Below are 72,089 nucleotides of genomic sequence, written 5' to 3'. Positions count from 1 at the left end.
TATTGAGTTTGTACGCCCTGATTGGCTAGGGCTTCCATGACTGCTTCCGTCTCAACAGAATCAAAGGCCTTCTTTAAATCAATGAACGTTAGACAGAGCGGCATCTTGAACTCCCGAGATACCTCAATGAGCTTAGTAATCGTGTGGATATGGTCGATGGTACTGAATCCTTTTCGGAATCCAGCTTGTTCACATGGTTGTCCTTCATCTAGTGTTCTGCTAATCCTATTCAGGATGACTTGAGTGAATAGTTTGTAGATGACAGACAATAGGCAGATTGGGCAATAGTTGCCATTGTCGTGGATGTCTCCTTTCTTGTATAGTAGTACAGTCCTGCTGGTTTTCCATTGGGATGGAACCTTGCATTCAGACAGGTAGTGTGTGAAGAGCCGAGCCAATGTATTGATGAGTACTGATGGTAAGTTCTTCAGGTGTTCGGGTCTGATCTTGTCTGGGCCAGGTGCTCTTTGTTTCTTTACCGACGAGATGGCATGTTCGATTTCGGAAGGGAGAACATTGGGAATGACATATCCATCATAGTGGTATGTGGTATGTGGGCAAGTGGACGTGGCTATTAAAGAGATCTGAGTAGAAGTCATGAATAATCTTCTCCATTGCCCTTCTGGAAGATGTGATAGATCCATCATGATGTCGGAGGGCAGTCATCTTGGTTTTGTAGTTGGTGAAGGACAGGCGGATGTTATGAATGCTTTTCCCAGCTTCTGCCGCATCTACCAGTACTGCTGCTCTCCTGTTTTTGAGGTCATCCTTGATGGCTTCTCTGCACTGTTTTGCCAATTCGGATGTTCGCTTGTGGTTGCCTGAGGCATGTGCCAAGCCACGTTGGCGAGTAAGTTCAAGAGTTTTCAAAGAAAGGCGGTTTTTCGTGGTTATCTCTCTCTTGGCATTCCTTGCACAATCATGGAGGTGCTGAATCATTCGATCATATTCCTCATCAATGTTGTCAATGATGGCATCTTCCCATGTTGCCGCAACAGAGCCAAAGAGCTCCCAGTTGGTGGTTGTTCTGGAGTCCTCTTCTTAAACCTTGCATTCTTTTCTCCTCGTTCTGTGAGGTAGAATTTTGCACGAAGAAGACGGTGGTCTGATCCCGTTTGGAATTTTGGACAACAGCAACATCGGTTAGGCAAAACCGCCGATTAAATATGATGTGGTCTATTTCATTGTGGAACCGTCCATAGGGAGACGCCTATGTCCAACGTTTAGATTCAGCCTTTTGGAACTGTGATTTACCATGGAAGGTTTTGGTTGACATGATGAACTCAGACAGTCTGTCACCCTGTTCGTTCCATTCCAGGCCATGGGTCCCGATGTGGAGTTCATCGACTGATCTTCTTGGTCCTATCTTGACACTAAAATCAACGACAATGATCTTGTAGAAGGTGTGATCTTCTTTATAGAACTTCTCCAGGTCCATGTAGAATTTCACAGTTTCTCTTTCACCATAACTGGATGTTGGTGCATAGACAACAAAGATAGAAACAGCCCGGTAGTGAGCCACATTTATTCAAGTGTAATCGTCCGATTCGGGTTGTTAGGCATTCAAATGAATCAGTGCTCGTGACTAAGTTTGTGTTGACAAGGATACCGACACCACCGACGCCTCTTTTATCGCATGTTCCAAGGAACAGTTCTTCTCCAGTGTCGAAAACGGCATGATGGGATTGATGTCTTCTCGTTTCGGTCAGACCAATGATGTCGTACTTGATCTTTTGTGCTTGTGCCATAAGGTCTTCAATGGATGCAGCAGATGCCAGCGTACGAGCATTAAAAGTACAGACAATCATTTTTGTTTTTCTGCGTTTTGGCAGCCTATTTCTGCCTTGGTATTTTATCACAACAAGCTCCCAGGAGAGCACAAGGCAGAGTCTCCTACCCTGTGCCTGACTATCCTTGCCAGGGCCCAACAGCTGAAGACCTCGAGGCCCCAGCCAAGGCCTTACTGGGGCCATTCTCCACACACTTGGATAAGCCTCAGGCATAACAGAACTGGCAGAGGAACCCAGGTGTGTGGGACCCGGGGCTGAGATCTCCAAGCCTGCACGGTTTGGAACTGGACCTGTCAGTAGCTAGACAGTTACACCCTCCAACTGCCGTGTAACCCCAGCAACGGCCAGGATCCAGAGATTATCACAACAAGCTCCCGGGCGAGCACGGCCGCATTTATTTACTTTTCTCTAAGTTTTCGGGGTACCTTAAATATCCAACCAGCACGGCAGAGCCTGGCAAGCTATCCGTGGTCTATGCCAAATAGACCAAATTGATATGCCAAATCCAGTAATAAATGGATCTCAGTTCCCTAACCCTGAATATGCAGAGTCGAGAAGGATATGGAAGGAGAGGCTGAAATTTTCATACTGGAGACAAACCTTATGTTTGTAAAGACTTTGGCAAACCCTTCACTTCCTCCTAACTCCTTATTAAACATAGGAAAATTCATACTCGAAGAAAACATATGTAGTGGTGTGGGAAGATTTTTACTCAATCCTCAAGTTTTGCTGTGTGAGAGAAATTTATCCTGGATTGAGGCCTTATATATGAAAGGACTGCAGGAAAATTTTGATGCAATTGGCATAGCTTTCTGAACAGGAAAATTCACAGTAGAGAGAAACCTCATAAGTTTCAGGAATGTAGAAAGGTCTTCAGTTTGTCTTCAGCCCTTACTGGGCATGTGAAAAGTTATTTTGCAGTGAAACCTTATATCTGTCAGGAGTGTGGGAAGGAATTTCCTGGATCCTCGGGCCTTATGCATAGGAGAATTCACACTGGAGAGAAGCTATATATAAATATACATATTTATATATATGTAAGAATACATATATATACATATATATATATTTATGTAAGAACGTGGAAAGCGCATTATTCACACCTGCGACTTTAAAGAGAATCCTGAAGAAAATCCTGTAGGTAAGGAATATGAAGGCCTTCATGTTCCCAAAAGCTTTAGTAAATATAAAAGTTGTGCTGGATCAATTACTTCCATAATAACAATGGCCGGCGTCAGAACAGGGCCCTTAGGTAAAACAATTTTAGTTTCAACAAGTGGGTGGGGGATTGATAAAAAAGGACAGTAAGGAAGGAAATAATCCTGTTACGTGTGAAAGCTTCCTGTGATACTAGTACCACAACTGAAAGGTACTTGCTGATTATCACCTGCTCCATGGTTATGACAATGTCCTGGCATGTGGACTTCCCAGTATGTTAACTGGTAAATAATGGTTCATAGTGATAAAGCAAGGTGGAAGGAATTAAATAAGAAGTAAATAGGTACAAACATTGCATTTTGCTGGGTATTGTCAAGACTCACCATGGTTTCATTCTTTGCTGTGACTCTGACTTGGCTCAGAGGCCCTGGTTTGCAGAGGATCATGGCAGAGATCAACCAGGTTGCTGTGGTGAGCCTTTTTGACATTGTATAGACAGCCAAACCTCCATTCTTCAGGCCCTTCTGTGTTATGTTCTGGGCGTCACATCCCGCTGTGCTGCCCATAATTTGTGTCCAGGTCAGCCACATGCAAGGAAGCACTTCACTCCCTGTAGCGTATCTGCACTCATTGTATTCAGCTTTCCATTGGATTTACACAAACATTGAGGGTAAATGTTTTGAGACTCATACTTTGGAAGCAGTAAAATCCTAACAATCTATTATACACCAAATTGGGACCCTATAGAATCCAGATGATTGAACCTTCATCAGCTGCGTACAAGGCAAACACCCTATCCACTGTGCTTTCGCTCCAGCCAACCAGCCTTACACATTTACCAACATTTTCCTAGTTGTTCTCTGCGCAGCTGGTGTCTGGCCCTTTAAGGCTGCTTGCAGAAGCGGAAGTGAGTCACAGCAGGGCATTTACCTGTTTGCCTGCAAGACACTGGATCAGGAGTCCATTTGTTATGCAGGTGAAGGGAGAAGAGGTTGTCCCATGTGGAAGGGATCTGTGAAGGCTGGTTTCATGGCAGGAAAATAGCGGCCTCCTGTGAGCGCCCGCACCTCCCGGTCTTTGCATTGAGGTTCAGGGCCAAGCCAGCTCTAAGGACACTTTTAAGCTTCTTTTTCAACCAATATCCCGGTGGTTCCTGAGCCTGCCAGGGTTTGGTGGTAGTCGCGGAGCTTTGGTGAGTGCAGTGGGAGTTGTACCGGGGCTCAAGGTTCGCAGGTGTGAGTGCCTGGTTCTGGGGATCCCCTGCAGCTCAGTCGTGGGGTGGTGGCAGGTGGCCGGGGCCGAGCGCGGGGGCTGCAGGACGTCGGGGCTGGGCTGTCCTGACCCTCCCAGCACAGGACTGCGCTGGGCCCTGTCCTGGACGCTTTGGCCCAGACCTCCCTGTTGTAGAACCTGCAGATTCTCTTAGAGGACCGGAGAGATAGCACAGCGGTTAGGGCGTTTACTTTGCATCTGGCCCACCAAAGATCGACCTCCAAGCCCGACCAGGACGGGTGCCTCAGCGCAGAGTCAAGTTCCTCGTCCATATCGCCGGTGGTGCCTCCAAAACTATAAAACGACTGTTCATTTCTGAGGGGCAGGGGGGCAGCTCCTTAATGGCAAATGACACTGTAGCCCTCCATCACTATTCATTAGTAGCCTTGATTTCCAGACCGATCCTTGGGTGTGGTTCTAGGGGTGGTTGTGGTTTGCAAATGAAAATTTACTTTGGGGCTATTTTTTGTTGTATGTTGGGCACATATGTGGAATTACTTTGGGAGCAGCACACTGGAATTCTTCTTTTCTTTTTTAAGTTCTTTCTGGGTCATGTGAGATGCCGAATATCGATCGGGGTCAGCATGGGAAGCGCCCCTCCCAGCTTACTATCTCTGACTCCATATTGTTGTTTTTTGTAACGCAGAATTTCTGTATCCTAAAATCAACTTGAAAATTGCACCCCGACTCTTCATCTCTCCCTGATCAGGCAAAACTCGGCTATTACAATGATTACTGAGAGTTGTGTTCAAATAATGTGTGGACATGTGCTACGTGCCTTTGGTGGCTATAATTGGTCTCCCCACCCTGGCCGGTGAAGGTGACAGAGGATCGAAGAAGGAAACAGGGTCCAGGCTGTTGGTGATCTGCTGGATATTATCCCAAAGTGCTTTAGGCTTCATCTATGAATTGCCCCTCTTTCTCCTCCCAGAGAAGCTTATCATGTCCTTGCTAACATCCCTAGTTTAAAGTTTATCTTTAACCTTTCCTTTATGTTTTACCTCGCGTTGTCTCAGTTCCCCAGGTCAGTCTTAATTACTTATAAAGCATGACTTTCTGGTAATTCTCAACTTTGTATTTGTACTGGTTTGCAGTTGAAGGGCTATGTATTTGTACCTGCTTTTCTATTTCCCCTATATATTATTTATATTTTTACTATACAGAATGTTTTTTGGTTAAACAGAGTAAGACCATCAATGCTATGCTCCTAATATTTGGGAGTTGATTGAATCTGAAGTCATCTAATCCAGGGCATAATTGCTTGGTGATCATTACTTGACTTGGGCTTCAGTTGCTGTAGTTCCTAACACCCCAACAGGGAGGTTCTGCCGTGGGACTTGGATGGACCTGGGGCAAGTGGCAAAACTACCCCAGCTTCGAAATGGAACATTCTAGAAAGCACGTGTGTATGGTCTTGATGCAAACTGTTACAACGTTAGAGACAGGATCCCCATGGGGAAGGACAAGGTGAACTGGCCTGAAGACTTAGTTTGGGATTTACAGTAAAAGCCTTTCTTGGTCTCAGAGCCCAGAGAAGTAAGTGTTAAAAGCTTTATTTGCTCTGGGTGCTGGAGAGATAGCACAGCGGGTTGGGTGTTTGCCTTGCACGCGGCCGACCTGGGTTTGATTCCCAGCATCCCATATGGTCCCCTGAGCAACACCAGGAGTAACTCCTGAGTACAGAGCCAGGAGTAACCCCTTGAATCACTGGGTGTGACCCAAAAAAGCAAAAAAAAAAATCCTTATTTGCTGTCAAAGCCCAGAGAACTAAGTGTTGGAATCTTTGTCTCTTACTGTGTTTATCCAAACTACAAGTGTTGATAACTTATACAACTAGAGGAAAAGATAAAACTAACGTAGATGTCCCTGGGAGACAGAGTGTCTCCTTGGGTGAATGACAATTTTCTCTGCCAAATATCTGCGTAAATGATCAGTCACTCCTATGTTATGGTGCTTCCCTGTCCTTTTTCAATGCCAGGGTAGCTCACAGCTCTCCTGGGTCCATCCAGTCTCTTGCCTTTGGGGTGCTAAGAACAAAGGGCAGCTGAGGCTTAAGTTTCATAAACATGACTATGCCCAAGAGTATATACTATCTGCAGTCAATTAACTCTGAAGTTACAAAAGCCTAGTATTGCCTTATTTTGTCTATACAAAGCTGAGGGCTGGGGGCATGGCCATCCCAATCCTCCCAGCACAATCTTCCCAACTGGTACTGCACTGGTCTTTGTCCAGGAGCAAAAAGGATATTTGTCTAAAGTAAACTGCAGAGGATATAAAGGAAAGAGAAAGTCAAAATTTGACTTACATATACAAAATCCAGAGATCTCTGAAAAATCTGACTTTACAATTCACAGTTTCTGGTTAGGGGAAGTGGGTGATTAAGACATAGGAGAAGCAGAGCACCTGGAAGTTAAAGATGAATACTAAGGAAATTGGAGTGATTCAGGAGCATTGTGATGGGTGTTATTCAGTAAGCCTAAGCTCCTTGTAGCAGAGGAGAAATGATGGAACAATGTTAAACCTAAATTTTTAGAACTCTAATCCAACAAGGGTGAAGGGTTGTGTTTTTTTAAGCATCTTGCTATCTTAGATTTGGTTTTTCACGAATAAGGACATTTGCTCAGGGATCACCATGGGTGTGTTAGAGCACATTTACTTAGGGCCAGAGACATTGTACAGTGAGTAAGGACTTAACCATCCAAGCAATCGACCCAGGTTCCATCCCCTACATCCATATTTTCCGTACCAGCGTGATTCCTGAGTGTAATGCTAAGGGTAAGCCCGGAATCTGCCGTTTGTGGCCCCCAAACAAAAATCACACAAACGCACACTTGTATATACACATATATGCACATACAATTAAAAAGATACAAAATGGGGAAAGAACAATAGGAATTGAGGAGAAACTGTGAGTTTCTGTAGCAGGGAAAGATCACGAATAGGGAAGTTTTAAGGACCAGAAATTTGACTCTTTAAATGTTTCACTCTAGAATTTCTCTTTGCACATCATTTTCCCTGCCTTCGGTAGAATTTGCCTTTTTCGTTCTTATATTGTTCGCCATAGCATGCAGTACTCAGTGTTTACCCTTGTCTCTGAGCTCAGGGATCATTTGGCAAGATCAGGGTAACATTGTGTGTCTAGATATCTTTGGTTCAATGTTTGGTGACAACTGTAGAATCGGAATACTTCTCCTTACCCCCAGGCCCCTTAGTGTGTGACCGACCACTCTAGCATTTGCCTCTCCACTCCTTTATTCAGGTCCACGCCCCTTGCACACAGATTCACCTGGGTGGCAGAAAAAGGTTCTCAGTGCTTAGACTCTGGCTCTTTAAGGCACCTTATGGAAAAGGAAGTGATGTCATAAGCGATGTCATAAATGTCATGGTTCATTTTCCATTCCTGACACAGACACTGTGGCTGTTGCTCACTTGGTAAAGGACAAGTAAATTTGCGCCTCATCCTGGAAGGGCGAATCTGAACAAGGATTTAGTTTCAGGACTCGAGCAACCTCCTGTGAGCACCCCGTGCCTTCCCATTTCCACACTCTGAGCCGAGGGGCCGAGACAGCTTGGGGAGCACTTTTGTGCTGGTTTTTCACTTGTTAGCCATCATCCATGTGGATCCTGAGGTGTGGTAGAGGTTTTAGGGGACGCAGAGCTTAGGGGGTACAGTGGAGGCTGTCTCAGGGTTCAGGGGTGATAGTTTTGAGTGCGTGATTCTGGGGTGCCTCTTTGGCCACGATCGTCTCCAGCTCCAGAATGGGGCAGTAGTGGGTGAATGCGGGAATCAGCCAGGAGCTTGGCAGTCCCAACCCTCCCAACAGTCCCATGTTTGAACCATCGTCCCTAATCTCGCTTCTGTAGAATCTCCAGATTTGAGGGGCAGAGGTTCAGCCCCTCCACCTAATGGCAGGAGACCTGTTGCTGGTCATATTCATTGTCTGCCGTGAGAGCTGGGATCATGCGGGATATCTGGGTGTGGGGGGGAATAGGGCCTCCAGGTGGCTGAGGTTTTCCAATGAAAATGTATTTGGGGGGCTATTTTTGATTTTTTTGGATTTTTGGGGGGAGACGGTGCCATGCCTGGAGATGTTCATGACTTACTCTAGCCTCTAAGCTTGGGAATTAACCCTGGCGCTGCTGGGGGCCATATGGGATGCAGAGGATTGATGGGTTCATCTAGTCCAACGCTCAACTCACATTACTGCCTGTCCAACTACAATAATGGTGTATCTTTTTTCTGGATCAAGAATTTCACCTCCCTCACATCAACTTCTAAAGCAGCCCTGACCCTTCATCTGTCCCTGAGCAGAAAACCACTGGAATTGATGTAAATACTGAGGGAAAAGGGGGATTTTAATGTTTATTTTTTGAAAGAAGATTTTTGTGTGTGCGGGGAGGGGGAAGAGCTGTGTTCATGACTCAATCCTGGTATTTTTGGAAGAATTTACATAGGAAGGGGCGGAGCAAAAGTACAGCAAGTAGGGTGATTGCCTTGTACACAGCCTACCCAAGTTCTGTGTCTTGAATCTGACTGGTCCCCACACCTGCTGGGAGTGAAACCTGAGTGCAGAGCTAGGAATACTCCCTGAGCAATGCTGGTTCTGACTCAAAGACGAAAAACACGCACCCCCCCCCCACACACACACATGTACACAGCAAACTTATGATCACAGAAAAAGAATAATAAGAATTCATGGAAAATCATTCAGAAAAACAAAGTTCTAAGGACCTGATATTTGACTATTTAAATGTTCTTCCCTCTTATTTTGCACATGAATTCTGTTTGTTACTTGTGTGTCGAATTTGTCCTTTTTTGCAGTGTGTTGTCATAATCTACAGTGCTCAGGTCTTAACTCCTGACAGTTCATATTATGGTCCTTAGTAAATGCCCTGGTGATTTGAATTATTTTTCTATACAACCAAGTGTTTGTGCGGTTTTCTAATATATTCTTGTACGGCAGGAGCAAGTGTTGGATGAGGCTCACGCAGATGTGCCATTTCAGGGTTAGAGTAAAGCAGGACCCATAAGGGTTCAGGTCCAGTGCGAGAGAGCAGGGCTGTGCCTCTGACCCAACTGTACCCACAAGTGATCTCGGACCCCGGGACAGAGTGCCCAGGCGCATGTACTTGTCCCGCCTGCAAGAGAGTGGCTGAAGCTTTGTCCACTCTAAGTCCCTGTGACTTTCCCCATGGCAGAGCCTCATCCAGGCTTTAGTTCCCAGGGGGCAGCACTGCTGCCAGCTGCAGGGGCGCTAGTACTTGGGACCATCAGGACTCAGAGTCAGCCCCTGACTGGGCCTGTAGGGATTTTCCTGTGCAATCCAGGGAGGAATCCGAGGATCAGAGAAGGCTGTTGTTTCCTCCCCTATAGCCTGGGCCTGAGCTCCTATCCTGAAGTGCAGAAATGATGCCAACAAAATTTGCATCCCCAGCAGAGACAGGAGCTTCTGCCATTGTCTCCCTGAGGTGGGATTGTGAGTGTGTGTCTGGTCTGAGCTCAGGGGTGGGAGGAGGTTCTGCTGTCTAGTGCTCACTGTTCTGACTTCTCCAGGTCTTTGCACGGAGCCTCCTGCTGATCCTCAGAACAGCAGTGGTGGGAGAAGATGGTGACGCGGCATCTGATAAACCGTCCAAAGGTAGGAGTAGAGGGACAGAATGGCATGAGGTAGTGCAGGAGAGCCCGGGCTTCCTTGGCGATCTGTTTTGAGTTTCTTTTGGACGGATTCCAAGAAGAGACTTCCGACCGGACTGCCCCATATTTGGCTTTGGGACTGAACCAGCGGTGTGAGGAGTACTCAAAGCTCAGTGCTCAATGATTATTCCTGAGAGGTCTAGGCGACCAATGGGATGCTGGAGGTCCAAAGATCTTGTCTTGGGTTTTCTGTTTTATTTGGGGTGGCAGAGTAAAGGATTCTCGCAATCATCCTTGTGCTCCACTCTGGCATTGGCCCTGGCAGTGATTGTTGGATCATATGGGTTGGCGGGGATCACCAGTCCTAGACGCTGTCCCCGAACAGCTGTCCTGTTACGCCAAATTGCTGCTTCATTTTCTTTTGCATTGTTTTTGTACTCAGCCATCCTCTTGACTCTGTGCTCTGGATTCACAACTGATGGGCATCAGAACACCCTAGGGTGTCTGGCCCCGTTTGCACACTGGCAACTACAGTGATTTGGGCCCCAGGACTTGCTTTTCCCCTGTTTTGTCCTTCCTGCTCTGGAGAGCCTCTTCTTCTCAGTGATACAGTCTTACGTTCACATAATCTTACGTGTGGATTTCTGGGCATGCACCGATCCCAAGGAGAAAGAGCCAAAGATCTCTGAGACCAGTAGAGATGTTGGGGTCAAGAAACTTCTACCTTCTTTGAGAGGGATTTGGGGCAGTCCTGAGCAGTGAGTTCCTACAGGCACACATGCCAAGCACCGCTCTGAGTAGTTGTCTATATGGACTGTCGAGTTCTCAGTCTTAGTGGTCATGAGCTGTGGGGTGCAGCAGTGAGCGTGCAGTGGTTTTTGCTGCACCCAGTGATGGTCTTATGGATCGTACAAGTCTGCGTTCAGGTGATCCTCTCTACAGTGCTCACTGGACCAGTGGTGCTCTAATTGGACCTGGGGTTACCAGGAAAGGCAGATACATCAAAGAATCTTCTGTATAACACCCTCCCACTTTAGCAGATCCAGCTGCCTTATGTGATTTCTGGGGCCCGTCAGCCATGCGTTTGCATGGAGGCTGGTTCATTCGAAGGGCAGAGGCCTAGCGACATTATAAGACCCTGGATCCTGGCCTCACAGCAGTCGGAATGAGACTAAGATAGACTCTAACTGCCACCGTCCCTGTGTGCCGACTCAGGATGCAGTGACCTTCCATGACGTGGCTGTGAACTTCACCCCGGAGGAATGGTCATGCCTGGCGGCCTCTCAGAAGAAGCTCTACAGGGACGTGATGCTGCAGACGTACCAGCATCTGCAGGCTGTCGGTGAGAGCAGTGTGGTGCCAACCGTTTCTGGGCAGACCCGCTTGGGCTCCCTGGGATTAGGCCGCAGCTGTGTGTCCAACAGTAGCTGTGACTGTGACGGGCTGGGATGTTGGAAAGCCATGAGGTAATTGTTCCCTCCCAGGTTTTTTTATAGGGTTGACCTGTGGATACTCAGGGCTTACTCTCAGCTATCTCCTTAGGAATCACTCGTGTGGAGTAGCAGGACCCTGTGGGGTGATTCAGATCAACCCGTTTTGACTGTGTCCATGGGAAGATCGCTATCTGCCCAGTTATCGCTCAGCTCCCTTTAAATAGTTCCATCCATTGGTGAATTAATTTACTTTCTCTACTACACGAACTTCTTTTTTTATTTTTAAATTTATTTATTTATTGAATTGCTGTGGGAAAAGTCACAAAGCTTTCAGGTTTAGGTCTCGGTCATGCAAATATCAATCACATTTCCCTTTACCAATACTTATTTTTCACCACGAAGAACCCCAATAAACCCTCACCCACCCAATGCCTGTGAGACAGATGAATTCTACTTAACACTCTATCTACTTTGACTAGCTTCATTGTTTCAATAAATGTTGCACCATTATTATTTAGAGTTTACCCCCACCCCCAAATGAGCCAGCTGATAAAGCATTGTGAAAAGATTTGCTTTCTACAGCTGGGTTCAAGAGTTAAATGATGTTTTGGATTTCTGCTATTTTACTTATTAACTCTGAAAGTAATTCTACTGAGAGTCAGATAATTAAGAGATTGGTTTCTGTGCTCTGGAGTCATTGCCGTGCCGGAAAGCCACTCGTGGGGGGCAACTGGTGACCTCGGTAGGGCGTGAAGGATGGGCCGGAATGCCCCCCTTCCCATGAGGTTTTACTTGCTCCCTCACCCTTGGCTCATACCTGCTGTCCACAAGGCTCCTATGCGGCCGCAATCTTTCTTTCCAGAGAGGAGAGGGCGGACGGGAGCAACACCCTTTCTCCTCCGGGCAGACATGGATTAACGCATAGTCTGTTTACTTTTCTGCTCCAAGCTGCTGGTTTCTGCATTAAGTCCTTGTGCTTCTGGGGCCGTTGGCCGTGCCAGAGAGCCACTCGTGCGGGGCAACTGGTGACCTCGGTACGGTGTGAAGGACGGGCCGGAACACCCCAAGTCCCATGAGGTTTCAGTCGCGCCCCCACCTCCCGCTGATACCTGCTCTCCACAAGGCTCCCATCTACACGAACTTCTGTGTGTTTTATTGGCTTTGCTGTTGCCTTTGTTTAGGGAGCACAGTCCACAGTTCTCCTGGCTTTGTCCTAAACAATGACTCCTAAGAGTGCTCAGAAACCGGATACCATGTACTGAAACGTCTTGGCAATTTAAAATGTTGGTGCCTGAACCCCAGTACTTTTGCACCAGGCACTCAAATCATATGGTTTCTGCTTTTTCTTTTTTCCTTAGGCATTAGGGATTAGGGATTATTCCTTCCTGTGTATTCAGGATCCACACCTGGCCTTGCTCCAAGACCATATAGGCTGCCTGGGGTCAAACCGATATGTGTGTGCAGCGCTTCTGTCCTATGTGCTGTACTATCTCTCTCCCACCACAGCGGATTTGATATCTCGTCTCTCAACTCATTAGACGCTGCCGTATTTCAGTGCTTGGATTTACTTCTAATGATTCTTGTGAGACTTCAGGAGGACTTAAGGTTTGCTCCTGGTCTCTGCACTCAGGGATCACCGCTGGCTTGAGCACCCTGCTTGAGCACCCTGCAGCTCCTAGTTTGGGAACTTGAGCAGCAGGACACGCCAGCTTATGGGGCGTTTTCCAGCTTGTTATTTTATAACTTGTTCTGTATATCCAGGCATTTGGGAATGTGCAGCTTTTGAGGGATGCATTGGGGGCCGTTCTGTGGCGCAGGTGTCATGGGTGAGGGTGCGTTATCCTGAGGGTCCCTTCAGCCAAGATCACATCCAGGTCCAAGATGACACTGGAGGGTGGGCACATGAACTTTGGGCCTTGGTGTGAGGGACCTGCAGATAGTGGTGGTCTTGGCCATCTCAGACCTCCCTACTCAGGTCTGCGCGGGGCCCTGTTTAGAGCCTTTGGCCCGGACATAACACTTATTGAACCTCCAGATATGTTCACGGGCAGCCCCCAAAGGAAAGGGACACTTTTGTGGTCCGTCATTTTCATTGGCTCCCGTGCTGGGGTTGGGACTTTGGCGCGTGTGTGCACAAATTAGAGGTTTTTGTCTCTGAAAATTTACTCATTGTGTTATTTTTTTTGAGTCACAACCAGCGATGTGCATGGGGTTACTCCTCGCTTATGCACTCAGGAATTACTCCTGGCAGTGCTCAGGCGAACGTATTGTTGCCAGGATTCGAACCCGGGTTTTTCGCCTGCAAGGCAAACGTCCTACCCGCTCTGCTCTCACTGCTGCTTAATGGCTATGATCCCAAAGATTCAGAGACAAATCTTGAAACCCAGCGGCTCTTGGCAGAAATGAGTCTGGATCCAGGAGTAGGTTACTATCCCCGGGCCACCCCAGAGGGAATTGGTGCTGTCCCTCCACTGCTCCCCCTTGGCTGTGTCGGGGTGCATCATTGCCTTCACACGTGTTTCCCACTCAGCTATCCCACTAAGCTCCGCACTAAGCTAGTACTAAACCCAGTCTCGGGCCCCTTTTGTTTTCACTCTAAACCTGTGCTTCAATTTTCTGCAGAGGTAGTTATTTCCACTTACTGTATCTTGGGCTGGAGTGATAGCAAAGCAGTAGGGTGTTTGCCTTGCACACAGCAAGCCCGGCTGAGTGGGTTCGATTCCTCCATCCCTCTCGGACAGGCTGGCAAGCTACCGAGAGTATCTCGCCCACGTGGCTAAGCCTGGCAAGCTCCCCGTGACGTATTCAATATTCCAAACACAGTTACAGCAAGTCTCAAAATGGAGACGTTACTGGTCCCGCTCGAGTAAATAGATGAGCAACGGGAGGACAGTGTTTGTGTTTGTTTTGTTTGTATGTCAGTTCTTTGAGTTAAAAAAAAAAATTACACAGCTATGTGACCTGCCGTCGGTTTGTTTTGCTTGTCTATCTTGCTGAAACGTTAGGTCTTTGCCTGGAAAATCCATCCACGTGTCAGAATTGCAATCAAGTTGGGTAAATATTAGAAATCAACCAGCAGATCTAGAATTTTCTGGATTAGGAGACTCTCAGGCACAGCACAGTAATTGGAATCCTTCTCTGCTGTTCTTCAGATAGCAACCAGCCCAGGTGGGATTCTTCTGGTCATGCACACTGTGACAAAATCTCGAGTGAGCAATTATGCCCTCAGCCCCATGAGGATGCCAAGACATGTGGGATGTCTTCTGTGGGTGACCAGAAGGAAGTGAGTGCCCACACTGCGAAGAAGCGCTCCCTTGGAAAAGCTACTCGGAGACTGTTCTGCTCAGTCCATGGACACAAGCCGTCCCCATGGGAGAAGCCCCTGGACTGTGGGAGAGGAGCATTGTTTATAGTGAGTCCAGTTATGTACCCCACAAGATCTGAAGGCTGGAATGGAACCCAGGTTACCCAAGTGAAAGAAAGCTCTCACACTCTTTGGCTCTCCATACAGCCCCACCATCATGCTGAAGTGTTTCCTGAGTGCAGAGCCAGGACAATCTCTGCGGGTTCCTGGATTTGTGACCCCCAAACCATGAACAAACCAAATACAAACAAAACAGCCTCAGTCCCTTATTGGAGAATTCCCTCACCCCAACGTGGGCATTTCTGAACTGAATCTTGCTGTATCCATGCTGCGTCTTTCTTGTAGTAGAGGGTCGGGTATCCTCAGAATGTGGGGTGATGTGTTGTGGGTTGCCCATAGCAGGAAATATTTCTAAATGGTTTGGTCACAGACATAACAAAGTGGCTTCAGATGTATTTTAGCTCAGAGTGTCACTGTCCTCCCATTGCTCATGGATTTGTTGGAGAGCGCCCAGTAACACTGTGAGACTTGTTACTGTTTTTGACATATCAAATATGACACAGGTAGCTTCTCAGGCTTTGGCGTGCGGGCAAGATACTCTTGGTAGCTTGCCTAGAGGGGTTGTGGAATCCAACTCGGGTCGTCCATGTCGGCCACATATAAGGCAAACACCATACCCCCTGTGCTATGGCCCCAACCTTGCAGCTTTGCCTTGCTCTGTCCACATCAGGTTCAATCCTCTGCATCCATCGTGGTCCAGAGGCAAAGATGGAGCAGCCCACACGACCCCCGAGGTGATTCAGCTATGTACCCCACAAGATCTGAAGGTGAGAATCGAATGCTGGTCACCCATGTGAAAGACTCGCACCCTCAAGACTCTCCTACCACTGCGCCTTTGAAGCTCCTTGCTTGATCTTTAATTATCCAATACTTGACACAGAAGCAAACCTAAGTAAGGATGGAAAATTCTTAAAGAAACGAGCCTTGAGAGGGACAGAAATGCCCACAACTGCATCTCGTGGCGTTTCAACGTAAATTCTTGGGTCCAAATTTTCCCATGATTAAGATTTTCAGCCCTTTTCTTTGCTGAAATGTTAAGTATGAGGTCATTAAGGATCCAGCACGCAGTTTGGGCTGCTGCAACGGGAGCAGAGCGGATACGGCTTTTGCCTTGCATCCGTGGGACCCGGGTATATTCATAGGCTTCCCCTACGGTTCTTCAGTCAAGTCCATTGTGATTACTGAGTACAGAGCCAGGAGAAGGTCGTGAGCATACCCGGGTGTGGCCACAACCATAAAGGAACAAACATGAAAGAAAAGTAAAACACAGAGCTTTAGTTCCTTGATGGCGAATTCTCTCACCCTGACTTGAGGGTGTCAGAATTGTATATTCTTCCATTCCCCGCGTCTGTGTAGAAGACGGTTAGAAAACCCTCATAATGTGCAGTGATGGGGTTTGGGTTACCGATAATAGGAAACATTCATAGGGCTCGGTCACAGGCATCACAATGTGCATTCTATGTACATTTTTCTTGTACAGAGAGAAGAGAACAATAAATGTGAGAAAGTAACCTTGCCTTGCTCATTAAAGGCTCAGTTCAATCTTCTGCACCCCTCGAGGTTTAGTGACAAAGCGAGGGCAACCCACTCGACCCCCGAGGCGGTTCAGGTATCCACCCCACAAAGACCTGGAGGTTGGAATCGAACCCAAATTACTCAAGTGAAAGAAAAGCAACCACAGGCTCTCCTACCACTGCACCTGTGGAAGCAGCTTGCTTAATCCTTAATTACCCCATACTGAACACTGAAGGCAGTCTTCTGCCCCCGCGCCTGGGTGTTCCTTCCCGGAGTCCCTTGGAGGGGAGCAGGTTGAACTTTCCTCCCCACCCCGACCAGGGCTCCGGCAGCCGAAGACCTCCAGGACCAGCCACCACCATGCTGAGACCACTCTCCGCACACATGAAGGTACTGGCAGAGGGACAAAGCCACGCGGGTTCCGGGGCCGAGACCTCCAAGCCTACTTGAATTGGAGTCGAGCATCTTCCACCCAGATCCTCCAAATTCCAGTAGGCAGGGGTCACACCCACCACCTGGCCCCCTGGCACCGTGTAATCCCATCAGCGGCCAAGACTCAGAGACTATAAAATCCAGATCCTGGACGAGAACAGTGTAGTCTTCTGCCCCCGCGCCTGGGTGTTCCTTCCCGGAGTCCCTTGGAGGGGAGCGGGTTGAGCTTTCCTCCCTGCCCCGACCAGGGCTCGGCAGCCAAAGACCTCCAGGACCAGCCACCACCATGCTGAGACCACTCTCTGCACACATGAAGGTACTGGCAGAGGGACAAAGCCACGCGGGTTCCGGGGCCGAGACCTCCAAGCCTACTCGAATTGGAGTCGAGCATCTTCCACCCAGATCCTCCAAATTCCAGTAGGCGGGGGTCACACCCACCACCTGGCCCCCTGGCGCCGTGTAATCCCATCAGCGGCCAAGACTCAGAGACTATAAAATCCAGATCCCGGAACTGCGTGGCCGCATTTGCGGCTGCGCGACGTCTTATCAGAACTTTTTTTTTATGACATCTTATTGTCTCATTCCTATTTTGGACAAAGTTGCAGGCTATCGAATGTAGCCCGCCCACAGGGCAGAGTCTGGCAAACTCCCGTGGCGTACCAAATATGCCAAATACCAGTAACAATGATGGGTCTCATTCTCCTAAATAGCCTTGAATATAATCTCACGGCTAGGATGAAAGAGACGTTACTGGTGCCTGCTCGAGGCAATCGACGAATAACAGGATGATGAAATGAAATGAAATGAAAAATGAACACTGAAGCAAACCCAAGGATGGAAAATTCTTAGAGAATTGAGCCTTAAGAGGGACAACAACGTCCACAGTGCCATCTCATGTTGTTTCGGCGGAACTACCACTGCCTGACTTTTTCCATGCTTAAGTTTTCCAGCCCATTTCTTTGCTTCTCTGATAGATATCAGGACCATCCTGTTATTCATCGATTGCCTCGAGCAGGCCCCAGTAACGTCTCCTTCATCCTAGCCCTGAGATTATATTCAAGGCTCTTTAGGAGAATGAGACCCATCATTGTCACTGGTATTTGGCACATTGGGTATGCCACGGGGAGTTTACATTCAGTTACATTCGGTAGCCTGCCAGTTTGTCCAGAATAGAAATGAGATAATCAGATGTCATAATAAGATCTCCAGGAGCTAGTTTTTATAGTTTCTGAGTCGTGGCCATTGATGGGATTACATGGCGCCATTCTCCTGCCCCCATGCCTGGCTTTCTCGCCGGGGCCCCTTGGAGGGGAGCGGGTTGAGCATTCCTCCCCACCCCGACCAGCGCTCCGGCAGCCGAAGACCTGCAGGACCAGCCCCCACCATGCTGAGACCACTCTCTGCACACATGAAGGTACTGGCAGAGGGACAAAGCCACGCGGGTTCCGGGGCCGAGACCTCCAAGCCTACTCGGATTGGGGCCAAGCATCCTCCACCCAGATCCTCCAAATTCCAGTAAGCGGGGTTCACACCCACCAACTGGCCCCCTGGCGCCGTGTAATCCCATCAACGGCCAAGACTCAGAGACTATAAAAAGCAGCCCCCGGAGGCACGCGTCCGCATTTGCGACATCTTATCTCATTCCTACTTTGGACAAACTGGCAGGCTACTGAATGTGACCTGCCCACGCGGCAGAGTCTGGCAAACTTCCCGTGACGTACCCAATATGCCAAATACCAGTAACAATGAAGGGTCTCCTCTTGGCACATGGATTCCTTGAGAATGAAGGCAGCACCATTGGGGTCAGGGTCATCCCCCAACCCCCACTCCATCCCACATGGTCCACACCTGATCTTGCTATATCATTCAGGGGAAGGGATTCGGAGGCAGGGGTGGGGCAGCGTCTGGAGTTGGGCTGAGGTGGGGGGCACACAGCTCCGTCAGGGGACCCACATCCTTCTGGTGTCTGACTTTGGTTTCCACACTCGGGGACCCCCCACCTGCCCTGCTCCCAGCAATTTCTGAAGAATCCAAACAGCAGTCTACCTCGAACAGTAGGGAATCCGATGGTCAACAAGGAGGTCTGGAAGCACCAGATATTTTGGGGAAAGAACGGGAGGCAGGTTTAGAAGCAGGTTTAGGAGGGCTGTATCAGCTCCGAGCTGAAAGTTCTTTGTATACAGTGTAGGGGTGTTAAACTTCCAGCTAAACTTCAGCTGCTCCCCCAAGAGAGGAGTGGGGAGGCTAAGAGTTCCCCCTAAGGGCTGAAGAAGGAAGGAGATTCCTCTTGTCTGACCGTGAGGCAGTTGCCAGAGAAGATAAATAGGGCTTCTGGAGGCCTCATCACCATTAGTGCCCCCGTGGGGGCGTCCCATCTGTGCCTCCCTCTCCTCTGCGACCCCCAGACTCTCAGCTACTGAAGCAGACGGGCCCCTGCTGGAAGCCGAACTTCTGTTCAGGCTGTCCAAAACCGGCAGCCACCACAACCAGCAGTGGGAGAACCCTTCCCTGGGGGCGCTGCATTCCATCAGGGTCTTGGCCTGGCCCCTCCCCGGGCGCAGGGACGCCCCTGTGCATTCCCACCGCCCATTCCGCTGACCTAGCAGCTGTCCTAGGGGGGCCGGAGCATGGCCAATGCCAAATAGCTATCTGGTTGAGGCCCAGCTTCTGGGCCGTGGCCTCCCGGGAGTGCAGCGCGAGGCCCTGGCTCCCTGCCGCCAAGTCCAGCCTGGCAGCATTGTTCTGGCACAGGCCTGTGAAGGACTGACAGGTTCTGGTGCTCAGCAGGCACAGGAAGGTCAGCTGCTCGCTGCTTACCCGGGCGCCGTCGGCATCCGCGTAGGAGAACTGCGGGTGCCCGGGCAGGAGTCGGGAGCCAGAGGGCCGCCAGGGACAAGCTGGCCAGCCCCGGCTCTTCCTCCTGGTTGCACGTGGTTTTAGTTTTGCTTTTGCACACCCAGCGGTGCTCAGGGATCACTCCAGGCATGTCACAGGGGGTACTATGTGGTGCCCGTGGTCAAACCCCGGTCGTCGCGTCCAAGCCCAGTGTGTCCTCGCTGGACATCGCTGCTGCCCGACTGAGCCTCTTTCCCGCTGGAGACGCCTGTGCTCTCTACCCAGCGTGTGCTTCTCTCTAAACCTTTCTATGTTAATTTCTATAAAGCTATCTTGTTGGGGCCCGAGTGATGATATATGTGTAGGACACACAGACTTGCACACAGCAGGCCCGGGTTTGATTCCTAGCATCCCATAATGTTCCCCTGAACACATCCAAGAGTAATTCCAGGAAGCAAAGCCAGCAGTCATCCCTGAGTATCATTTGGTGTAACCCAAAAAGGAAAAGAAAAAAGAAAACTATCTTGCTTCACACATACACACACACACCCCACACACCCCACACACACCCCCCACACAGAAATCTTAAAAATCTAGCAGAGCTTCTGACTCCGAGCTTCAGGAGAGTCTGTTCCTGTGGCTGGCACGCTTGTCCCTGTTCTCCCAGTCACTGACCCCAATCATTGCTCAGGCCCCAATGAGGCTGAAACTTGTACCCGGGAGGCCAGTGGGTCCTTCCAGAACACATGGCCCCCAAACCGCCACCATGTCTGTGGGTCCCCTGCCCTCTCTTGCGAGCCAGCCTCTCTCCTCTCAGCCCACCTGCGGCTTAACAACATGACTGACCTTCCCTCGTTGAATGGAGCCATACTAGCAAGGCAAGCACCTCCCCACTGGATTATCTCTCTGGCCTCACATATCTTGTTAGGACAGGACAGCCTCGGACTGGGCCAAGGACAATGAAGATAGTATAGTTTCCACTCAGGCCTCTATTTTCTGCTTGTTCCAGGAGGAATGTAAGGGGCCCTGACCTATGACCATATAAAGGTATAATCTAATTTCATAAAAGACCTTGTGGTTGACTAATGAAACAGTTGTCACAGGTCCGGGCTTGTCCCTCGGACCCGGATATCACGTGAAGCCCGGAGCAGGCACTTACATAAGTTGAGACCTTCAAATCCGCTGTAACAGCCAGTATAGGCCTATAAATGCTCCCTTCTGAAGAATCTCAGGGTCTTGCCTAACCTACTGGACCTGCGTGTCGGTGGGACGGCTTGACCCTGGCTAGCCAGCTCAATAAACTGCCTGCTTGCTGATTGCATTCCTGCATGGTCCTTGTCTGCGTCGGAGATCCCAAATTGTGCCCTAAGAATCTTTGTAGAGCAGGCCCGGGACCCAAATGCAGCTATTCAGGTAGAAGTGCTTGTCTCAGGAGACCGGGGCCAGTGTGATAGCACGATCCCCACCATCGTGCAGGGTCCCCCAAGCACTGCCAGGAATGGCCTTGATGTAGTGCAAAGGTGCTTGTATCTTTATCTCACAGTGATTCAATTAAACACACACAGACACACACACAGAAAACCTTGTTGAATGTGTGAGTCTCTCTCCTTTCTGCCCCTTAAATATACCCCCGAGGACTGGAATGTTCCTTTTGATCACAAGCCTATTTCCAGTTGATTCTCAGTAACTCATTTTGAAACATTATTCATCCACCTACAACCTGTGTGGCTGAAAAGTTATTTGAGCCCAAATCACTGTCTTCCCTCCACAGATTCATAGATTCTGATCTCTGTGGCACTGCCTATCCCAACCCCTGCTTCATTTTGGTGGAATTGGAGGAAAGCTATTTTCAGTACCCATCCCCCTCACCCTCTGACATTCGTTTATCCTCACATCTCACTCTGGTTGTCGCCTTCCTCACACATTCTGACTCTGCTCACAATATAGAAAGTTGCCATCCATATTGAAGTCATAGTGCAGAACTAGACATTTGCTTTGCTTGAAGGCAGCTCGGGTACAATCTCTGGCATCCCAGATGGTTCCCTGGGCACTGGAAGGAGTAATTCCTGAGTGCAGGGCTAGGAGAAACTTTGACCATCACCAGGTGTGGCAAAGAAAGAAAAAATATTGTCATTAGGAATAGGAATTAAACTCATTTTTTTCATTTTCATTTGGGTTGATGTTATTTTTCAGCTAGATAGAAGCAAATGTTGCACAACATGTCCAATGTAGGCACAGTCATGAGTGAAAGGAGCAAAGGATTATTTAAAGAAGAATCTGTTTCAGTTATTAAATGAAGTACAAAATATGCTTGTATGTAATATACAATGTTTTCAAAATAGCATAGGAAAAGGCCTAGAGCAATTGCACAGCGGGGAGGATATTTGCCTTGTGCACAGCTGTCCTGGGTTTGATTCCTGCTACCACATATTCCCAGAGCCCCAGCAGGAGTGATCCCTGAGTATGGACATAAGTATGAACATATGATCTATACTAAAAATACACTAAAGATCACTTTATTTCATTGTATCTTCAATAGTATGATAAACCAAGAAAGAATTTAAACGTTGAAAAATATAAATAATTAGATGTCTTGATTCACTGTTAATGAAGGATCTACATTGGTTAATAATTGAAATCTCCAAAGAAAACTATCATTCTGATAACACAAGTCATAAAAGAGTTGCAAAGTTAAAGAATTTTCAGCAATCTTACTCATATAAAATAATTCTAATTGGTTCAAAAAATTCTTGGTCATAACATTTAAAATGGTAGAAAAATATTTTTGATATGATTTTGCTTTTTTGAGTCACATTGTCAATGCACAGATGTTACTCCTGGCTCTGCCCTCAGGAATTACTCCTCGGTGTGCTTAGGGGACTATATGGGATGCTGGGAATTGAACCAGGGTCAACCGTGTGCAAGGCAAATGCCCTACACGCTGTGCTACCTCTCCAGCCCCATTTTTGGAAGACAGAAAAAGACATTTGAGTACATAAAATATTTATGAATCAGAACATCTGGTATTGTGATAGAAAATTCTTACCAAAATTAAATCTCTAAAATTAAACAAATCCCTAAAGAACCCTAGAATCATTTAAATAATCTGAACTAGATAAGATAGTTCTAATTTCATTTTGTTTATTTTTGGGCCACACTCAGCATTGCTCAGGGCTTACTCCTGGCTCTGCACTCAAGAATCAGTTGTGGTGGCTCAGGGACCCTATAGGCTGTCAGGGTTCAAACCTGCATCAGCTGCATGCACAGGAAGAGCCCTCCCCACTGCACTGTGCTGCCTCCCCCAATAGTTCTAATACTTTGGTTATTAAATCATAGGAGCTAAGAAAAATACATGAAAAAGGACATTTGGGAGAAAAGTTAAAAATCAATAAGAAATGCATAAAGAGATGGGGGAAGATTAATAAAAGAAAAGTGAACTCAGAAAACAAAGTTTAATCAGAGTGGAAAGGTGAACAGAGCTTCTGTGTCAGTGAATGAGTGAGGATGTAAACATTCTAAGTGACTTGTTGTTTGTGTTACTATAAGAACTGGTTATGCCACCAAAAAGTTCTAAAAATACTTTAAATGAAAATGCAGATTAAAAGCAATAAAAGGGGCCAGAGAGATAGTCCAGTGCATGGGGATTTGCCTTGCTCCTGATGGGTTTGGTATTTATCTCCAGCATCGTATAGGGTCCCCACTTGCCTTTCTAAGTCTCTAAGGACAGTCTCTAAGGACAGAACAGTACAAGTCAGTCAAGCAAGTTTCCTTTGGACACGATGGTCAAGGGTGTTAAAAAAAATACAGTTAAGAGGGAAGTAAGCCTGCCTGCTTGGGACAGGCTTCTCCTCATGTTATTGAAAGGTACCTGCTGATTTTCACCCTGGCTGCACCTATGCCAATATTCTAGTGCTTGGAATTGCTTGTGTGTTAACTTGTAAATAATGGGTCCTGGTGATGAAAATAAGGAGGAAGTTTACTGAATAATGCAGTACAGAAACACCACCCTGCCTGCTGTGCTATCTCTCCAGCCCTTTATTTATTTTTTTTTAAAAATGGAAACTTGCCTTCCTTGTGGCAAATGAGCTTCAATCCTAGCCATTTCTAATGTTCCCCAGAACCTCGCGAGCCCACATCAACCCCCCCTAAAAAATTAACAATCCTGAGAAACTCACTGTCCTGTGCCCCACTCACTCCCTAACTGCTTGTTTTACCCAGATCAACCCTGTTGCAGTTTTCCTGATGGCCTTGTGTGTGAGAGCATTGACTCCACATTTGACTGGCCAGTAAAGCATCAGGGGACTTCTCCTCCGAGCTCCCACGCTGACCAGCTACTCCAGCAGCTGCCTCTCCACTCCCTTATTCAAATCCACCCCCCTCCCACCACTGATTCACCTGGGTGGAGATAATGGTTCTCTACACTTCTGGTGCCTGGCCCTTTAAGGCTGCTTGCAGGACCGGAAGTGACATCACAGCGGGGTCTTCCTGGTGCTTCTCTTCCTGGAAACGGGTCAGAGAGTCCTTGGTCACGTGGGTGAAGGAACAAGTAGGGCCCCAGTAAATCAGCGGGACTCTAAAGGCCGATTTTCTCTTTCTGCAGGTCTGGGGTGGCCTCCCGTGAGCGCTCCGAGCCTCCCCGTCTTCGCCCTGTGAGCCGCGGGACCACGCCAGCCTCTCACGCTTGTTTTTCTTGTGTTCCCCGATATCCAGGCCGTTGCTGAAGTATGATGGGGTCTTTGGGGCAGCGCGGAGCTTTGGGAGGTTCGTAGGGAGCTATAGTGGGATGCAGGGGTTGCGGGTGTGAGTGCATGATCCTGGGGGGATGCTGTGGCCATGGTCGCATTCAGCTCCGCGTTTGGGGCAGCCGCGGGTGGGTGCAGGGCTGAGCGAAGGGGCTGCGGGCCTTGGGGTGCAGGAGCTGCCAAGGGCGGGGCCTTAGCCTTCCCGAACCTTCCAGCTGACCCATGTTCGGACCTTGCCCCAGTTTGCTGCTGTAGAATCTCCAGATTCACTTTGAGGAGCAGAGCTGCTCCCCCCCGCCAAAGGCTTGAGACCCTTTTGCCTTCCAGCTTTTTCACTGGCTGCCCTCGTGGGTCAGGCTGGCATGGTGGATCTGCAGGTGTCTGGGTTTGCCAATGATAATTTCCTTTTGGGGCTATTTTTGGCATGGGGAATGGGGGGCTCTGCTTTCCCGGAGATACCCTGAGGACTTACTCTGGCCTTGGCCTCAGTTGTCATTCCTGGCAGTGCTCTGGGGTCCATGGGGATGCAGAGGATTGATTAGTGTCAGCAGCGCAAGCATCCTAACAGGTTTTCTGTGTGTTGGAATAGGAATATCTGCCTCCTCACATCAAGTTGCAAGGTCCTACCCAGAACGCTGACTATCGAGGTGAGTACGGGAGGGAAAAGGTGTGTGTGTGCGCGCGCGCTTGTGTGTGTTCGTGTACTGCTGGTAAAAGTGTATGTCTGTAGAAAGTTTTTATTTATTTATTTTTGCTTTTTGGGTCTCACCCAGCCGATGCTCAGGGTACTACTGGCTCTGTACTCAGGAAACACTCCTGGCGGTGCTTGGGGGACCATGTGGGATGCTGGGAATTGAATCCGGGTTGGCCGTGTGCAAGGCAAACACACTACCCACTGTGCAATCGCTCCAGCCCCTGTAGAAAGTTTTAAAAAAAATTTATTTATTTGCTTTTTGGTTCACACCCTGTGATGCAAGGGGTTTCTCCAGGTTCTGCTCTCAAGAATTACTCCGGTGGTGCTCAGGGGACCATATGGGATGCTGAGAATTGATCCCAAGTCGACTACTTGCAAAGCAAACCGCCCTACCCACTGTTTGACCACTCCAGCCCCTGTTGTTTTTTTTTTTTAAGAAGACAGGGGCTCCCCCATGCAATCATAGCCCAAATGGTGGCTCTCTCACGGGGCCAGAAGGGGGCGCTGATGCATGGGACTTCCTGGCCTCAGAGTCCTTCCTGGCTGGGCCTGACAGAACCTTCTATGGGATCCGGGAGGAGTCCCCAGACCAAGGCAGGGCCGACTTTTCTCTCTTGTAGTCCAGCCCAGAACTTGTGTTGCGAAAGGCAGCACAGATGCCAACCCATTTTGCTTCTCCTGGGGAGACAGAAGCATTTCGCAGTGTCCCCCAGGCAGGTCTCTGAACCAGTGCCCGAGGGTGTGACTGGTCAGAACTTGGTGATTTTGCTCCTGTCCAGTGCTCACAATTCAGACTTCTCCTCCAGGTCTCTGATCCTCAGGTAAAACAGAGGCAGGAGAAGATGGTGAGATGCCATCGGACACACCGACGCCAGGTAGGAGTGACAAAATGAGGTGATGCAGTGACAGGAGCATCAGGCTTCCCGGGCTGTCTGTCTCAGTTGCTTCAGGAAGGATCCTGCCACCTTGTCGGAGCACTTGGCTCTCTGCAGTATGAAACCACGTTTGTGTCAGTTTTGTTGCATTTGGCTTTAGGACCACAGCATCTCAAAGATTACTGGTGCTCACGGATGACTCCTGACATCTCTCAGGGACCATATGGAGTGCTGGGCATCAAAGGCTGGTGTCTGGGTATTTTGTTTTGTTTTCGGAGCCACACACAGTGATTCTGGGGATTATACTCTAGGTTCTGCACTGTGGCATTGTACCTGGCACTGCTTAGGGGACCCTATGGGATGGCGGGGATCACCAGCCCTACCCACTATCCCCATCCCACTGTCCTGTTACACAGTCATGCTGCTTTGTTTCTTTTCTTATTTATTTTTGTGCCACGGGGGAGATGCTCAGGACTTCCTCTTGGCTCTGTGCTCCGGATTTCCACCTGATGTGCATCATGGGTCCCCGGGTGCGCTGGCCCTGTTTGTGCCCTGGCAGCTAAAGGAACTCGGGCCCCAGGATACGTGTTTCCACTATTTTGTCCTTCTCTCTCTGGAGAGCTTCTCCTGGTCTATCACACAGTTCAGCATTCATTGGCTGCTCAGTTTGCGGTTCTGGGCATGTGCTGGTCCCAGGGAGACAGAGCAAAGGATCTCTGGGGCCATCAGAGCTGTTGGACTTAAGACAATTTGAGAGGCATTCGGGGTGGCCCTGAACCATGATCAGAGTTCAACAGGCACATATGTGCATGCACAGCTTTCAGTCGGTGGCTGGGCATTGAGTGTACCCTTCTCCCTAGAGCATGGGCTGTGGGATGCAGGGGGCGTATGTTTCGTGTTTTGAGCTGAAAGCAGGCTTACTCATTTGGATCACAATGATTGTATGCTCAGTTTGTACTCTCTAGAGTGCTCATAGGAGCAGTGGTTGAATTCCTGGGTTCATGTGCAAGTCTGCCACCTTCAGGAATCTTCTAGTAGAGCATCCTCACATTTTTGTAGACGCAGCTGTCTTAGAGAGAAGTTGGGACCCGTCTGCCAGGAGTTCAGGTGGAGACTGGTTCTTCCCGAGGGGACAGACCCCGAGCCCTTCTAGGGCCTGGGGGTCCTGGCTTCACAGCCCAGGTAACATGGTGGGGACAGACCCTGACTCCTGCCCCTCTTTGTATGTCGGCTCAGGACACGGTGACCTTCTCCGACGTGGCTGTGAGCTTCACCCCAGAGGAGTGGACATGCCTGGATACCTCTCAGAGAAAGCTCTACAGGGACGTGATGCTGGAGACCTACGAGCACCTGTCGGCCATTGGTGAGAGCAGTGCGGGGCCGACCTTGTCTGGACAGACCGGTGTGGGCTCCCTGTGCTGGGCCGTGATTGTGTGTCCAACAGTAGCTGTGAATGTCCTGGTGAGTTCAGCCATGCAGTAGCTGTTCCTCTAGTTCCTTCCCTGGTTTTTTTGTTGGTGCTCACCTGGCGATGCTCTGGGCTTACTCTAAGCTCTGTCCATAGGAATCACTCTTTGTGGGTTTTAATGAATCTGGAGTGTTGGGGATCGACCCAGGTTAGCCCCGTGCATGGCAAGCTCCCCACATGTTGTACCATCGCTCAGGTCTCTCTAAAATGTTCCTGGTTCCTGCCAATGCTGAGTTCTCTTGATTATTTCTTGTACTACACATAATTTCTATGTATTTTGGTTTTGCTTTTATTTGGGGCACAACTTGAATATTCTTGTCTCTGTGCTGAGGGATCACTCCTGGGGGTGCTCAGGGGCCATGGGGTGCTGGGGATTGAACACGCTTGGCAGCCAAAAAGGTTGCTGTCTTAATCCTAGTACTATTGCACCTGGCCCACAACTTCAGTTAATTTTTTTTTTTATTTATTTTATTTTAGATTTTTTTTTTCATTTTTATTAGTGAAACACCTGAGGTACTGTTGTATACTTACAAATTTTTGTGCTTGGGTTTCAGTAATACAGTGATCAATTACACTTCCCTCCACCAGTGCCCATTCTCCACCACCACTAATCCCAGTATCCCTTCCACGCCCATCCCCCCAGTCCACCCTGCCTCTATGGCAGGGCATTCCCTTTTATTTTGTTTTGCTTTGGTTTGGGGTTATACTTACAAACACTTAGGGATTATTTATGGCTGACTATTCAGTTATTCATCCTGGTTGTGGTCCAGGACATCGTGTGCTGCTGGGGACCAATCCTGTACATGTGTGCAGTGTCTGTGTCCTGCCTGCTGTCATATTGCACCAAACACAGTTCATTTATTTCTTAGGGCCTCAACCCATAAGATGCTCTCTATTTCAGTCCTCGTGGTCAATTCCAGTTGTTCTCTGTTCAACAGGACTCAGGGTTTGCCTCTGAACTATACAGTCAGGGATCAAGCAGATGACTTTAGAGACCCTACTGAATGCCAGGATCGAACTTTTATTGACCTTGAGCAAGGCCAGTGCCTGACCTTCTGTGCTGTCTGTCTGCATCCTTTTATGTTTATTTTTATAACCAATTTGAGGCTTTGGTCGTCTTTGGCCATCTTTGGATTTGTTAAGCTTTGGGGTTTACTGCACCCAGGCATCAGTTCACGCAAGCTCAGTACATTGCATGTGATGCCGAGCCTTGAGTGACAGTACAGTGGGCACGGTGCTTGTCTTGCAAGATATGGACATGCATTATATCCTTACCATCCCATGTGATGCTCAAGCACTACGAAAGGTGATTTCTGAATACACAGTCATGGAGAAGCCTTGAGCATCCCCGGGTGAAGATCCCAAACTAGAGAAAAATATACTATGTGCTGTGTTGTGATCAAACCCCCGTTGGGGGGAAAAACCTGTTGGCCCTTTGCAATGCCAGGGCTATACTATTTGTGATGTTTTCTGGGGCCCCATATTCTCTTAAATTCAGACCTGAATCTTAGCTCTTGGATAACTCCAAATCTGGAGCATTTTAGAAGTACAGATTCTGTTCATGCCTTTCCCGTAATTAACTCCATTTTTATAGGGAGACATGGGGTTTACTTGTCACGTTTTCCTTGTCACTAATCCATGCTCCATCTCTGAGAGGTTCAGGGCATTCTGGGGTAAAGCCTGCGGTGATCTCCTGGCTGGAAGGAGGAACCCTGAGGCCGGGGAGGAGAGTCATGCGTGCAGGTGAGTGTCTGAGAACCCTCCCTGGCTCAGGCCCTGGGAAGTGTGTGGGTGCCCTGAGCACATGTGAAACGAGCTGCTGACCCTTATATCCTTGGGTTCTTGGATCTTGGCATCTGTGTTCTATTCACGCTGCTCTTTGCTCCCACGGATTGTCTGTCATGGAATAATCTTGCACTGTAATTTCTTGGCTTTGACATTATTTTTCCTCTTCTTCCAGAATTTCTATGAAATTCTCACTTCTTGGTCCCTCTGTCTTTTCCTTACCAGCCTATTTGTAGAGCCTATAATGTTCCTATAAGGTAAAGGTAAAGGTAAAGGCCCTCCCGTTGATCATCGATTTGCTCGAGTGGGCCCAGTAACGTCTCCATTGGAGACTTTGTTGTTACTGTGTCTGGCATATCAAATACGTCACGCGGAGCTTGCCAGGCTCTGCCGTGCGGGCGAGATACTCTCGGTAGTTTGCCAGGCTCTCCGAGAGGGGCGAAGGAATCGAACTCGGGTCGGCCATGTTGGCTGCGTGTAAGGCAAATGCCCTACCGCTGTGCTATCGCTCCAGTATAATGTTCCTATACTTTCAAAAAACTTTTGCCTCTTTTGTTCAGTTAATAAGTGAGGCCATAATAAAGCTATTTTGGCTTTGAGTGATAGTAATGGAGGAAATGTGCTTGTCCTGCACACTGTCCACCTGGTTCAATAACCAGCATCCCATTTAGTTCCTTGAGCATCCCTGCGTATGTTCAGCAAACAAAGAAGAAAAAAATGTTTTGTAGGATTGCCAAGCTTTTCACAGCAATGCTCCTCAGGGACCTTCCCTTTTCTGTGGGATCCTTTGGACTCTGAGGACCATAGAGATGTCCTCCAGCTGTACTGCCTGGTTAAGGATGTTTCATTCAATAATTCTTACATTGTATATTGTGTTTTGTTTCAGAACTCAAAGCATGGCTTCAGGATTTGGGAACTCAGTCAGCGAGTATGAGTGAGTCTGTAAGATTTGCAAGTTTGGAATCAATATTATAGTACGAAAGGAAAATGTCAGTGAACCAGCATGTTATTTTTAAAGTGCAGGGCCGGGAATGGCCAGAAGGAAATTCAGAGTATGAACCTTGAGGTCGAGGACCCTTATCTTCACTGGGTGCTGACATCTCTGCTCAAAACCTAAGGAAAATTGTAATATCTTTCATGTAAATGCCGTGCTTTTTCATTTGATAGAAAGTATGTACAAATGGTAATCGTGAAAGGAGCTGGTCTTTTAAACTGGTCCATCCACATTGCTCCATGTGTTTCACAGAAACCTACCGGGAATAATCCCTGACACTGCATGGTGTACTCCCTCACCCAAATGAAAACAAAATACAGAACAGAAAAAGTCATTGATCCTGAAAAGAATCTGCCTGTGGTGAGATATTTTCAATGGCCCCTGTGGTCAGTCTCAGCAGTGTGGGATGCAGCATTTTTTCACAAATGCTTTCTCGGCTCTGCTCCACAGCGAGATAGAACTGAACCCAGAATTTAGTGTGTTTTATTTTTCTTTTGAATCTGTTGCATCAGTTTTCTGTGGAGAGAGTTATTCCTGCCTGTTCATTGAGTTGAAAAAATATTTAACAAATTAATGGCCTCTCATTCATCAATTTTCCATGTGTGTCTTACAGAAACATTAGGGTAGTTCATGGTAATGCCATCCACCTGTCAGGAATTGCATTGGTGTGGTGCATATGTTAGAAACCAATCTGCAGGTACCAATTTCATGTAACATGGAGAGTCTTAAGGCATAGAACGATAATTGGAATCGTTTGCTGTTCTACAGGGAAGCAGCCAGCCCGAGTGGAATGTCTCTGACCCTTCACACTGTGAAAAAGTCTCGAGTGTGCATTTGTGCCCTCAGCCACACGGGGATGCCAAGGCAGGCAGGATGACCTCTGAGGGTGATCAGAATGGAGAGAGCCATCTCACTCTGAAGAATCCCTCCCCTGGGAAAAGGTTCACACAGTCTGTTGTTCTCGGTTCACAGACACAAACCCCAACATTGGGGCAGTCCCTAGAATGTGGGAGAGGAGCACTGTTTATAGTGAGTCCTTCACACCGAAAGGCCCACAAGCAAAGTCACCATGGATTAATGCTGTCCAAGTGTAAGGAATGTGGGGGAGCTTCCTCGTGTTCCCAGGACCGTGATGTTCCCTTTGAAACTCACAGTGGAGAGAATCCCCAGGAGAGTCGGCGGCATGGGCATGGTTTGAATCCAGCGTCACCCCTTTGTGATGACATGAACATCCACACAGGAGGGAAACCACATACATGTAAGGACTGTGCAAAGGCCTCCAATAGACCCTCAGACCTCTTAAAACATTGTAGAATTTATACTGGAGAGAATGCATATTTGTGTGAGCAATGTGGGAAGGTCTTTGCTTACTCGTCACACTTTTCTAGACACAGAAAAATTCATACTGGAGAGAAACCTCATAAATATAAGGCACGTGCAAAGGCCTTCACTCGATCCTCAACCCTTACTGGGCTTATGAAAACTCATACTGAAGAGAGGCCTTATATATGTAAGGAATGTGGGAAGGCCTTTAGTTATTCCTCATTCCTTACTCAGCATATGAGAATTCACAATGGAGAGAAGCCTTATGGATGTAAGGAATGCGGGAAGGCCTTTATTTATTCCTCAAACCTTAGTCGACATATAAAAATTCACAAAGGAGAGAAGGCTTATGGATGTAAGGTATGTGGGAAAGCCTTTTGTTATCCCTCACAACTTACTTGTCATATGAGAAAACACACTGGAGAGAAGCCTTATGGCTGTAAGGTATGTGGAAAGGCCTTTGTTGCATCCACAAGCCTTAATAGGCATATGAGAAATCACACTGGAGAGAGACCTTATGTTTATAAGGTGTGTGGGAAGGCCTTTCTTTATCCCACAAGTCTTACTCATCATATGAGAATTCACACTGGAGAGAAGCCTTATGGATGCAAGGTATGTGGGAAGGCTTTTGTTGAATCCTCAAGTCTTACTCGACATATGAAAAAGCACACTGGAGAGAGACCTTATGTTTGTAAGGAGTGTGGGAAGGCCTTTGTTTCTTCCTCAACCCTTACTGGTCATGTGAGAATTAACACTGGAGAGAAACCTTTTGTTTGTAAGGAATGTGGGAAGGCCTTCCATAAGGCCTCCGGCCTAAATGTACATAGGGCAGTTCACACTGGTGTGAAATCTTATATATGCCAAGAATGTGGAAAGGCCTTTCTGTTTATTTCTGGTCTTAGGAAACATCAGAAAATTCATATTACGTAAGTCAATGCCCTAATAACAATTTTTAATGTCAAAACAGCCCCCCTTTGATAAAGTCTGTTTTCTTTGTACCGTGGGATGCTGTGCTACAAAAGTGCAGCTAGGAAAGAACTAATCCTTTAGTGTTTAACAAACATTTTGGGATGTCAGTTTATAAGGGAAAGTCTATGCAAAGGTTCCGGCATTTAAACTTGATGTGTATGTTAACATGTACTTTTTGGATTTTCTGGTGAAAGCCAGGAGGAATGTGAATTAAAAGGCAAAAAATCCCCTGTGCTCAGGGCTGTCAAGACTCACCACTGTCTCATTCTTTATAGTGACTCTGGCTTGACTCCCTTTTTGCTTTGTGGTTCACACCCAGCGATGCTCAGGGGTTACTCCTGCCTCTACAATCAGTAATTACTCCTGGTGGTTTCTTGGTACCACGTGGGATGGCAGGGATTGAAACTGGGCTGGCCCCATGCAAGTAAAAAGCCCTCCCCCTGAACTATCGCTCCAGCCCCTGTGACTTGGCTTTGAGGCACTTGGTTTGGGGGATTATAGCAGAGAAACAGCCACGTCTTCGTTCTTCAGGGCCTCCTGATTCATGTTCTTTGGAGCCACACCCAGGTGAGTCCTACTCCTCGCTCTCAGATCAGTCATCCCTACCTGGGGGACTCAGGATCATTATGGGGCACTGTGGTTGGAATTCAGGTGGGCTGTGTTCAAATTCCTTCCCCCATGCCATCACTGCCTCCAATGTGTTCAGATACTGGCTAGCATTGTGTAAGTCTTAATCACTTCACTTAATCACTTAATGCCAGTTATTCATCGATTTACTCGAGCGGGTGCCAATAACGTCTCCATTCATCCCAGTTGCGTGCTAGCGTAGCCCAATGGTATCTGTTCGTTCTAGGAACATGCAGAGCCTCAAACCGATCATTCAGGGTCTTGACGAAGAAGTCTGACCATCTTGTAGTTGGGCGTCCACGTGATCTTTTGATGTCCCATGGAATCCAATCAGTAATGGCTCTAGTCCAGCGGTTGTCTATAAACCTCATTATGTGTCCAGCCCATCTGATTTTTGATGTCTTGACAAATGAGACAGCGTCCCTGATTCTTGAGCGTTGACGAAGATCAGAACTCCGGATTCTATCTCTCATTTGAGTGAATCGTGATACTCCAAGCATAGCTCTTTCGATTCCTCTTTGAGAGACCCGATAGTGTTCTCATCCTGTTTTCGTAGGGTCCTGGTCTCTGAGGCATATGTTAATGCAGGAATAACAGTAGAATCAAAGAGATGTGCTCGTAGCTGGAGGTTCTTTGTCCTCTTAGTTATTTCTTCAACGCTCTTGAAGGCATTCCAAGCCGCTCTCTTCCTCCTGCGCAACTCAGGTGCCAGGTCATTCATCATGTTGATTTCTCAACCTACGTATATATAACTGTTGCATTCGGAGATGGTGGTTCCGTTGAGAGCGAATTGAGCATCAGGAACAAGGCTGTTTCTCATAAACATTGTCTTCGTAAGATTCAGCTGTAGTCCGACCTTTCCACATTCACGGTCAAAGTCGTTCAGCATTTGTGCCGCTTGACTGATGTTTGGTGTTATTAGAATGATGTCATCAGCAAAGCGGAGGTTGTGTAGTTGCCGACCATCTATCTTCACTCCCATGCTTTCCCATTCTAGTCGCCGCATGATGTTCTCGAGGGTGGCACTGAAGAGTTTTGGTGAAATGGTATCACCTTGCCGAACCCCTCTCTTGATATGGATGATTACTTCTTTGTAGAATGGTGAGATCTTGGTAGTGAATCCGCAATTGAGCTCATGAAGGTTCCTGATGTATTGAGTTTGTATGCCCTGTTTGGCGAGGGCTTCCATGACCACTTCCGTCTCAACAGAATCAAAGGTCTTCTTTAAATCAATGAATGTTAGACAGAGCGGCATCTTGAACTCCCGAGAATCCTCAGTGAGCTTAGTAATCGTGTGGATATGGTCAATGGTACTGAATCCTTTTCAGAATCCAGCTTGTTCACATGGCTGTCCTTCATCTAGTGTTCTGCTAATCCTCCTATTCAGGATGACTCGAGTGAACAGTTTGTAGATGACAGACAATAGGCAGATTGGGTGATAGTTGCCATTGTCGTGGATGTCTCCTTTTTTTTTTTATTTATTTATTGAATCACTGTGGGAAAGGTTACAAAGCTTTCAGATTTATGTCTCAGTCATGCAAATATCAAACATATTTCCCTTTACCAATACTTATTTTTTCCCATGAAGAACCCCAATAAAACCCCACCCCCCACCCCTCCCCGTCCCTGTGAGGCAGATGAATTCTAGTTAACACTCTATCCGCTTTGATTAGATTGTTTCAATAAAAGATTCACCACTATTATTTAGAGTTTACCCCCCCCCCCCAATCAGACATGCTGAAAAAGCATTGTGAAGTGATTTGCTTTCTACAGCTGGGTTCAAGAATTAAATGTTGGTTTTGGATTTCTGCTATTTTACCTATTGACCCTGGAAGTATTTCTACTGAAAGTCAGATAGTTAAGAAATTGGTTTCTGTGTTCTGGAGTCATGGCCGTGCTGGAGAGCCGCTCGTGGGGGGCAACTGGTGGCCTCGGTAGGGCGTGAAGGGCGGAGCGAAACGCCCCCCTTCCCATGAGGTTTTAGTCGCCCCCACACTCCCGGCTCATACCTGCTGTCCACAAGGCTCCCATGTGGCCGCCATCTTTCTTTCCAGAGAGGAGAGGGCAAATGGGGCAACACCCTTTCCCCTCCGGCAGACTTGATGGGCTGGATCAACGCATAGTCCGTTCACTTTTCTGCTCCAAGCTGCTGGGTTCTGCATTAAGTCCTTGTGCTTCTGGGGCCATGGCCGTGCTGGAGAGCCGCTCGCGGGGGGCGACTGGTGACCTCAGTAGGGCGTGAAGGACGGACCCGAACGCCCCCCGACCCATGAGGTTTTAGTCGCCCCCACTCCCCCGGCTCATACCTGCTGTCCACAAGGCTCCCATGTGGCCGCCATCTTTCTTTCCAGAGAGGAGAGGGCGAATGGGGCAACACCCTTTCCCCTCCGGCAGACTTGATGGCCTGGATCAATGCATAGTCCGTTCACTTTTCTGCTCCAAGCTGCTGGGTTCTGCATTAAGTCCTTGTGCTTCTGGGGCCGTGGCTGTGCTGGAGAGCCGCTCGTGGGGGGCAACTGGTGACCTCGGTAGGGCGTGAAGGACGGACCGGAACGCCCCCCTTCCCATGAAGTTTTAGTCGCCCCCACACCCCCGGCTCATACCTGCTGTCCACAAGGCTCCCATGTGGCCGCCATCTTTCTTTCCAGAGGGAGGAGGGCGGAAGGGAAAAACACCCTTTCCCCTCTGGGCAGAAATGATTGCCTGGATTAACGCATAGTCCTTTCACTTTTCTGCTCCAAGCTGCTGGGTTCTGCATTAAGCCCTTGTGCTTCTGGGGCTGTGGCCGTGCTGGAGAGCCGCTCGTTGGGGGCAACTGGTGCCCTCGGTAGGGCGTGAAGGACGGACCGGAACGCCCCCCTTCCCATGAGGTTTTAGTCGCCCCCACACCCCCGGCTCATACCTGCTGTCCACAAGGCTCCCATGTGGCCGCCATCTTTCTTTCCAGAGAGGAGAGGGCGAATGGGGCAACACCCTTTCCCCTCCGGCAGGCTTGATGGCCTGGGTCAATGCATAGTCCGTTCACTTTTCTGCTCCAAGCTGCTGGGTTCTGCATTAAGTCCTTGTGCTTCTGGGGCCGTGGCTGTGCTGGAGAGCCGCTCGTGGGGGGTGACTGGTGACCTCGGTAGGGCGTGAAGGACGGACCGGAACGCCCCCCTTCCCATGAGGTTTTAGTCGCCCCCACACCCCCGGCTCATACCTGCTGTCCACAAGGCTCCCATGTGGCCGCCATCTTTCTTTACAGAGGGAGGAGGGCGGAAGGGAGCAACACCCTTTCCCCTCTGGGCAGAAATGATTGCCTGGATTAACGCATAGTCCTTTCACTTTTCTGCTCCAAGCTGCTGGGTTCTGCATTAAGCCCTTGTGCTTCTGGGGCTGTGGCCGTGCTGGAGAGCCGCTCGTTGGGGGCAACTGGTGACCTCGGTAGGGCGTGAAGGACGGACCGGAACGCCCCCCTTCCCATGAGGTTTTAGTCACCCCCACACCCCCGGCTCATACCTGCTGTCCACAAGGCTCCCATGTGGCCGCCATCCTTCTTTCCAGAGAAGAGAGGGCGAATGGGGCAACACCCTTTCCCCTCCGGCAGACTTGATGGCCTGGATTAACGCATAGTCCTTTCACTTTTCTGCTCTAAGCTGCTGGGTTCTGCATTAAGTCCTTGTGTTTCTGGGGCTGTGGCCGTGCTCCAAACTTAACTCTGACTTTCAGGGAGAAAGATTGGGTGGTTTACTTCTCATTGATCACTTTGTATATAGAGAGATGTCGCGCGGCCGCTTAAGCGGCCGCGCGGTTTTGAGAAAAAGTCCTCGTTCCCGCATACTCGAGCTGTGTTTGTAGAGGCTTCTGGTCACCGGGGTTCCATCTGGGGGAGGCGGTATGCGGCACCTACTCCATCTGGAACTTGCGGGTGAACTCGGCTCTTTTTGGAACCTGTTTTTTCTTTTTTTTTTTCCTCCGGGATCCCGCACCCTCCATGTGTTCTTTCTCTTAATGATGTCTCCTTTCTTGTATAGTAGTACAGTCCTGCTGGTTTTCCATTAGGATGGAACCTTGCATTCAGACAGGTAGCGTGTGAAGAGCCGAGCCAATGTATTGATGAATACTGATGGTAAGTTCTTCAGGTGTTCGGGTCTGATCTTGTCTGGGCCAGGTGCTCTTTGTTTCTTTACCGACGAGATGGCATGTTGGATTTCGGAAGGGAGAACATTGGAACGACATATGCATCATGTGGTATGTGGTATGTGGGAAAGTGGACGTGGCTATTAAAGAGATCTGAGTAGAAGTCATGAATAATCTTCTCCATTGCCCTTCTGGAAGATGTGATAGATCCATCATGATGTCGGAGGGCAGTCATCTTGGTTTTGTAGTTGGTGAAGGACAGGCGGGCATTACGAATGCTTTTCCCAGCTTCTGCCGCATCTACCAGTACTGCTGCTCTCCTGTTTTTCAGGTCATCCTTGATGGCTTCTCTGCACTGTTTTGCCAGTTCGGATGTTCGTTTGTGGTTGCCTGACGCATGTGCCAAGCCACATTGGCGAATAAGTTCAAGAATGTTCGAAGAAAGGCGGATTTTTTTGTGGTTATCTCTCTCTTGGCATTCCTCGCACAATCATGGAGGTGCTGAATCATTCGATCATATTCCTCATCAATGTTGTCAATGACGGCATCTTCCCATGTTGCCGCAACAGAGCCAAAGAGCTCCCAGTTGGTGGTCATTCTGGGAGTCCTCTTCTTAAACCTTGCATTCTTTTCTCCTCGTTCTGTGAGGTAGAATTTTGCACGAAGAAGACGGTGGTCTGATCCCGTTTGGAATTTTGGAACAACAGCAACATCGGTTAGGCAAAACACAATACTTAGCATTGTGTAAGTATAAACGATAAATGATTCAGAAAGTGTTATCTTAGTTAAATGGCCCTGGCAAGGTTCTTTAATGAAGTGCCGTGAAAACAGTTTGTTTTTAAATTTTGAACTTTTTTTCCCGTCTTTTTGGGTCATATCTTGAAATACTCAGAGAATACTGATTTTAGAAAGACATATGAAAGGATGAAAGAGGCCCCTTGCATCAAATGTCTGACAAATGCCGGGAATATGGGTCAGCTTCCCACATCCCAGCAGGCTGCTCCATTTATCTATGATTAATCACAAGGTTGGTCACATTCCTGGATCCCCCCCCACCAAGTTTAATAATATTACAGAAAAAATTAAGTGTTGTATTTAGAATTAGCGAAGTCCCCTCAGTGTAGTAGACACCAGAATGATAAAATGGATTCAGATCTGCTTAAAGGACAAAAAAGGCTCCAAGGTGCCCAAAATGGCTTGCTGCCCATTAGCCTCCATTTTTAGGGTCGGAATATATGATGTTGTTGGTACAGCCTGGCAGTGCTCAGGGCCTACTCCTGGCTTTGCAATTCAATTATGCTCAGGGGACCATTTGGAATTATGAGGGTAGAACCCAAATTGACCACATGCAAGGCAAGCGCCCAAGCCACTGTACTAAACTTTGCCCCACAGCCTAGATTTAAAATTGTGCTTCTGAAACGTTTTTTCTCTTAGGCAAGAGTCCACTGGTTTGGTGTTTTCAAGGGGTAGTGTGTTGACCACACAGAGCTCTCTGATGTTCTTACCAGCCTCTCCTCCTTTTCCAGTGTCTCTCCAGCTCTCTGGGATGTTTCTAGGCCAGTTCCTCTCTGCATCTCCAGGGCTGGCTTTGCAGTCACTGCTTTCACCCCATCTTAATTACTCCACCAAGAAACTCAGCATCTGGTGAATTGTACCCACATTCCTGTTTTACCTTGGATCATCCCAGCTGCATTTTTCCTGATGAACTGTGTGTGAGAGCATTGGGTCATTGTTTGACTGAGCAGTACAGAATCAGGGGTCTTCTTATCCCCACCCTCCCACTGTGTGACCCACCACTCTCCACAGCCACCTCTGCACACCTTTATTCAGTCCATCCCCCTTGATCACAGATTCAACTGGGTGGGCAAAAAGGGTCTGTGCATCTGGAACAGGGCCCTTTAAGGCTCAGGTTCTGGCAGCAGTGGAAGTGGCGTCCCAGGCCAGGGACCTTCAGATATTTTTTCTCTCCCCATTGTGGTTGCCTGATCAGGCCGCCATTGGTCTGGTGGTAGAGGAGGAAATGGTGGCCCTTTGTGGAAGGGGGACTGTGAAGACCTATTTTTTGTCAGGACGTGAGTGGGGGTCCGTGAGCGCCCAGTGCCTCCTGTTCTTCGCACTGTGAGTGCCAGGGCCACTCCAGCGTGGGGGGCCCTTTTGTGCTTGTGTTTCTCTCATATCTGATATCAGCCATTTCCTGAGACATGAGTGATGTTTTAGGGGAAACTAGAGGCTTTAGGGGGGCAGGGGTAGTGGTGTGTGTGGGTGATCATGGTGGTCCCCTTTGGTCAGCATCACCTCCAGCTCCATGAATGGTCAACAGCAGGTGGGCATAGGGCTGAGCGCAGGGGCTGAGCTTGGGGCCTGCGGGACCTGCAGAGGGCAGGGCTTGGCTGTTCCGACCCTCCCAGCATGGGACTTTGCTCTGCTCTGTTTCAGAGCACTTGGCCCTGGCATCACTCACTCGTGTAGAACCTTCAGATTCACTTCAAACGGCGGGGCCCCAGCCCCCCTGTTGTTGTGTGTCCTTTGACTGTCGTGAAATGGCAGGACAACATGATGGCTTGATCCCTGCTGGAGGCTGGGTTTTGCAAATGACACTTTTTCAGTATCATTGTTTTGATTTGGCTTGTCTACCACATCCAGAGTTGCTCAGGGTCTACTATTTTTTTTTGCTTTTTGGGTCACACCTGGCAATGAAAAGGGATCACTTCTGTCTCTGCAGTCAGGAGTTCCTCCGGGCAGTGCTCACAGGACACTATGGGTTGCTGGGAATCAAACCTAGGCAGGGCGCATGCAAGGCAAACATCCTACGTGCTGTGTTATCTCTCCAGCCCCACTCAGGGTTCTGGAACTGCCTCCTGGGTTTTTCTTATAGATGAGTGTCCACTGCTCACGTGTTGTCAATCATAGACCTTTGACTGGACAGTGTTCTCTGATGTTCTTACGAGCCTTTGCTCCTGATCCAGCGTCTGTCCAGATCTCTGGGCTGTTCCTAGGCCAGTTTCTCTCTGCTCTTGTGCTGGCTTCGAGTCACTGCTTTCACCCTACCTTGATGGATGATTTCCTGGAGAAGCTCATTGTCCCGTGCCCCACCTGCTCCCTATCTGCCTCTTTTGTTTTGAATAAACTCCCTCTGCTTTTTTCCTGATGGACTGAGTGTGAGAGCATTGGCTCATATTTGCCCAGTAGGACTTATTACCTGTCACTGGCCCTCCACTGTGTGACCGGCCAGTACAGCCGCTGCCCCCATCGCTTTATGTGAGCCCATCCCCCTTGTGCCACAGATCCACCTGAATGTGCATAAAGGTTCTCTCCACATCTGGAGTCTGGCTCTTTAAGGCTGCTTGTGGAAGCAGAAGTGACATCACAGGGGGCCCTTCCTGCTGCTTCTATTTCTGGAAACTGGGTCAGTGTCATTGTTCACATGGGTAAAGAACAGAGTAGGGCCCCTGGGAGAAAGTGGGACTCTGAAGGCCAACTTTTTGGCAGAATGGGGACAATTTCCTGTGAGCGCCTGGCAGTTCCCCATGTCCAAACTGAGCTGCGGGTTCTCGCCAGCTTGGGGGCACTTTTGCACTTGTTTTTCACTTGTTCCCTGATACCAGGTGGTTCCTGAGGTGCGGTGGATCTTTGACGGGGTCAAGGGAGCAGGATGTGAGTGATCCTGAGGGGCTCCTGCGGCCAGAATCGCCTCCAGCTCTGTGATGGAGCACCGGTGGGTGGGTACGGGGCTGAGCAAGGGGGCTGTGGGCTTTGGTGGTTAGGGAACTGCCGAGGGCAGGGGCTTGGCCATTCTGACCTCCAGCTGACCTACGTTGGGACCTTGGCCCCAGACTCGTTGCTGTAAATTCTCCAGATTCACTTTGGGTAGAGTCGCAGCTCCCGCAATGCCAAGAGACCCTGTTACTGCCCGGCTTTTTCAATGGCTTCCTTGGTATAATGGGGCCATCCGGAGTAGTGGATCCGCAGGTGACAGGGGTTTTAGTTTCCTTTTGTGGCTATTTTTGGTGTGGGGAATGGAGGGCTCTTCATGTCCGAAAATACTCTGGGGGCTTACTCTGGCTCCTGGCTCATAATTCTTCCTGGAGTGCTCTAGAGGCCATAGGGATGCATAGGGACGCAGAGGATTGAGTGGTGTCAAGAAGGAAAGTATCTTGCTAGTTTTACTGTCTGCCAGAACAGGAATTTCTCCTTCACATCAAGTTGCAAAGCCTTGTCTAGACCCCTGTTTATCGAGGTGAGTACTGGGGGTAAAGGGGGTGTGTGACTGTGTATGTGTGTGTGTAGAAATTGAGTTATTTTAAGAGGAGGAGGGCTGTCCCCATGATAGAGCCACATTCTGGCCTATGGTTGTGGGGGGCAGCCCTGCTGCCAGCCTGCAGGGTGCGCTGAGTCATGTGATCTGGCCTCTGGGTCAGCCTCTGGCTGTGCATGTGAAAGCCTTCTGTGGGACCCAGGGAGGAGTCCTCAGGCCAAGACAGGGCTGAGTTTTCTCCTTTGTAACCAAGCCCAGAGCTTGTGTCATGAAAGGCAACACAAATGCCAACCCATTTTGATTCTCCTGGGGAGATAGAACCATTAGGCAGTATCCTCCAGGCGGGTCTGTGAGCCAGTGCCCGAGGGTGTGACTGGTGAGGGTTGGGGGTTGTGCTCCTCTCCAGTGCTCACTGCTCTGACTCCTCCTTCAGGTCTCTGATCCTTGGGAAAATCAGAGGCAGGAGAAGATGGTGACATGCCATAGGATACCCCATCCCTAGGTGGGAGGAGAGTGACAAGAGAAGGTGATGCAGTGACAGGAGCGCTCAGTCTTCTTGGGCCAAACGTCTCTGAGTTGTTTCAGGAAGGATCCTGCATTGTGCCTCCTTGTCGGCGGGCCCGACTCTTTCTGTACGAGGCCATGTTTGTTTCAGTTTTGTTGTTTTTGGCTTTTGAACCACACCCGGATTAAAGAGTACTCATACCTTAGTGCTTAAGGATGACTCCTGAAATGTCTCAGGAGCCATATGGGGTGCTGGGGGTCAAACGCTTTCGTCTGGGTATTTTGTTTTATTTGGAGGGCTACACCCAGTTATTCTGGGGATTATTCTTGGCCCTGCACTCTGGCGTTACACCTGGCAGTGCCTGTGGGACCATATGGGAAGATTGGGTTCACAGCCCGACCTTCTGTTCTATTACTCCATACCGCAGCTTTATTTTCTTTCCTGTTTATTTTTGTGCCACAGTGGAGGTGCCCAAGCCTTCTTGGCTCTGTGCTCTGGATTCCCACCTGATGCACTCATGGGTCCCCTAGGGTGTGCTGGCCCTGTTTTCACCCTAGCAACTATGGTGGCTCAGATCCCAGGACATGTGTTTCCCCTATTTTGTCCTTTCTGCTCTGGAGAGCCTTGCCTGCTCGGTCACACAGTCCCACATTCACCCGCTTCTCTGTTTGCAGTTCTGGGCATGCGCCGTCTTTTTGAGTCACACCTAGAAATACTCATGGATTACTCCTGGTGTTGCTCTGGGACCCTGTTAAAGGTAATGCAAGAGAAATGTCCGCCCTGCTGTCCTGTCTCTTTGGCCCCTACTCGAAACAGTTTAAATGAACTTTACTGTGTGTAGAAAGATGTTCGAAAGGATGGAAGGGCCTCCTTGATTCAAATGTCTGACAGATGTTGGGAATATGGGTCAGTTCAGCACATCCCAACACTTCCCAGGCTCCCCACATTCCAGTAGGCCCTTCCATTTTCCTGTGATTACTCACAAGGTTGATCGGTTCCTGGATCCCACTCGTCAGTTCAATAATAAAAAGGTAAAGGTAACGGCCCTCCCGTTGTTCATCGATTTGCTCGAGCAGGCCCAGTAACGTGTCCATTGGAGACTTTGTTGTTACTGTGTTTGGCATATCGAATACAGCACGGGGAGCTTGCCAGGCTCTGCCTGCAAACTCTGCCATGCGGGTGAGATACTCTCGGTAGCTTGCCGGGCTCTCCGAGAGGGGCGGAGGAATTGAACTCGGGTCGGCCATGTTGGCTGCGTGCAAGGCAAATGCCCTACCGCTGTGCTATCATAATAATCATAAGTTCAATAATATCAGAGAAATGAAATAAGCATTTTATTTGGAATTAGGAAAGTTCCATCAATCTCGTAGTCACCCCAATGATAAAAAGGATTCAGTTCTGTTTAAAGGCCATAAAAGGCTCCAAAGTGACCAGAATGGTTTGCTGCCTATTATCCTCCATTCTTATGGTCGGAATATTCTCTAGGTTTTTCTGTGTATATACATGTACATAGATATAAATTTGATATATATTTAATTTCTATGATATACATTATGTATTATACAAATACTCCATATATTATATATATGTTAAAAAAAAACTGTCCTCCCGTTGTTCATGTATTTTGTTCTAGCAGGCCCAGTAACGTCACATTTTGAGACTTCTTGTTACTGTGTTTTGCATATCGAATATGCCACAGGTAGCTTGCTAGGCTTTGCTGTGCAGGTGAGATACTCTCGGTAGCTTGCCTAGCTCTCCAAGAGGGGCGGAGGAATCGAACTCGGGTACGCTATGTTGGCCGCTTGCAAGGGAAACGCTCTGCCCACTGTGCTATCGCTATGTTTGTTGGTGGTACATACCTGGAAGTGCGCAGAGCTTTGTCGTTGATTTTCACTTTGACGGTGCTCAGGGGACCATTTGGAATTATGATGATTGAACCCAGACTGACCACATACAAGGCAAGCACCCATCCCACTGTACTACCTCTCTTGTCCATAATCTGGATTTGAAAGTGTGTTTCTGAAACTGGCTCCTGTGTTTTTTTCTTGTAGGCAAGATTCTACTGGTCAGTCGTTTTCAAGAGGTAGCATGTTGGATGGACAGTGCTCTCTTATGGTCTTAACAGGCTTTTACCCTTTCCAGTGTCTGTCCAGTTGTTTGGGCTTGTGCTAGGCCAGTTCTTCTCTGCATCTCCAGGGTTGGCTTCAGGTTCACTGCTTTACCCCATCTTGATTACTTTCTCACGAAACTCAGTGTCAGGTGCCTTGTACCAACCTGCCTGTTTGATCTTGAATCAACGCACATGTTTATTTTCCCCTGATGGACTGTTTGTGAGAGCATTGTTTCAATGTTTGACCAACTGGTACAGGATCAGGGCTCTTGTCCTTACCCCAGCGCCCCACTGTGTGAACCACCACTCCAGCAGCTACCTCTCCACTACTTTATCCAGTCCAGCCCCCTTAAAGCACCGAGTCACCTAGATGGGGACAGAGGGTCTCTGCATCTAGACCATGGCCCTTTAAGGATCCTGGCGCGTGCGGAAGTGATGTCACAGAACTGGTACTTTCAGCATCCTTTCTATTCTAGTTGTGGTTGTCTGGCTCAGGCTGCCATTGGTCTCGTAGGTAGAGGAGGAATTGGCGGCTCCTTTAACGGGGACTGTGGAAGCCATTTTGTGGAAGGATACTAGTGGCCTCCCAGTCGCCTGCACTGTGAGTGGCAGAACTGGGCCAGCTTTGCGGCGCTTTCTCCCGTGTTTTTCACTCGTTCCTGATATCCAGGCGGTTCCTGAGGTATGGCAAAGGCTTTAGGGGGACCCAGAGGCTTTGGGCAGTGGAGGGGGGCTGTGCCGGAGTGCAGGGTTCGCACGTGTGAGCAATTGATCGTGGGAGGGTCCCCTTAGCCAGGATCGCCTCCCGCTAGGGAAAGGCTCCGAGGTGGGTGGGTGGGTGCTGGGCTGAGGGACCTGCACAGGGCAGGGCTTATCCCTCTCAAACCTGCCAGCACTGGGCTGAGCTTGCCTCTTTCCAGAGACTTTGGCCCTGGCTTCACTAGTGTAGAACCTTCAGATTCACTTCAAAGGGCAGGCCCCCAGACCCCCCTTGCAGCAGGAAACCCAGTTCTCCTCTGTGCTTTGATTGGCTGTTGTGGTAGGAAAAGGCCACCCAGTGGCTCATTCCCTCTGAATGGGTGAGGTTTGCAAGTTGAAACTTTTTCTTTTCCTTTCTTTCTTTCTTTCTTTCTTTCTTTCTTTCTTTCTTTCTTCTTTCTTTGCTGTCCCCCTCGTTGTTCATCGATTTGCTCGAGCGGGCCCAGTAACGTCTCCATTGGAGACTTTGTTGTTATTGTGTTTGGCATATCGAATACATCACAGGTAGCTTGCCAGGCTCTGCCGTGTGGGCGAGATACTCTCGGTAGTTTGCCAGGGTCTCCGAGAGGGGCAGAGGAATCAAACTCGGGTTGGCCTTGTTGGCTGCATGCAAGGCAAATGCCCGACCGCTGTACTATAGGTCCAGCCCAATTTATTTATTATTTTTTTTCATTTTGGGTCACACTCAGCGATGTACAGGGGTTACTCCTGCCTCTGCACTCAGGAATTACTCCTGGTGATGCTCAGGAGAGCAGATGGGATGCTGGGAATTAAATCTGGGTCGGCCACATGCAAGGAAATGATGTGCCGCCACTACTTTTCCTCCAGCCCCTTCATTATTGTTTTTCGTTTGGCTTGTGTACCATATCTGGAGATGCTCAGGGTTTACTTTTGGCTCTACAATTGGGAATTCCTGTTGATGGTACTTGGGGATCATATGGGATGCCAGGGATTGATTTGGGTTGGCAACATGCAAGGCAAATTCCCTTAGCCGCTTTACTGTCTCTCGTCCCAACTTTTATGTCTTGTTTTCTAGATGAAGAATTTCTGCTTTCTAAGTGCCAGTTGCAAAGAACTATGAGCACTGTTTCGTGTGACACTGTCCCAACATATAAACATAAACAAAAAACAAAAATCCTCATTGATCCTGACATTGATTCAATTAGGTTAGATGATTTCAATGGCCCCTGCATTCTCAGCTTTGTGAGGACTTAGCCTTGCCTTCGTACATGCATCCTGAGCTCCATACTGAGCTACAACTGAACCCAGACTCGGATGTATTTTTATTTTCTTGAAAGTGGTGCTTCCTTTTTCTGTATAGAAATAATTTGCACTTAATGTGTTCTTCGTTGAGTTGAGAAAAAAATGGACACATGTTAATAACAACACTTCTATCAATTTTGCATGAACTTCTTGCAAAACTATTTGGACATTCCAGGAAAAGTCATATATGTGACAATAATTGTATTTCCATTGTGGAAATGTTAGACATCAAATCTGCAGGGTTTGACTTTTTTTACATAGAGAGCCTCAAGAAATCAAGAAATAATTGTAAAGCTCCTCTGCTGTTCTCCAGGGAAGCAACCAGCCTCAGTGGAATGTCTCTGATCCTGGGCACTGTGACAGTCTCGAGTGAGCAGTGGTGCCTGCATCACTGTGGGGATTCTGAGACAGGCAGGAAGTCTTCAGATGGGAAAAGTCCCAGGGCTGTTAGCAGCACGGACACAATGTGAGTCAGCCACCACACAAGTCTGATCATCTGAATATCCACACAGGAGAGAAACTGTAGACATGTAAAGAATGGGGAAGGCTTAGATCGTTCCTCATACATAGGAGGATACATAGGAGGATACATCCTCATACATAGGATCGATTATACATAGGAGAACACATACAGGAGAGAAACGCTATTCATCCAAGGACTATGGGAAGACCTCAAGACTTGGTATGCATAGGAAAATTCATTTAAAGAAAACTTATTCATGTAAGGATAAGGAATGTTCGAAGACCTTTATTTCCTTCTCAGGGGTTTCTGTGAATAGAAAATTCATGCAGTAGAGAAACCTTACTCATGTAAGGACTGTGGGAAGACCTTTACTTTGTACTCAGAACTTACTAAGCACAGGAAAACGCACACTGAAGAGAATCCATATATATATATATAGAGAGAGAGAGAGAGAGACTGTTGGAAGGCATTCACTTACCTCTCACTCCTTATTACGTATAAGAACATTCATACTGGAAAGAAACCTTATGTATGTAAGGCAAGCAGGAAGTCCTACATTATGTCCTCAAGCCTTAGTGATCACAGAAAAATTCATATGGAAGACAGCTTACATATGGAAGGACTGTGGGAAGGCTTTCATTCAAAATTGATGTCTTACTAAACAGAAAGTTTCATAACAGAGAGAAACTCCATACATGTTAAAAAGGCCTTTGCTCTTGAAGCAACAAAAGCTTTTAAAAATTAATGAGACAATCTTATCAACCCTACAACCATATATAACAATGTTCACATGGATTTGTTTTCTCCACCTATTGATATTAATATTGCAAACTTGTTATCTCAAATTTTATTTTATTCATTTTTTTGGCCTTTTGGGTGACATCTGGCGATGCACAGAAGGTACTTCTGGCTATGCACTGAAGAATTATTCCTAGAGGTGCTTGGGGGACCATATGGGATGCTGGGATTCGAACCTTCATAGGTCGCATGAAAATCAATTACCCTACCCACTGAACTATCGTTCCAGCCCTGTCTCATCGATTTTAATATATAATTGTATCAACAATTGGTGTTTTCTTTTTCTTTAGTAAATTAAATAAATAACCACCCCTCACTCTGGATCGTCAAGGTTCACCGCTGGACCATTCTTTGCTGTGATCCTGGCATGGACCAAACACCCTGTTTTCTGGGGGGTTTTGCAGAGACCAACCACAGTGCTGCACGGAATCGTCTTCAATCAAAAAATCAGCCAAACCGTCATTCTTCAGGCCTTTCGGTGTTTTATTGTAGGGCGCTGTGCTCAGGCCCTGCACCTGGCATTAAGCTCAGAGCTACATACCTGGGGGAATTCTCATATGTTGTGGAGCACTGAGGTTGGAATACAGGTCGGCGTATCTGATAAGCACATTTTCTGTGTTGCATCTTTGCAGATCTCGTATTCTGGGATTTTTATTTTTTGTAGACTCAACTCAGTATTGAGGATGTGTATTTCCAAAAACTATCATCTTCAGAAAATGTTCCTGGAAATCTTCTTTATTAGGGTGGATGGGAGACAGTTTAAATACATTTTATTGTGCATAGAAGAACTTGTGTCAGTTTTTTGAAAGGGTAAAAGGGGTCCCTGGAGTGAAATATTTTACAAATGGTGGGGTCATGGGAGGGAACTCAAGCTTTCCCCCATCTCAGCAGGCAGTTCCATTCAGCTGTGCTTACTGACAGTAGTGGGTCACATTCCTGGATCACACTCCTTTCTCATTTTAGTACTATTAGAGATAAGGAAACCAGAAACATTTACTTTCCTTTTTTGGGGGGGAGGGTCACACCTGGCATTGCACAGGGGTTACTCCTGGCTCTGCACTCAGGAATTACCGCTGGCAGTACTCAGGCGACCATATGGGATGCTGGGAATCGAACCCGGGTTGGCCGCGTGCAAGACAAATGCAATACCCGCTGTGCTATCACTCCAGCTCTAGAAACATTTACTTTTGGAAGCACTAAAATCCCAACAATTTAGTGGCCACTCGAATGCTAAAAGCCACTTAGATAGCAAGGCTATAAAATGATCAGTAAGATTTGCTAACTCTGAACTCTGTATACCTCCATTCTGGGATTGGTTCTTATGCTAGGTTTTATTTTTTTAGGTAATATTTTTTATTTGGGGGCCACACCTGGCACTCATTAGTGGTTACTCTTAGTCAACATTTGGGATGCCAGATATGGAGATCAAGTTGACCTAGTCCAGTGCAATATACTGTTCCCACCTGATCCATACTTTGTGTTTGAAAATGTGTGTTTCTGAAGCCTCCCCATGGAGGAGTTGCCTCCCCGTCCTTTCTGTGAGCCCTGCCCCTTGCAGCACAGCATCCCCTGGGTGTCCCGAAGGGATCTCTCTGCTTCAGTAGCCTGGCCCTTTAAGGCTGCGGGTGGGAACGGAAGTGATGTCACAGACAGGACCTTCCTGGTACCTGTGTTCTTGCTGACAGATGGGTCAGTCAGTGCCACTATTGTTACGTGGGTGAAGGACAGCCTGGGACTGGCTGGAAGCGGTTCTTGAAGGCCAATTTTGGGGCAGGACAGGGCAACTCTCCGTCTCTGCACTGTGACCGATGTGCTAGCGTGGTGGAGTCTTTAGGGGGACGCGGAGCTTTTGGGGGCGCGGTGGGGGCTGTACTGGGGTGCAATGTTTCGGGTGCGAGTGCGTGGTCCCGGGGGGGTGGGGGCGCCGCTGAAGCCACGATGGCCTCTAGCTCCGTGATGGGGCAGCGATGGGTGGGCGGGGGAGAGGGGCTGAACTTTGGGCCGAGCATGGGGGTGTGGGACCTGCACAGGGCGGGGGGCTTGGCTGTCCCGACCCTCCCGGCAGTCCCATGTTGAAGCTGGATGAGGTTCCTGTGCTGATAGGGGGATTTCAGTAAATCACGACCAGGATGGGTCCTGGTCCAGAGGGTAAGAGCTGGGATTACCTGGGGCCTACCTGAGCACAGAAGTGACCTTGGTCCCTGGAAGAGAGAGCCCAGACCTGTGTCCCTTCCCCTTTGCAAGAGGGCAGCTGAAGGGTTGTCCCTGTTGCTGGCCCCACGGCAGAATGAATAATGGTGCTGTGGTCACTGGGGCCTGCAGGGGTTGCAGCTGCGTGGGAGCTCCTGGCCTCAGAGTTAGTCTCTAGTCTTCGGGACCTTACTGTGTGGTTCCCAGGGTAGAGTCCCGGGCTTGGGCAGCGCAGCATTTTCCTCCCCTGTAGGCCTCAACCGCTCCTGTCCTGACAGAAGCTGGGTCACAACACACTTCTCTGTCCCCTGAGAGACAGGAACATCCGGCAGTGTCTCCCGTCTCCCCGTGGATGGTTCTGTGAGCCAGTGTCCAAACATCCGGCTGGTCACTACCTTTCTGGCTCCAATGCAGGGACTTCCAGTCAGGTGGGGGCCAGGGCTGGTTGTGCTCCTCTGGTGCCCACAGCTCGGGTCCTTACACGGAGCCTCCTGTTGGTCCACAGGAAAAACAGGCAGGAGATGGTGAGATGGCCTCTGCCACATCATCTTCAGGCAGGAGAGTGAGAAGATGACGCAGTGCAGTGACATGTAGCACAGGCTTCCAAGGCCGATAGTATCTGATTGTTTCAGGAAGGAGACGGGGGATCCGGTTCCTAGCCTGATTGATCAGCTCTCTGTTTGAGGCCACTGTTTTATTTTTTTGTTGATTTGAATGGGCCATATTAGTGGTGCTCAAGGATCATTCCTCTCAGGACTGGGGAACCGGCCATATAGGGTGCCAGGGGTCAAATGCTGATTAGACTTATTTGTTTGTTTGGTTTTTTTTGAAAGATGTTGAAGGGGAGGGGTCAAACCCTGTTATTCTCAGGTTATTTCTGAATCTGTACGAAGGATTTCCATCTGCCAATTCTTGAGGAACTATAAGGGATGGCGGTATTGCCAGCCCTAACCGCTGTCCACAGACCCAGAGTCCTGTTACTCCATCCTGCTGCTTTGTTTTCTTTCATGTTTATTTTCGTGCTACAATGGAGGTACTCAGGGATTCCTCTTGGCTCTGTGCTCTGAATTCACCCCTGACAGGCATCAGGGGAACCCGGATGTGCTACTTATGTATGTACCCTGATGGCTACAAATGTCTCAGGCCCCAGGACATGTGTTTTTCCTATTTTGTCCTTCCTGCTCTTAGAGCCTTGCCTGCTCAGTCACACAGAATCACGTTCCAACAATGCTCTGTTTGCAGTTCTGGGCATGTGCCTGTCCCAGGGATTTGGAGCAGAGAACCTTAGGATCAAATCACTTTTACCATCTTTGAGATGAATTCGGGGCATCACTTATATATGTAAGGACTGTGGGAATGCGTTCATTTACTCCTCCTCATTATACACATTAATATTCATAAAGTAAAGTAAAGTAAAGGCCCTCCCGTTGTTCATCAATTTGCTCGAGCGGGCCCACTAACGTCTCCATTGGAGATTTTGTTGTTACTGTGTTTGGCATATCGAATACATCACGGGTGGCTTGCCAGGCTCTGCCGTGTGGGCGAGATACTCTCGGCAGCTTGCCGGGCTCTCCGAGAGGGGCGGAGGAATCGAACTTGGGTCGGCCATGTTGGCTGCGTGCAAGGCAAACGCCCTACCACTGTGCTATAGCTCCAGCCCATTAATATTCATGATGGAAAGAATACTTACATGTATCAGCAATACAGAAAGGCCTACATTAACCTCTCAAGCCTTAGAATCATAGGAAAATTGATATTGGAGACAGACTCTCTCTATATATAGAAGGACCGTGAGAAGTCTTTCACTCAAACTTGTTGTTTTACTAAGCACAGAAGAAAAATCACATTGGAAAGAAACCACATAAATGACATGTGTGAAGGTCTTCACTCTACGTTGTAGCCTTACTATGCATTTTAAAAGTCATAGTGGAGAGAAGTTTTAAATATCTAAGAAAAACGCAAGATCTTCACTCAACCCATAACGCTTGCTAGCCATATGAAAACATATACTGGAGAGAAATCTTAAGTTCGTTAATGTGGGAAGGCCTTTGCAAACCTCTCAAGCCTTTTCATTTTTTTTTTCATTTCATCATCCTGTTATTCGTCGATTGCCTCGAGCAGGCCCCAGTAACGTCTCTTTCATCCTAGCCCTGAGATTATATTCAAGGCTATTTAGGAGAATGAGACCCATCATTGTTACTGGTATTTGGCATATTTGGTACGCCACGGGGATTTTGGCAGACTCTGCCCTGTGGGCAGGCTACATTCGATAGCCTGCAAGTTTGTCCAAAGTAGGAATAAGACAATAAGATGTCATAAAAAAAAAGTTCTGTTAAGATGTCGCATTCGCGGCCGCGCGGTTCCGGGATCTGGATTTTAGCGTCTCTGAGTCTTGGCCGCTGATGGGATTACACGGCGCCAGGGGGCCAGGTGGTAGGTGTGACCCCCGCCTACTGGAATTTGGAGAATCTGGGTGGAAGATGCTCGACTCCAATTCGAGTAGGCTTGGAGGTCTCGGCCCCGGAACCCGCGTGGCTTTGTCCCTCTGCCAGTAACTTCATGTGTGCGGAGAGTGGTCTCAGCATGGTGGTGGCTGGTCCTGGAGGTCTTCGGCTGCCGGAGACCTGGTCGGGGCGGGGAGGAAAGCTCAACCCGCTCCCCTCCAAGGGGCTCCGGGAAGTAACAGCCTTTTAGACATCATAAAATGCACACTGGATGAATCAATCCCTAATAACTATCCCCACATTCAGAAGAATGCCCCTAGGGAAGATAAGTTTTGTTTGGACTGGGAGTGTTAGGGGGCTGCAGGAGTGCAGCCAAGAAGGAAGTAATCCAGGTAGCGTGTGACAAGCTTCCGGTGATTTCATTACTATAAATAAAGGTACTTGCTGATTATCACCTGAGCTCCAGCTTTAGCAGTGTCACAGCATTTGGACTCAAGTGTATGTTAACTTGTAAATAATGGGTTTTGGTGATGAAAGTTAAGAAGAATGTGACTAAATAAAAATTAAAAATACGTAAACACCTCTTGAAGCAACAAAAAGCTTCAAAGATTCTTAGAGTCTTAAAAATGCTGCAATCAAATATAATAATGTTCACATAAATTTATTTTCTATATCTATTCTTGGGCTGGAGCGATAGCACAGCGGGTAGGGCGTTTGCCTTGCACGCGGCCAACATGGCTGACCCGAGTTTGATTCCTCCGCCCCTCTCCGAGAGCCCGGCAAGCTACTGAGAGTATTCGATTTGCCAGACACAGTAACAACAAAGTCTCCAATGGAGACGTTACTGGGCCCACTCGTTCAAATCGATGATCAACTGGAGGGCCTTTACCTTTACCTTTATCTATTGTTATTGCAAGTTTGTTTTCTCATCAATTTTTTGTCTTTGTTTTATTAGTGAAACACCAAGAGGTACAGTTGTAGACTTACAAGTTGTTGTGCTTGGGTTTCAGTTATACAATGATCGAGTACCCATCCCACCACAGGTGCCCATTCTCCACCCCAACAAATCCCAGTATCCCTCTTACCCCCCATTCCCCACATCCCACCCTGCCTCTGTGGCAGGGCACTCCCTTTTGTTCTCTCTCTCCTTTTGGGTGTTGTGGTCTGCAAAAGAGGCATTGAGTGTCAATCATGTTCAGTCCATAGTCTACTTTCAACTTGTATCTCCCCTCCTGGGAGGATCCTCCAAACACCCTTTATTTGGTGCTCCCTTTTCTATCTGAGCTGCCCTTTTTCCTAGAGTGCCCGCCTGGCCTCTAAGACATGGAGTAATCCTCCTGGTACTGATCTTGGCTATTCTTGGGTATTGATCTCCTATTTTGTTACTTTATGTTCCCCAGATGAATGCAATCTTTTTATGTCTATCCCTCTCTTTCTGACTCATTTTGCTTAGCATGATACTTTCCACATGGTACCACTTGTATGTAAAATTCATGACTTCATCTTTTCTAACAGATACATAGTACTCCATTGTGTAGATGTCCCAAAGCTTCTTTAACCAGTCATCTGTTCTTGGGCACTCAGGTTTTTTCCAGATTCTAGCTATTGTAAAGAGAGCTGCAATGAACAAACAAATGCAGATGTCACTTCGACCATACATTTTTGCCTCTCTGGGATATATTCCCAGGAGTCGTATTGCTGGGTCAAATGGGAGCTCTATTTCTAATTTCTTGAGAATGGTCCATACTGTTTTCCAAAAGGGCTGAATCAGTCGGCATTCCTACCAACAGTGAAGGAGTGTCCCTTTCTCGCCACATCGGCGCCAGCACCAGTTGCTTTTGTTCTTTTGGATGTGGGCCAGTCTCTGAGGTGTGAGATGGTATATCATTGTGGTTTTGATCTGCATTTCCCTGATGATTATTGATGTAGATCATTTTCTCATGTGATTTTTTTGCCATTCGGATTTCTTCTTTGAGATAGTTTCTGTTCATTTCATTGCCCCATTTTTTATGGGGTTAGATATTTTGTTCTTGTGGAGTTCGACCAGAACTTTATATATCCTTGATATCAACCCCTTGTCAGATGTGTATTCAGCGAATATCCTTTCCCATTCTGTAGACTGTCTTTGTATTTTGGTCACTGTTTCTTTGGAGGTGCAGAAGCTTCTTAGTTTAAGATAGTCCTATTTATCTATCTCTGTTTTCACTTGCTTGGCTAGTAGTGTGACATCTTTGAAGATATCGTTAGCTTCAACGTCATGGAGGGTTTTGCCAGCTTTGTCTTCAATGTACCTCATGGTTTCCGGTCTGATGTTGAGGTCTTTAATCCATTTTGATCTTACTTTTGTACATGGTGTTAGGCAGAGTTCTGATTCCATTTTTTGCATGTAGCTGTCCAGTTTTGCCAGCACCATTTGTTAAAAAGGCTTTCCTTACTCCACTTCACATTTCTTGCACCTTTAATAAAGATTAGATGATCATATGATTGAGGGGAGATGTCAGTATATTCAACCCTGTTCCATTGGTCTGCAACTCTGCCTTTGTTCCAGTACCATGCTGTTTTAATTATTACTGCTTTGTAGTAGAGTTTGAAGTTAGGGAGGATGATTCCTCCCGTTGTCTTTTTTCCCAAGAATTACTTTAGCTATTCGTGGGGGCTTATTGTTCCATATGAATTTCAGGAGTGTTTGCTCTATTTCTTTGAAGAATGGCATGGGTATCCTTATAGGGATTGCATTGAATTTGTACAATGCTTTGGGAAGTATTGCCATTTTGACAATGTTAACTCTCTCGACCCATGAGCAGGGGATATCTTTCCATTTCCTTGTGTCCTCTTTTATTTCCTGAAGTAGCGTTTTGTAGTTTTCTTTGTACAGGTCCTTTATTTCCTTAGTTAAGCTGATTTCTAGGTACTTGATTTTCTGGGGAACAATTATGAATGGGATTGTTTTTTTCATGTCTTTTTCTTCTCTCTCACTGTTTGCATATTAAAGTTATGGACTTTTGGGTATTGATTTTATAGCCAGCAACTTTACTATACAAGTCTATTGTTTCTAGGAGTTTCTTGTTGGAGGTTATAGGGTTCTCTAAGTATAGTATCATATCATCTGCGAATAGTGAGAGCTTGATTTCTTCCTTTCCTACCTGAATGCCTTTAATATCTTTTTCTTGCCTAATTGCTATTGCAAGTACTTCCAGTACTATATTGAACAGCAGTGAAGAGAGTGGATATCCTTGTCTCATCCCTGATCATAGAGGGAAGGCTCTCCGTTTTTCCCCATTGAGGATGATGCTTGCTGTAGGCTTGTGGTAGATGGCTTTAACTATGTTGAGGAAATTCCCCTCTATATGCATTTGGGCTAGGGTTTTCATCATAAACGGGTGCTGGATCTTGTCAAATGCTTTCTCTGCATCTATTGATATGATCATATGATTTTTCTCTTCTTTTGTTGATAAGGTGGATTATGTTGGTTGATTTCTGAACGTTAAACCGACCTTGCATCCCTGGGATGAATCCTACTTGGTCATGGTGTATGATCTTTTTGATGAGTAGTTGGATTCTATTTGCTAGTTGTTTGTTGAGGATCTTTGCATCTGTTTTCATCAGGGATAGTGGCCTATAATTCTCTTTCTTTGTGGTATCGTTGTCTGCTTTTGGTATCAGGGTAATATTTGCTTCGTAGAAACTCTTTGGAAGTGTTTTTTATATTTCAGTTTCGTGGAAAAGCTTAAAGAGGATTGGGAGTAAGTCCTCTTTAAGTATTTGAAAGAATTCTCTAGTGAATCCATCCGGGCCAGGACTTTTGTGCTTGGGGAGACTTTTTATTACCATCTCAATTTCCTTGATGGGGTAGGTCTGTTCAGGTACTCCAGGTCTTCTTGGTTCAGCCTTGGGAGTCTGTAGGAGTCTAGAAATTTATCCATTTCCTCGAGGTTTTGATATTTCGTGTCATAAAGCTTCTCAAAGTACTCCCTGAGGATCCTTTGAATTTCTGTAGTTTCTGTTGTAATGACACTCTTTTCATTTCTGATTTTGTTTATTAAAAAGGTTTTCTCTATCCCTTTCTTTTTGAGTTTTGCTAGAGGCTTATCAATCTTGTTTATTTTCTTGAAGAACCATCTCTTGGTTTCATTGATCTTTCAAATTGTTTTTTGTGTTTGCATCTCGTTGATCTCTGCTCTGATTTTTATAATTTCCTTCCACCTGTTCGGGTTGTGCTCCTTTTGTTGGTCCTTCTCCAACCTCTTAAGCTGTGAGGTTAGGTTATTTATGTGGGCTCGCTCCTCCTTTCTGAGGAATGCTTGTAGGGCTATAAACTTTCCTCTTAAGACAGCTTTTGCTGTGTCCCATAAGTTTTGGTAACTCGTGTCCTCATTTTCATTCGTTTTTACTAATCTTTTGATTTCCTCTTTGATTACCTTTCTAAGCCACTCGTTGTTCAATAGTGCACTGTTTAATTTCCAGGAGTTTGATTTAGTTTTCTGTTTTTGTGTGTGATTTACTTCTAATTTCAGCGCATTATGGTCTGAGAAGATTGTTGATAAAATCTCTATCTTCTTAATTTTATGGAGGTATGTCTTGTGTCTCAGCATGTGGTCTATCTTCGAAAATGTTCCATGTACTCTTGAGAAGAATGTGTATTCAGCTTTTTGAGGATGAAGTGTCCTGTATATATCTACTAAGTCCCTTTCTTCCATTGTTTCCCTCAGATGAAGTATGTCCTTATTAAGCTTGAGTCTGGTTGATGTATCAAGAGGTGATAAAGCGGTGTTGAAATGTCCCAATAGTATTGTGTTTATATTGATGTCTTTCTCCAAATCTATGAGTAGTTGTTTTAAGTACTTTGCTGGTCCCTCATTAGGTGCATATACATTTAGTATTGTAAGTTCTTCCTGTTGTACAGAACCTTTGATTAGTAAGAAATGGCCTTCACTGTCTTTTGTGAACTTCTTCACTCTGAAATCAATGTCGTCTGACATTAGAATGGCTACCCCAACTTTTTTTATGGGAGCTGTTTGCCTGTAGGATTGTTTTCCAGCCTTTGACTCTGAGTCTGTGTTTGCTTTGACTATTGAGATGTGTTTCTTGCAGGCAGCAGAATGTTGGGTTCAATTTTCTAATCCATCCTGCCACTCTTTGTCTTTTAATTGGTGCGTTTAGCCTACTGACATTGAGAGAGATTATTGTTATGGGGTTTTGTCCCATTGTTATTTTGAAATTTGGTGTATTTGAGGGGCCTGTCTTGCCTTAAAGTAGCCCACTTAGTTGTTCTTGTAATCATGGTTTTGAGTCTATGAAGTTCCTGAGCTGTTGTTTGTCTGTGAAACTGTGTGTTGTTCCTTCTCTTATGAATGAGAGTCTCGCTGGGTAAAGTATTTTTGTAGAGGCATTTATTTCATTGAGTTTTTTCACTATATCCCACCACTGTTTTCAGGCCATGATGGTTTCTTCAGAAAAATGAGCTGTGAATTTTAAGGATGCTCCTTTGTAGGAGATTTCTTTCTTTGATCTTGCTGCTTTCAGAATTTTGTCTCTATCTAAGGTTTTGGTCATTTTGATCAGGATGTATCTTGGGGTATTGTTATTCGGATTTGTTCTAGCTGGTACCCTTCTAGCCTCCTGAATGTGGTCACAAGTTTTCTTCAGCTGTGGAAACGTTGTAGCAATGATGTCTTTGACAGTTTCTTCTTCATCAAGGTTTTCTTCCTGTCCCTCTGGAACTCCAATATATGGAGTTATGTTACCCCTTTTGGCTTCATCACGATCTTCTCTTGCCATCTGTTCCCGAATTGTGAGTCTCTTCCATTTTCTGCTCTTTTCTGGAGACTCTCTGAACTTCATCTTTGAGCTCACTGATTCTGTTCTCAGCAGCTGTTACTCTGTTGCTGAGGCCTTCCACTGAGTTTTTCAATTCGCCTACCAGGTTTTTCAGGTCTGACATTTCCGTTTGCATTTTCCTCATTTCTGCCTTCAAATCCTCTTGTTTTTTATTGGCATTGCTTTCCATTGTTTCTTTTAGTTCCCTAAGCAGCCTAAGTAGCTCCCTTCTGAATTTCTTGTCAGAGAGGTTGTCTAACACTACAGTACTGTTGGTGTCTTCTGGGCTAGCCTCTTCAATAAGAAAGTTTGGCGGGGGCTTTTGCGTTGCTTTACCATTGTGACCAGTGTGGTTTAGTCCTTCTCGTTCACTGTTACTATTCTGCTTGATGTGCAGAGTGATTTGAGATAGGCTTAACAAGTTATTGGCTAATGTGTTTCTAGTGGTTGAGCTAACCTAGAGAAGATTTCTTCTAAGAGGGTAACTTATGGTTCCTATGGGATATGTAGTGGGAGAATAAATCACGGCCACATTAGCGGCCACGGCTCCGGAAAGGGTCCCAGGCGCTGGGCACTGGGCAGAACCTGTTCAAATGAGGAGAGTGTTCCCGGAGCCGTTCAGCTTTGTTTCCGCGAGATGTGCCTCAGTTCCCCGCCCCACGCAGATGCAGGGCAAAAACCAGCTGTTCTAGGGGATCAAGCTAGCTGTGCATCCCCGTCCCCTTTTTCTGTATTTTTATATACTGCAGAAATTCATGTTTTTTTGTGAATACTACTCTTCTCTCTAATTGCTCTCACATCCTCTGTGTGTGTATGTGTGTGTGCATGCACATACATTTCACTTTTGGACCACAACTGGCAGTGCTCAGGGATTATTGCAGCTCTGGGATCAGGGTTCAGTCCTATGGGGCTCAGGGAATATATGGATTACTAGACATAGAAAGACCTGGGTTGGCTGCTTGCGAGGAAAGTACCCTACTTGCTGTACTATTGCTCTGGCCCTTTCTAAATGAATTATTTCCACCACATCAGGAGTGACCCTGAGAAAAGCTTCCCCAACACCACCACACTCCCTGGAAATCAACTATTTCTCTTAAAAAAGAAAAACAAAACTTTACCCCCAGTACTCACAACAGCTGGGCGTCGTCTGGTCAGGGAGAGATTACATGTGTGGGGTGCTTTGCAACTAGACCTTAGGATGGAGCCATTCTGGACCTAGGTAAAAATATGCAAAATCTGGGACTAGAGACAGTAAGGTGGGTAGGGAACTTGCCTTGCATGCAGCCAACCGAGATCAATTCCCAGCATCCCTTATGTTCCCTGAGTACCACAAGCAGGAATTCCCCACTGCATAGCCGAAAGTAAACCCTGACAACCTCCACATGTGGTACAAGAGCCAAACCAAAATGATATTTATGAAAAAGTTCCATTTGCAAACCCCACCCACCTGCAAGGACAGAGACACTGGGTGGCCCCTCTCTATCACCGGGTGGCACCGCCCCATCAAAGTAGTCAATCAAAGGACAGAGGACATCTGGGTCTCCTGCTGCAGTGCGGCTGGGGCCCTGCCCTTCTAAGTGAATCAGAAGGTGCCACACTAACAATGCCAGGGCCAAAGGCTCCAGACAGGGTCAAGCACAGTCTGGTGCTGGCAGGTTCGGGAGGGCCAAGCCCCGCCCTCTGTAGGTCCTGCAGCCCCAGGCCCACTGAACTCTGAACCTTTCAAGAGCTGGAGGAGATCCTGGTCAAGGGGACCCACCAGGATCACTTGTTCACACCTGCCACCCCTGCGCCTGGCACAGCATCCATGACCCAAAGCCTCTGGGTCCCCTGAAAGCTTTCACGTTACCTCACCTCAGAAACCGCCTGGAAATCCTGAACAGTGGAAAACAAATGCGAAAGTGCCCCCCAAGCTGGTGCAGCCCCACCACTCACAGTGCCAAGATGTGGGGCGCTCACCTGAGGCTACTTCGTTCTGCCACAAAATGGGCTTCGCAGTTGTCCTGTCAAGCCGGGCGCAAGTTCCTCCTCTACCCACGAGACCAACGGCGGCCAGAGCCAGGCACCCACCACTAGAATAGAATTTCTGAAGGGCCCATCTATGACATCATTTCTGCTTCCACCAGGAGCCTTAAAGGGCCATGGTCCAGATGCAGAGACCCTCTGTGCCCACCAGGTAAATGTGCTGCAAGGGGGATGGACTGGATATAGTAGTGGAGAGGCAGCTGCTGGAGTGGTGGGTCACACAGTGGGGTGCTGGGGGTAAGGACAAGAACCCTGATCCTGTACTGGTTAGTCAACCATTGAAACAATGCTCTCACACACAGTCCATCAGGAAAAACACATGTGGGTTGATTCAAGGTCAAATAGGCAGGTTGGTACAAGGCACCTGACGTTGAGTTGTATGAGGAAGTCATCAAGATGGGGTGAAAGCAGTGGAAATGGCAGCCTTCTATGATCCTCAGATTCCTCCATGGAGCACAAAAAATTCCCTAGAGGTCCAGTTCGGGGCCTCAGGAGTTCCTGAGTACCAGCACCCCCTGCAGGCAGGCAGCAGTGCTGCCCCTGGGAACTACAGCCTGGAATGTGGCTCTGCCATGGGGAAAGCCTCTGAGAAGTAGGGTGGAGAAACATTCAGCCACTCTCTTGCAGGGTGGATAAGGACATGTGCCCGTGCACTGTGTCCAGGGGAACAAGGTCACTTCTGGGTCCAGATGAGCCTGAGGCACAGCCGTGCTCTGTCCCGCTGGACCTGGACCCATCTGAGTCCTGATTTACTATAATTCCGCATCAGCACATCTGCGTGAGTCTCATCCTCTGCTCGCTCCTGTTGTGCAGGAATATATTTGAAAATGGTGCAATCACCCAGGTTTATAGAAAATAAATCCAAATAACCAAGGCATTTCTTTACTAACGACCATAATAGGAACTGTGCCTGACATGTCGAAATTCTCGAGACTACTTATACTGTAAATATTCCATTTTGGGGCGGAGTGGTCTTACACTCAGCTGACCCAAGTACTATACTTGGCCACACTGGGCCCTGGCTGCAGTGATCTATGAGCTGAGTCAGAAGTAAGGGCAGAGCACTACAGGGAGTGGCCAAGACTACAGCAACAACAGGACAACTCTTACGAAGCAAAGCAAACAAACAAACAAACAAAAATCATGTGCAAAGACAAACTAGCGAGGAACATTTAAATAGGAAAAGAGTGGGTTCTGAAAACTCTGTTTTCTGGTATTTCCATACTTTCCCAGAATCCTTATTATTCTCTTTTCTTGCAATCACAAGTTTCCTGTGTGTACAAGTGTGTGTGTGCATGTTTCCTTTGAGCCAGAACAAGCATTGCTCAGGGGGTATTTCTAACTCTGCACTCAGGGTTTCACTTCTGGAAGCTTTGGGGATCACTAGGAGCAGGGGACATAACCCATGTTGACTGTGTTCAAGGCAAGTATTTGCTGTACTTTTGCTCCGCGCCTTCCTATATAAATCTCTACCAAAAATACCAGGAGTCCTGTTCAAAGCTCCCTCCCCCGCCTGTTTAATTAAAACAAAGCATCGCGAAGGCCCACGGCGGGTGTTGACGCGATGTGATTTCTGCCCAGTGCTCTGGCGGACCAGGGGAATCCGACACACACACACACACACACACACACACACACACACACACACAAATAAACAAGTATCTTCCTTCAAAACAAAAAGAGGAAAAACTTTAAAAAACAAGAACAAAAATCTTTACCCTAGTATATATCCCAATAGTCTCAGGTCACCCGCTCAGGAAGAGATGAAGAGTGGAGGATGCTTTGCAACTTGACATGAGGGAGATGAAACTCGTGATCTGAAAAAAAAAAAAAACACCAATATTGTGGTTGGACAGACAATGAAGTCTGTAGGGCACTTGCCTTGACTTGGTAAATTCTCTGCATACTGATGTCCCGCAGCAAAACCAGCAGGAATCATACCTGAGCCCAGAGCCAGAGGTAGCCCTGAGCACTCTGGGAATGCCCCCTCCCCCCAACACCCCCCCAAAAGAACCCCCAAACCAAAAATAGCCCCAAGAGAACATGTTCACTGGTAAACCCCAGCCACCTGCAGGTCCACTGCCCTCGAATGTCACGGACCAACGTGGCGGCAATGAAAATGATGAACAGCAAGGGGACCCTTGCCATCAGGGGAGAAGGGTGAGGGTGGCCTGAGGCTCTGCCCTTCAAGTCTGGAGGTACTTCAGCTACGAGATTAGGGCCAAAACTTCAATATGGGACTGCCGGGAGGGTAGGGACAGTCAAGCCCCCCGCCCTGTGCAGGTCCGGTACCCCCGTGCTCAAACCCATGCTCATACAGCTCCCCCGACTGCCCCATCACAGAGCTAGAGACCATCGTGGCCTCAGTGGCCCCCCAAGACCACGCACTCCCACCTGCAACATTGCACCTCAGTATTGCCTCCTCCACAGCACCCCTAAATCTCCACGTCCCCCTAAAGCCTCCACCACACCTCAGGAAAACCTGGATGTTGGGGAACAAGTGAGAAACCAGGGTGAAAGCGTCCCCCACGCCAGCGTGTCGCTCAAAGTGCAGAGAGGAGAGTTGACCCCATCCTACCCCAAAATTGGCCTCCAAGAACTGCCTCCAGAAAGTCCCAGGCCGCCCTTCACCCACGTAACAATAGTGGGACTGACTGAACCATCTGTCAGCAAGAACACAGGTACCAGGAAGGCCCTGTCTGTGACGTCACTTCCGTTTCCACCCGCAGCCTTAGAGGGCCAGGCTCCAGGTGCAGAAAGTTACTTTTGGGACACCCAGGGGATCCTGTGCTGCAAGGGGCAGGGTCACAAAAAGGAGGGGGATGCAACTGCTGGGGAGGCCAGTCACACCATGGGTCTCTGGGGAGTAAGAAGTGCCCTGATCCTGCACTGGTCAGTCAAACATCGAACCAATGCACTCATGCACGTGTCCATCAAGAAAAATGAAGCAGTTTGTTTCACTAACTGGCAGGTAGGTAACAGGTGGGGACAGCGAGTTTCTCAGGGAAGTAATAATCCAGATGGGAGTGAAAACAGTGACTCCAAAGCCAGTCTTGGAGAGGAACAGAATAAACCTGAGAGCAGCCACCAGAGAGTTGGAGAGAAACTGGAACTGGAGAAAAAGGCTGCTAAGAGTATCTAGAACAATATAGATTCAACGCTCTACCCTCTGACAACACGCCAGCAGTGGACACCTACCTACAAGGAATGTTCCACGAGGAGGCTTCAGAAACACACATTTTCAAACGCAAAGTATGGCTCAGGTGGGAACAGTTTATTGCACTGGACTTGGTCAACTCAATCTCCATCCCTGGCATCCCAAATGTTGACTAAGAGTCAAAGAGTGACCCCTAATGAGTGCCAGGTGTGGTCCCCAAATAAAAATATTATCTAAAAACATAAAACCTAGCATAAGGACCAATTCGAGAATGGAGTTATACAGAGTTCAGAGTTAGCAAATCTTACTGATCATTTTATAGCTTTGCTATCTAAGTGGCTTTTAGCATTTGAGTGGCCACTAGATTATTGGGATTTTAGTGCTTCCAAAAGTAGATGTTTCTGGGGCTGGAGTGATAGCACAGGATGTAGTGCATTTGTCTTGCACGCGGCCAACCCGGGTTCGATTCCCAGCATCCCATATGGTCGCCTGAGCACCGCCAGCGGTAATTCCTGAGTGCAGAGCCAGGAGTAACCCCTGTGCATCGCCGGGTGTAACCCCCCCCCCAAAAAGCAAAACAAAATGTTTCTGGTTTCCTTATCTCTAATAGTACTGAAATGAGAAAGGAGTGTTATCCAGGAATGTGACCACCCTGTATATCAGTAAGCACAGCTGAATGGAATTACCTGCTGAGATGGAGAAAGCTTGAGGTCTCTCCCATAGCTCCACCATTTGTAAAATATTTCACTCCAGGGACCCCCTTAAGCCTTTAAAAAACTTGCACAAGTTCTTCTATGCACAATAAAATGAATTTAAACTGTCTTCCATCCTCCCTATGAAAGATTTCCAGGAACATTTTCTTAAGATGACAGTTTTTGGAAATAACATTCTCAATACTGATTTGAGTCTTCAAAAAATAAAAATCCCAGAATACAAGATATGCAAAGATGCAACAGTGGAAAATGTGCATGTCAGATATCCTGTATTCCAACCTCAGTGCTCCTCAACATATGAGAATTCTCCCAGGTATGTAGCTCTTAGCTGAGAGCCAGGTGTAGGGCCTGAGCACAGCGCCTTACAGTATATCACAGAAAGGCCTGAAGAATGAAGGTTTGGTTGATTTTTGATTGAAGACGATTCCCTGCAGCACTGCAGTTGGTCTCTTCCAACCCCCCCCCCAGAAAACAGTGTTTTGGGTCATGACAGGATCAGAGCAAAGAATGGTCCAGCGGTGAACCTTGACAGTCCAGCGTGAGGGGTGGTTATTTATTTACTTTACTAAAGAAAATTAAAACACCAATTGTTGATACAATTCTATATTAAAATTGATGAAACAGGGCTGGAACGATAGTTCAGTGGGTAGGGCAATTGCCTTGCATGCGGCCGACCCGAGTTTGATTCCCAGCATACCATATGGTCCCCCAAACACCACTAGGAATAATTCCTCAGTTCATAGCCAGGAGTAACCTCTGTGCATTGCCAGATATGACCCAAAAGGCCAAAACAATAAATAAAATTTAGGAGATAACAAATTTGCAATATTAATATCAATAGATGGAGAAAACAAATTTATGTGAACATTGTTATATCTGGTTGTAGGGCTGGTAAGATTGTCTCATTCATTTTTAAAAGATTTTGTAGCTTCAAGAGGTTTTTCCTATGTATTTTTGGTACTTATTTAGTCACTTTCCACCTGGCTTCCATCACCAAGACTGTTATTTACAAGTTAACATACATGTGAAGTTCAAATGCCAGGACACTGGCATAACTATAACCCTGCCCTGGTGATAATCACCGAGTACTTTTCCCTTATAGGTTGATGTCACGGGAAGCTTGTCATGCTGGATTCTCAGCTTCTTGTCTGCACTTTTGGAGCCCCCCAAACGTCCTGGTCTAAATAAAATGTGTCTTCCCTGGGGGATTGTTCTGAACTTGGGGATAGTACTTCGGGGTCAACTCACCCCATGTGCATTTTACAATGACTACAAAGGCTAGAGAGGCACGCAAAGGCCTTCCTACATTTACAAACATGAGTTTTCCCTCCAGTATGTATTTTCCTATGGATCGTAAGAGTTGAGGGTTGAGTGACAGCCTTCGCACATTCCTGACATATGTAAGACTTCTCTCCACTATGAATTTTCCTATGCATACTAAGGCTTGAATGTAGAGCAAAGGCCTTTTTAACATGTATGGGGTTTCTCTCTGGTATGAAATTTTCTGTTTAGGAAGACATCAACTTTGAATGAAGGCCTTCCCACAGTCCTTCCATATGTAAGCTGTCTACCATATGAAATTTTCTGTGATCACTAAGGCTTGAGGACATAATGTAGGCCTTCCTGCTTGCCTTATATACATAAGGTTTCTTTCCAGTATGAATGTTCTTATATGTAATAAGGAGTGAGAGATAAGTGAATGCCTTCCAACAGTCCTTACATATATAAGGATTCTCCGCAGTGTGCATTTTCCTGTACTTAGTAAGTTCTGAGTACAAAGTAAAGGTCTTCCCACAGTCCTTACACGAGTAAGGTTTCTCTCCTGCATGAATTTTCCTATGCACAGAAACTCCTGAGAAGGAAATAAAGGTCTTCATACATTCTTTATCCTCACATGAATAAGTTTTCTCTAAATGAATTTTCCTATGCATACCAAGTCTTCAGGTCTTCCCATATTCCTTGGATGAATAGCGTTTCTCTCTTGTATGAATTCTCCTATGTATAATCAGGTATGAGGATCCATCTAAGTCTTCTCACATTCTTTACATGTCTACAGTTTCTCTCCTGTGTGGATATTCAGATGATCACACTTGTGTGGTGGCTGATTTAAATTGTGTTCATGCTGCTAACAGCTCTGGGACTTTTCCCATCTGAAGACTTCCTGCCTGTCTCAAAATCCCCACAGTGATGCAGACACCACTGCTCACTCGAGACTGTCACAGTGCCCAGGATCAGAGACATTCCACTGAGGCTGGTTGCTTCCTTGGAGAAGAGCAGAGGAGGATTCCGAATTTTTCTTGATTTCTTGAGAGTCTTCTTGTCAAAGAAAAATGTCGAACACTGCAGGATTGATGTCTAATATTTCCACCATGGAAATACAATTATTGACACATATATGGCTTTTCCTGGAATGACCAAATAGTTTTGTAAGAAGGACATGCAAAATTGACAAAAGTGTTGTCATTAAACATGTGTACATTTTTTTCTTAACTCAATGAAGATCACATTAAGTGGAAATAATTTCTATACAGAAAAATGAAGCACCAGTTTTAAGAAAATAAAAATACACCCTAGTCTGTGTTTGGTTGTAGCTCAGTATGGAGCTCAGGATGCATCTATGAAGGCAAGGCTGCGTCCCCACAAAGCTGACAATGCAGGGGCCATTGAAATCATCTAACCTAGTTGAATCAATGTCAGGATCAATGAGGATTTTGGGTTTTTTTGTTTATGTTTATATGTTGGGACAGTGTCACACAGAACAGTGCCCATAGTGCTTTGCAACTGGCCCTTAGGAAGCAGAAATTCTTGACCTAGAAAAAAAGACATAAAAGTTGGGACGAGAGACAGTAAAGCGGGTAAAGAATTCGCCTTGCACGTTGGCAACCCAGATCAGTCCCTGGCATCCCATATGATCCCCGAGTACCATCAACAGGAATTCCCAACTGCAGAGCCAAAAGTAAGCCCTGAGCATCTCCAGATATGGTACACAAGCCAAACAAAAAAAATAATGAAGGGGCTGGAGCAATAGCAGAGCCGGCACAACATTTGCCTTGCATGCGGCCGACCCAGATTTAATTCTCAGCATCCCATCTGGTACCCTGAGCATCGCCAGGAGTAATTCCTAAGTGTAAAGCCAGGAGTAACCCCTGTGCATCCGCTGGGTGTGACCCAAAAAGAAAAAAAAAGAAAGAAAAAAAGAAAAAAAGTTTTACTTCCAAACCTCACCCACCCACAGGGAATGAGCCACTGTGTGGCCTTTTCCCATCACAACAGCCAATCAAAGAACAGAGGAGAACTGGGTTTCCTGCTGCAAGGGGGCTGGGGCCCTGCCCTTTGAAGTGAATCTGAAGGTTCTACACTAGTGATGCCAGGGCCAAAGTCTCTGGAAACAGCCCAGCTCGGCCCAGTGCTGGCAGGTTTGAGAGGGCTAAGCCCCGCCCTGTGCAGTTCCCTCAGCCCCACACTCACCCACCTCTGAGCCTTCCCGGAGCTGGAGGCGATCCTGGCTAAGGGGACCCTCCCACGATCAATTGCTCACACTTGCAAACCTTGAACCCCAGCACAGCCCCCACTCCACTGCCCAAAGCCTCTGGGTCCCACCTCCAGGATATTAGAAACGAGTGAAAAACAAGGGCAAAAGCACCCCCCATGCTAGCCCAGCTCTGCACTCACAGTGCAGGAGACTGGGAGGCTGCTAGTGTCCTGCCACAAAATCAGCCTCCACAGTCCCCCTGTCAAACGAGCTGCCAATTCCTCCTCTACCCACGAGACCAATGGCAGCCTGAGCCAGGCAACCACAACTAGAATAGAAAGGATGTTGAAAGTACCGGTTCTGTGACATCACTTGCGCACCAGACAGGATCCTTAAAGGGCCATGGTCCAGATGCAGAGAGGCCCTTGTTCCCCTTCCAGGTCAATTGGTGCTTTAAGGGGGCTGGGCTGGATAAAGTAGTGGAGAGGCAGCTGCTGGAGTGGTGGTTCACACAGTGGGGGCCTGGGGTAAGGACAAGAGCCGTGATCCTGTACCAGTTAGTCAAACATTGAAACAATGCTCTCACAAACAGTCCATCAGGAAAATAAAAAACATGTGGGTTGATTCAAGGTCACACAGGCAAATTGGTACAAGGCACCTGACATTGAGTTTCATGAGGAAGTAATCAAGATTGGGTGAAAGCAGCGACTCTGAAGCCAGCCCTGGAGATGCAGAGAAGAACTGGCCTAGCACCAGCCCAGAGAGCTGGACAGACACTGGAAAGGGGAAAAGCCTGTTAAGACCATAAGAGAGCACTGTCCAGCCAACATGCTACCTCTTGAAAACGCCAGACCAGTGGACTCTTGCCTACAAGAAAACCACAGGAGGCAGTTTCAGAAACACACTTTCAAGTCCAGAGTATGGACAAAAGGAATGGTACAGTGGGGTAGGCGCTTGCCTTGCATGTGGTCAATCTAGGTTCAATCCTCATAATTCCAAATGGTCCCCTGAGCACCATCAAAGTGAAAATCAAGGAGTAAGCTCTGCTCACTGCCAGGTGTGTACCGCCAACAAACATACATACATATATAATATATATATACACACACACACACACATATATATATATATATATATATAACACACATATATGGAGCGATAGCACAGTGGGTAGGGCGTTTGCCTTGCAAGCAGCCAACATAGTGTACCCTAGTTCGATTCCTCCGCCCCTCTCAGAGAGCCCGGCAAGCTACCGAGTGTATCTCACCTGCACAGCAAAGCCTGGCAAGTCACCCATGGCATATTCAATATGCTAAACACAGTAACAAGTAGTCTCAAAATGGAGACGTTTTTAGGCCCGCTCGAGCAAAATAGATGAACAACGGGAGGACAGTTTTTTTTGACATATATATAATATGGAGTATTTGTATTATACATAATATATAACATATAAAATACATATATATCAAATTTATACATATGTACGGCAGAGTGTCCTGCCCCCGTGCCTGGCTGTCCCCGCCGGGGCCCCTTGGAGGGGAGCGAGTTGAGTTTCCCTCCCCGCCTGACCAGGGCTCCGGCAGCCGAAGACCTCCAGAAGCAGTCACCACCACGCTGAGACCACTCTCCACACGCATGAAGATACTGGCAGAGGAACAAAGGCATGCGGGTCCCAGGGCTGAGATCTCCAAGCCTGATCGGATCAGGGCTGAGCATCCTCCTCCCAGATCCTCCATATTCCAGTAGGTAGGGGTCACACCCACCAACTGGCCCCCTGGACAAAATGGTAGGCTACCGAATGTAACCTGCTCACACGGCAGAGTATGGCAAACTCCCCATGGTGTACCCAATATGCCAAATACCGGTAACAATGATGGGTCTCATTCTCCTAACCCTGAAAGAGCCTTTAATATTGCACTTTTTGAAAAATCTCAGGGGTAGGACGAAGGAGACATTACCGGGGCCTGCTCGAGGCAATCGACCAAGAACAGGATGGTCGTGATCATGATCGCGATATTTATGTACATGTATGTATACATAAAAACCTAGAGTATATTCCGACCCTAAGAATGGAGGATAATAGGCAGCAAACCATTCCAGTCACTTTGGAGCCTTTTTGGCCTTTAAACAGATCTGAATCCTTTTTATCATTTTGGTGACTACGAGATTGATGGAACTTTGCTCATTCCAAATACAATGCTTATTTTTTTTCTCTAATATTATTGAACTGACGGGTGGGATCCAGGAACTTGACCAACCTTGTGAGTAATAACAGGTAAATGGAAGGTCCTGCTTGGATGTGGGGAGCCTGGGGGGTGCTGGGATGTGGGGAACTGACCCATATTCCCAACATTTGTCAGTCATTTGAATCAAGGGACCCCTCCCATCCTTTCAAACATCTTTCTTCTCTTAGTAATCTTCATAAGCTTTTGCTTGTGATTTTAAAAAGAATTTTATTAGTGAAACACCATGAGGTACAGTTGTAGACTTGCAAATTTTTGTGCTTGGGTTTCAGTTATACAATGATTTAGTACCCATTCCTCCACCAGTGCCCATTATCCACCACCACTAATCCCAGTATCCCTCCCACCAGCCAATCCCTTCAGTCCCCCCATTCCCCACCCGCCTCTGTGGCAGAGCTGTCTAACACCACTAATCCCAGTATCCCTCCCACCCCCCAATCCCCTCAGTTCCCCATCCCCCACCTGCCTCTGTGGCAGGGCATTCCCTTTTGTTTTCTCTTTCCTTTTGGGTGCTGTGGTTTCAGAAGAGGCATTGGGTGGCTATCATGTTTGGTCTATAGTCTACTTTCAGCATGCATCTCCCATCCTGGGCGGATCTTCTGAGCACCCTTTATTTGGTACTCTCTTCTCTATCTGAGCTGCCTTTACCCCTAGAGTGTGCGGCTGGCCTCGAAGTATGTAAATTTAGTGACTCTATTTTTTCACCATGACCACCATTTTTTCATCATGACCACCATGACCAAGTGGGATTCATCCCGGGGATGTGAGGATGGTTTAACATTTGGAAATCAATCAACATAATCCATCATATCAACAAAAGAAAAGATAAAAATCATATGATCTTATCAATAGATGCAGAGAGAGCATTTGACAAGATCCAGCACCCGTTTGTGATGAAAACCCTCGACAAATTGGGGATAGTGGGGACTTTCCTCAATATAGTTAAAGCCATCTACCACAAGCCTACAGTAAGCATCATCCTCAATGGGGAAAAACTTAGAGCCTTCCCCCTAAGATCAGGGACAAGACAAGGATGCCCACTGTCTCTGCTACTGTTCAATATAGTACTGGAACTACTTGCAATCGTGATTAGGCAAGAAAAAGATATTAAGGGCATCCAAATAGGAACGGAAGAAATCAAGCTCTCATTATTCGCAGATGATATGACACTATACTTAGAGAACCCTAAAACCTCTACCAAGAAATTCCTAGAAACGATAGACTTGTATAGTAAAGTTGCAGGCTATAAAATCAATACCCGAAAGTCCATGGCTTTCCTATACTCAAATAGTCAGAGAGAAGAAAATGACATGAAGAAAACAATGCCATTCACAATTGTACGCCAGAAAATCAACTACCTAGGAATTAGCTTAACTAAGGAAGTAAAGGACCTGTACAAAGAAAACTACAAAACGCTGCTTCTGGAAATAAAAGAGGATGCGAGGAAATGGAAAAGTATCCCCTGTTCATGGATCAGGAGAATTAATATTGTCAAAATGGCAATACTTCCCAAAGCACTGTACAAATTCTCACCAATTTTAATCCTAAAATTTTATTAGCAGTTGGGGATTTTTCTCATTAGTAAATTAAATACATACATACATAACCACCCTCACTTTGGACTGCCAAGGTTCACCATTGTCTCAGTCTTTGCTCTGATTCTGCCTTGGCCCAGAGGCCCTGTTTTGAAGGAGTTTATGGCAGAGATCAATCATAATATTGCCGAGAATCATTGTAAATAAAAAATCAGGCAAATCTTGATTTTTCCCGCCTTCCTGTCTTATGCCTGAGGGAGCTGTGGTCAGCTGTGGTCACCATCGTATGGAGTGGGATGGCAAAGTGTGTGCAGGTTACAGGTGATCCCCGACTTGTTGGAATATCTCCCCAGTTGTGAGATACTCACAACTGTGAGGTAATTATGAGTCCAACTTAATTTTTTTGCTTTCTTTGTTTCATCTTGGAGGCCAGCTGGTGATGCACATGGTGACTCCATGTTCTGCACTCAGGAATCACTGCTGGTTTGATCCTCGACGTCCAATATGGTCCCCAGGCATGACCGGGTCTATTTCTTCAGCCCAGAGCCATGAATAAACCCTATACATTTGCTGTGTGTGACTCAAAACAAACCAATTTGTTTTGCTTTTGCTCTTGGTATTGTTTCAAGGACACACTTGAAATTTTTATTTTCTCTCATTTGAAACTTTTAAATTCCATTCATTTATATTTTGGCTATTGGGCCACACTCAGTGGTCATCAGGGGTTACTCCTGGCTCTTCCCTCAATATTTACTCGTGGCAGTGCTCAGGGACCATATGGGATGCTAAGATTCGAACTCCGGTGGTTTGCATGCAAGCCCTGCCCGCTATGCTGTCATTACAGCCCCTGACATCATTTATTTCTTAGAGTCTCACACCCTCATCCCAGCATCCCATCAGTGGCTGGGGTCACTTCACGTGATCTTGGGAGATCAGGTGGTGCCCAGCATCAAATCAGAAGTTCCTGCATGCAAAGCATGTTTCCGAATCCTGTGCATTGTCGCCCTGCCTTCATTGGACTCTTTTAGGTTTTTAAAAATTTGTTTTGGGACAAACCAGCAGGACTCAGGGTTTGCTCCTGGTCTCTGCACTCAGGGATCATGCCTGGCTGGTGATGTACAGTATGGGGTTGTCGGGGTTCAAACCTGGTCTGACCATTGGCAAAACCATTGCCCCACTTGCTACCCTCTGCTGCCCTCCCCTTTGTCTCTAGCTTAATATAAATTTGGGACAAAGCAACAACAGTCAGG

The sequence above is a fragment of the Sorex fumeus genome, unplaced genomic scaffold (assembly GCF_029834395.1).
Source record: "Sorex fumeus unplaced genomic scaffold, SorFum_2.1 ptg000019l, whole genome shotgun sequence".
In the NCBI taxonomy this organism is placed as follows: Eukaryota; Metazoa; Chordata; class Mammalia; order Eulipotyphla; family Soricidae; genus Sorex; species Sorex fumeus.
The sequence above is the reverse complement of the archived record's forward strand: the minus strand, read 5'-3'. Positions refer to the sequence as shown.